Source organism: Elaeis guineensis, chromosome 3 (genome assembly GCF_000442705.2).
Source record: "Elaeis guineensis isolate ETL-2024a chromosome 3, EG11, whole genome shotgun sequence".
In the NCBI taxonomy this organism is placed as follows: Eukaryota; Viridiplantae; Streptophyta; class Magnoliopsida; order Arecales; family Arecaceae; genus Elaeis; species Elaeis guineensis.
Genome location: NC_025995.2, coordinates 84,890,468 through 84,962,556, shown reverse-complemented (window position 1 = coordinate 84,962,556; position 72,089 = coordinate 84,890,468). Strand labels below are relative to the sequence as shown.

Genomic DNA, 72,089 nt, shown 5'->3' with positions numbered 1-72,089 from the left:
ATCCTATATTTTACATATCCATATGATGAGACCTCAAGTATCATATAAAAAGAAGTGTTTCCGATTAATGCTATTTGACATGGACCAAGGTATTTAAATTGTCTATTGACATAGATATCATAAGGGAAAACCTCTAAGGACTTGTTTGGTTCGCAGGAAGAACTTTTCTTTTCAGAAAGTTACTTCCTGAGAAGTTATTTCCTGAAAATATAATTTTGACATGTTTGATTAACCATGAGAAAACGACTTATCACAGAATAGGTTATATTTGGTTGAGCATCCATTTTTTGAAAAAACTGTATAAAATGCCTATTATACCATTAGCAGATATAAGACTTATATCTTTTTACTCCTAAATTTTATACAATATATTAATATTATATTTAAATTAATATAAATATAATATAAATATAATATTAATATATTATAATATAACATTAGACCATAATAATTTATTGTATTAATATAATACTAATATATATTAATATTATATTAGTATAATATTAATATTTTAATATAATAAATTTATTGATATAGATATAAATATATATTTATATAAATATAATATTATATTTAATATTAATAAAAATATTTTATTAATGTTAATATTAAAATAATATTAAAATATAATAAATATTATAATATTAATATTAATATTATATTATATTTATACAAATATTAAGATAATATTAATATAATATTATATCACTATTTAATATTTCATCGTAACCATCTATTGATATTTTATAAAATCTTAGCTATGGATCTCAAAAGGATATTTTGAAAAGAAAAAAATATTATTAATTTTCATCCCATGGAAAGTGCCAAACCTACCTCCCCTATGGGTTTCTACTTCCTACGAAATGTGAAAAATATCTTCCTATGAGAAGAGATTTTTTCACTCTCTCTTCTCTTAAAACTCCAACCAAACAAGAGGCCCCCTCTCCGCTTCCTAGAAACTGCCTCTTCCCCCCTCCACTTCCTATGAACCAAACGAATCCTAAAATGATTTCAATATTGACCTTGGATTTATGGTAGCTCCAAATCAAATCTCTTCGGAAAGATGACTTTTTGTGTTATGGTAGCTTCCTCTAGTCTGCCTATTGAACTTTGATTATTGGGTTAGCTATATGCTTCATATGTTTCTGGTAATTCATATGGCATCATCAAATGATACAAATCTTAGATAAGAAACTAGAACAGAAAAAATGCGCTTGGCGATGATTCTTTATTCCAAAAAAGGTTCCTCAAACAATGTGACATCTCACACCACCTTCTGTCTTGCTTGACGCACCTCGTGTAGTCTCCCTCTAAAATATTATAAAAAGAAAGACTAACTAAGTGTATGTGGAAAAATGGATTTTGCTCCTTTTAGTTTGCCTACATTTATTTGCATGACGAGAGACATCATAGCTAACAAATAAACTTCACAACTTTCACCATCTAAATGAAAATCATTATATGCTCAGTGTTCTTCCCAAGCCAGTGTTATAATTCTTTCCAATGGGAAAACGATTTCATTAAAGTTTGAATGCTTTAACTCTATTATACTTAACTTTGAAGGGCTTGAAGATGAGCGTTGAACTAACAGTTTTAAGCACTCTAGCACAAGTTTTAGAATGTTAGGGTGAGGTTGCTAGAGTTGATAAATTCCAAAATTCTGTATATTGGCAAAGATGAATAGGCCTCGACAATGGCATTAATAATTTTTTTTTCTCAATTTGATTACAAAAGCAGGCTACTTCTCTTAAAAAATCTGGTTTAGTTCCATATTCCAAATGGTCAAGAATTACCAATTTCACTAAAAAGATCCAAGTCATTTCCTCAGCATCGCAGCCATGATAAATTTTACCTACTAACATAGTGGGCCTTCAAATAGTTGGTTAGCTAAAACGTATAAAGAAACATCCTGAGATTAGCAAAGAATAAATTTTCAACCTTTTTGCAGAAAGGAAAAAGAATTGAACATAAGAAGAGGGAACACTACCATAAAGACATAATAAGCAAGGGAGCAAGGAAAAAAGGGCACAATAGATGAATCCATAACATGAAACAACAGACTTCCATTCTTTCCCTCCTTGTGAGAATTAAGAATTATGACTCATCATAAATTAAGTCACAAACACTATTAAAAAGAAAATGGGAGAAAAGTGATACAATTTTAAAGCGTTGAATTTGTTTATCAAGTTAACGTTACATGGACATTATGACGAACCAGTGGAACACAACCTCAAAGTTACCAGCAGCAATTGCAAGCTGAACAGTGATAACACTATATTTAGAAGTTCATGCATTTCCTACTATAAAAAAGCATACGGCATGTAAAGACACTGATGATGCTTGACGCGTAGAAAAGGAAAACAAAAGTCTTGCCAGAATTTCAGATTCCAAAACCAAAGATTGCTCGTATCTTGCGAAAGATGAGTTCTCTCCATCCCCTCTCTGTGTTCTCCACCACTGTAGCATTGCCATACCTGCAAAAATATCCAGCCATTAGATTCAAACAAACAAAGATATAATAGAATTACATCAATGGTTCATATATCTTAGTTTAAATTCTTGTTCAAAAGAAAAAGAAAAAGAAAAAGAAACTTACTTATCTTCCTCTGGCACATCAGTCTGCCTCAGTTTTACGATCGTGACACCTGGCTCCGGCTCATCAAATATCAGCCGCACCTGCATTCCAGAAACAGATACGTATCAAAAACCACAATTTCCAATCATCAATTGAAGAAGCCATTAGACAGAACCGACAAAGATTATGCGCATACCGTTGAATAGATCCCTTCGGGCCAGCTCGCAAACCTCCATTTCTGAACAATAAGCTTCCCGTCCTGCAATTCCTCATTCACCCCGGTGATCGACCCATCGAAGAGACTGAACTGACCTCCAACCTCCTTGCTGATCCTCGCATTGCTCTGAGTGAACCCCTTCCACCGGTTCTCGTCCATCAAGATCTCGTACAGATCCCTCGCCCTACAATTGAACTTCTCGGTCAAAGTTATCGTCTTGAAGCCCTCTTTCACCTTCTCCTTCTTCGCCGCCGCTGCATTCCCTGCCCCAGGGGCCTCCGGCGCAGCCTTTCCTTCCGCCGCCGGCGCTGGAGACGCGGAGTTCCCGGCAGCCGACAGCGGCTTCTTCACCTCGAGCTCGTCCTTGGCCGGCCCGCCCTTCGCCATGGCCTGGACGAAAGCGCGGATCTTCTCGAGCACCAGCGGCTTGCCCTTGGTGATAAAGGCGTCCTTGATCCGGGCGCCGACTGGGCCCTCGTCGTCGCGGACGGTAATCTTGACCTCGGGGTCCTCGTCAGCGTTCTCGTCGGCGAGGTAGGGGACCTCGAGGGAACCGGAGACCTGGAGGAGCGGAGGGCCGCCGGCGGAATCCCGGGCCTCGCCCTCCCAGGAGAGGGAGAGGGAAAGCTCATAGCCGGGGATAACCTTGCCCTTGCGGACGTTGACGTAGGCCTCGCCGTCGAGGCGGTCGAGGGTCTTGGTGCGCATGGCGAGGCCGCCCTCGCCGTCGAGGATGGTGAGGTTGGAGAGGAGGGACGAGAGGAGGGAGCGCGACCACTCGAGGCAGTCCCGCTCCGCCCAGTGCCAGTTGTGGACGTTGGTGCCGTCCGGCCGGTCCTCCACGATCCACCGCTTGTCTCCCTCGCCAATCTTCGCCATGAGATCGAGAAGAGAACCACAGTTTCGCGGAGAACAAAGGGAGAAAAAGAGACGACGGCCAAATGTTCGATAGAAGTCCCGAAAGGAATGCGAGAGGAGCGAAGGAAGAGGGGCTCGGGAGGGCGAATATAACGGTGGACGATGGGGCGAGGAAGGTTTCTGGATGCTTCGTTTCAGAAAACTCTGGAAAACCCGTGTTTTTTATGATAAAAGGCCGTTCAGGTGAAGCGGTCCTGTGATTTTATGGGCGTCCGTATAGAAATTACTGAATACGGGAAGATGGATCTACCGTCAATTTCGGCTTAAATCGATCAATGTGGGCTGCTCTCTGCTCCGGTTCAAGCTGAGTCCAACCCAAATCGGCTCGGATTTGAGATACAGGCACGTGCTGTGCACGTGAGAAACAAAAAGCCACCGTAATGTGAAAAAAATAATAGAGATTTGATTGAGAATATAGAATTTCTAGAATAAAATTATGATAGAGTAATTCTTCGTGCACCGCATTGCATACTGTGCATGATGATTCGCTCTCATATAGGGCCGGCAAAAATAATTTTTTTTTTCCGCCAATCTTCGGGCCCATGCATGAGCGAATCATTGTACACATGCGCGATTTTTTGCACCACGTGCGGTGCATAAAGAATTTCTCGATTATGATAAGCCTTTGTTACTTGTCTCCTTGGTTTACTTGAATTCTGGCCCTAACCAAGCAAAAGGCCCATTAGAGATGCACGAAAGGAATAGACATTATGTTGCTTAGCTATGTAACTCAAAAGAGGGGGGAGGGGGGGTGTGAATTGGGTTATTAAAAAATTTAAGTGACGAGTGATTCACATAAAATATGCTATGAATGTGTATTGTGATGTCCAAAGATAATAGTAAGGATTTGCTTAATGCTTTCACAAATAAATAAGAAATTAAAGTAATAAAAAAGATCAATCACATCATAAACAAGAAGATTTATAGTGGTTTGGTATCAATCTTGCACCTCCACTCCCCAAGCTTCTATTTGAAAATTTCAATCTACTAATCATTCTCAAAATAATTACAACGTCAGATACTACCGATTCTAGCTATCCCAAGCTAGACACTTATTTTTTTGGATACAAGCTAATTCAATATACTTCGATTCAAGGTTCGGATCAACTTCTCCAAATTTTGAAACCCCTCAAAACTCAAAAGAAAAGTAGCAAAACAAGAAGAGTATATTTTACAGTATTAAGCACAAGTTAGCTCCCCAAATGAGCATAATAAAATAATAAAAATACTTTACTAAGAATGGAAGAAGCTTTTGAGAGTCCTCTCAGAAATAATGGAGACTTGAAAGAGCTTTTGAGAGGTGGTTGAGCTTGAAATCGATGCTTCTTTAGTTTGAACCAGCAATTTTCTTTGGGTTAAATTTTTTTCTTGATTTTTCTTCCTTTTGAATGTCTTTATACCTTCAATCAATAGTGGAGAAGATTTAATAGCCGTTAAGAGTCGTTGGAGAGGATTTAGGAAGCATTTAATGCATCAAAATCGGACAAAAACTAGGCATTGCAGATTTTTCCATCACAGGAGATACTCCATTGGATGTCTCTTTTTCAACAATCAAAAAATCAGCTTCTATATGCTCTCAGGACCTGCAGAGGACGACCCTTGGAACACCCCTTTTCACATGGGACATTTTTTTTTGCGTGCCATTCAAAAAACTTATGTGCCGGCGTACCAAACTGAAAAGGATCGATTTAGGGGTCACCCTTTTTTACCCAAGCTGATTTTTTTAATTTTTAAACTTTCAAAATTTTTGAAAATACCTCCAAATGATTTGATATCATCATGAATCATCTCGAGGCTTCCAAAAAATATTAATTTCACCTCCAACTTAATAAATTTGCTACTTTGGCCATCTTCAACCATTTTTTTCAATTAAAAAATTTTTAAATCTCTTAAAATAAAATTTTAAAACATCTTCAAAGACAAACATCATTAGTATCCATCTCAAATATTTTGTGCTCATCAAAATCAATCCTTGGGATAACAATCTTTTCCTTTATGATGATAACAAAAAATTTGAGTATAAGCAAAAAATATAGCATATATAGTCCATTTGAGTAAAGTCATGGCATTAAAAAATTTTAAATTTTACATTAGGCAATATGTGAGCATATTCAATTTGAATTTCAAGGCATAAAGCATGAACTACATAATTTCAATTTTCAACGCATATTGAATATATATTGTCAAAGATCATGACTTATCATAGTGTACTTATTATTAACAAAAAATGAATTGGTTCAAATTGAAAATGAGGCATGGGCTTAAAATTATCGAAGCATTAATATATAAATCCAAATATCTTAATTCTTTTAGAAGAGAGGTTAGGAGCTAGAGTCAAGTATGCACTCCCCTTTAATTCTTAAAACAATCAATTGAATAATTTTAGCTTCTCAAATTTTGCTTGTATAATGTTACATGCAAAATACTCCCCCTTTTTGACATCATCAAAGAGAAAAATTTTCGATTAAAATAATACTCCTCCTAAAAATTTTAAATTTGTAGAACCTGCATAAGTGATATAAATGACACAATATAGGGCCAATAAAAGTCTTATTATTTTTAAAAATTTTATTTTCTAAAAATGCAGCTTATACCAAATAATAAATATTTACTACCCTTTTTGGCATCATCATTTAAAATTGACATTTATTTTTTTTTAAAAAAATCAAAATCAACTCTCCCTTTTTGATTGATTATGAGGAATCTGTCCATGATATATATTCAACAAGTTGCATTCAAAGTTTATAACAAAATATAATACCAATTTCATATCATCAACTACATTAACCGCAAGTTTAAAGTAAGTTCACATTAGCCAAAAAAATATAACTTCATCCAAAATACATTAATATATTTCATTGTGCTCATGTGATACTAAAAATACACAATGTCAGCCAAAATACATAAAAAAAAAAATCAACATCTATAGTTCCATCTAATAAAATAGAATATTAAAATATACATCAAGATAGTATAAAATATAGCATCCATATCCAAATCTATAAATATACAATAAGGATCATATAACCATATCTATAATAACTAAATATAATGTGTTTAAATTATCTTACCAATATAAATCATGAAGTGATAAAATAAGTATATGTGAATAGATACTTCATGAAAGTTTCAATTGATACTAAATTTCATACATATACATATTTTTTTTATCATTATTTTAAGTACATATATAAGCATATCAATCAAATTAAAAGTATTGTAGGCACATTCTTATCACATATACGCTCTCCCCTTTTACAACAACAAATCAAACAAAGACTCAAATTTATAGATATTCAATTTTCAAAATTTGATTTGAGTTCTCTTCTTTTTAGATTAAACTTGAGTTTAACTTTAAAATTCAAAATAAGACTGCTAAAAAAATAAAAATTAAGAGTGAAGAAAATAAAACTTCTTTTTTTATTAAATTTAAATCAAGCTCGATCAGTTTTAGAAAATATATTTCATTTTATATAACATTAAATTTTATACAAACTCAATAACACTACTTCTCTTTCTCAAAAGTATAGATTCAAAATACTTTTGAAATTCAGTTAAAAAAAATACTTTGAGCTTTAAAAATTAAAAAAAGATAGAGCTTATTTAAAATTTAAGATTTTAAAGTATCAAAATCAGACATAGGATATGGTTAATTTTTTCAAAAGACATCTCTTTTTTTTTAAGAGGTATCATACCATTAAGTTCAGAAAAATTATAAATTTTTTGAATGCATCTCAAATAGTACCATATCAAGATATATCAATATATAACATATTTGTGACTAAAATATTCTTTTTTTTTTAAAGATAAAGCAATATAATGTGAGGCAAGAATGAGTTGTATGATATCAAGTATATAAATTTTTTTTAAGAAGAATCTTCTTGCTACCGATTGTGAAAATAATCATCCTCATATCAATTATTTTAAAAATCAACTCAAATAATTACTTGCTTGAAATTTTTTTTGATACCACTTGAAGATTTAAGAAGAGCAAATTTTAAATTAATTTAAAAAATAATCAATCATAATGAAATACAAAAATATGTTTCAAATTTGATTTGATACTAATAGATTGTCAAAATGATGATAGAATCAAATCATGTAAAGTATGAATGAATAAGTTAAATAAAAAAATCATGATTGCTCTAATCAAAGTATAAATATTCATCAATTTTTTTTAAAAAAATATAATAATAATTTTTTAAAAATATATTAAATGAATAGAATAACAAGTGTACAAATAAATCAAGACAAATGATCATCAATAATTTTTATTTTTATTAACTTTTAAAATATTTTTTCTTATTTAGTTACAAAGAAGATTTTTCTTATAATATTTCAATAATATTTTCTCCCTTTAGTTTTTAAAATAAATATTAAAAAATTTATTTTTTGATCCTTCTCTTTTTTCTTCTTAATTATAAATAATTAGTTGATTTTAAGAGAATGAACTTTTTATTTTTCTTCTCCTTAGATTTATAAATAGAACATATAATATATCAAATAAATAAAGATAAATATCAAACAATTAATAATCATTAAGCACACTTAATTTTTAAAAAGAAGTCACATTTTCATTGATTTTCAAAAAATAATTATAAGAAGTGATTACATTAATATATCCAAAAGAATTAAAAAAAAAATCTAGTGAGATCAAGGAGATAGCACTAAGCATAAGGATCCAAAATTTTTAGTTCTCTTCTAGTTTCACAAAATTTATCTTTATTCAAGGGTTTTGTAAAGATGTTCACTAATTATTCTTTCGAGCAAACAAAGTCAATCAACATATCATTATTTTGCACATGCTCTTTTATGAAATAGTATCTTATCTCCATGTATTTTGATCTAGAATATTGAATTGAATTTTTAGTTAAATTGATGGTACTAGTATTATCACATCTTATGAAAATATTATTAAATTTCATGCTAAAATCTTTGAGTTGTTGCTTAATCCATAAAATTTGAGCACAATAACTTTTGGCTGTAATGTATTCGACCTCGATCATAGATAATCCCATCGAATGTTATTTATTATTAAACCAAAAGATTAAGTTTATTTCAAAAAATTGACAATATCTACTAGTGCTCTTTCTATTTAATTGACATCCTACAAAGTCTATATCTGAGTATCCTATTAAGTTTATAGATGATTGTTTAGAAAATCATAATCCTAAAGTTTGTGTTCCATTGAAATATTTTAAGATTTTTTGACAATATTTATATGTAATTTTTTAGGATTGGAATGAAATCTTGCACACATATAAACATCAAACATGATATCAGGACTACTAATAGTAAGATATAACAAAGATCCTATCATGCATTTATAAAGCTTTAAATCAATACTCTTATCATTTTTGTCCTTGTCCAATTTGCATGAAGGACTCATAGGTGTGCCAATGCTCTTAAAGGTCTCCATTCCAAATCTTTTTAACAATTCTTTTGTGTACTTGCTTTGGTAAATGAAGATTGCTTCTCTTGATTGCTTAATTTAGAGTTTGAGAAAGAAAGTGAGTTCTCCCATCATGCTTATTTCAAACTCTCCCTGCATAAGCTTGATAAAATCTCGACATAAAATTTCATTAGTAGATCTAAAAATGATATCATTAACATATATTTGTATCACAAGAATGTCATCAACCTTTCTTTTTATGACAAGAGTTGTATCTACTTTTTTTCTTAAAAAATTATTTTTTAACAAAAATTTACTTAGTCTTTTATACTATGCTCTAGGAGCTTGTTTTAAACCATATAAAGCTTTGTTTAATTTAAAAATATGATTTGGAAAAGCATGATTTCAAAATCAAAGGGCTGCTCTACATATACTTCTTCTATGATAAAATCATTTAGAAAAGTATTTTTTATATCCATTTGATATAACTTAAAGTTCTAAAACATGATATGCAAGCAAGAGTCTTATGGCTTCTAATTTAGCTACGAATGCAAAAGTCTCATCAAAATTAATTTCTTCTTGTTGATTATATCCTTTAGCTACTAGTCTTGCTTTGTTTCTAATAATATTTTTATTTTTATCTAGTTTATTTCTAAACACCCATTTAGTTCCAATTATAGGATGATCTTTAGGTCTTTCAACAAGGGTCCACACATTATTTCTTTCAAATTGATTAAGTTTTTTTCGGATTGCATTTATCCAATTATGATCTTTTTTGGCTTAATCAATGGTTTTTGATTAAAAATGAGATACAAAAACAAAATAATTACATCCCTAAAAGAAGATCGAGTTTTTACCCCTTCAGAAGGATCACCAATGATAAATTTTTTGGGATGGTTGTAAACATATCTCTATTCTTTTGGAAGATCATGTGTACCTTGAGGTTGCTCTTGTAATTTTTGTTGTTCCTCATCTTCATCCTCATGTTTGTCCTCATGGTTTTTCTCATTTTGGATTGTTGAGTCATTTAAGGTGAGCCTCCTTCATTCTTTCTACAATAGAACCTGCATCATCAATACCTTCACTCTTTCTTGATAGAAGATCATTAGTCTCATCAAAGATAGCATATATAGACTCCTCAACAACTAAGGTCTTTTTATTAGACACTCTAAATGCTTTGCTAGAAGTAGAATAATCAAGAAAGATTACTTCATCAGATTTAGCATCAATTTTTTTTAATTTATTTTTATCATTATTTAAAATAAAGCATTGGCAATCAAAAATATGAACATATGCAATGTTAGATCTTCTTCCTTTTCAAAGTTCATAAGATATTTTTTTAAAAAATTGATCTTATTAAAGCACGGTTTAAAATGTAACATATTGTGTTAATTACCTTCGTCTAAAAATATCTTGGAAGATTGATTTCATATAGTATGGTACGGATCATTTTTTAAGGATTCTATTCTTTCTTTCTACTATCCTATTTTGTTGGAATATTCTAGATGCAGAAAAGTTATGTTCAATACTCTTTTCATCATAAAACTTTTTAAAATCTTTATTTTTAAACTCGGTGCCATGATCACCATGAATTTTAAAAATTGAAAGATCTTTTTCATTTGAAGCTTTTTGATAAAACTTGATAAAAGCTGAAAAAGATTCATCCTTCGATGCTAAAAATAAAATCTATGTAAATCGAGTGAAATCATCGATAATAACAAAGTCATATCTTTTTTTACTTAAGCTAGTAGTTCCAATGGGTTCAAACAAATCCATGTGTAATAATTTCAATGGCCTAGAAGTTGAAACAATAATTTTAGTTTTAAATAAAACTCTAGTTTATTTTCTTAGTTGACATGCATCACATATTTTATTTTTTTTAATATTTAATTTAGGTAAGCCAACAACTAAATCTTTATTAATGAGTTTAGAAAGAGAATGCATGCTTATATGTGCAAGCTTATGGTACCAAAGCCAACTAGTCTCATTAATCTTGACATGCATGGCTACTAGGCATTGCATATTTTACAAGAATAGATCATCCAAATCTATCATGTAAACATTACCATGCCTATATCCAATGAATCTCATACCATCATTATTGGGACTAGTTATAATGCACATAGTGGATTCAAATATAACTTAAAAATTCTTATCATATAATTGACTAATACTTAAAAGATTATGCTTGAGACCATGTACTAATAAAATATTTTCAATGAATATGGAGAGAGTGATATCATTGTTACCTACTCCAATAATCTTTTCTTTGCCATTATCTCCAAAGGTGACCATTCCTCCATCTTTTGCTTCAAGGATGATGAATTGAGATTCATCACCGGTCATGTGTCTTAAACACCCATTATCAGAATACCATCTTCTCTTTGATCTTTGGAATGCAAGATATATCTACACAAAAAATTAAGTTTTAACTTTAAGTACTCAAGCTTTTTTGGATCTTTTTTGATTAGTCATGATGGTTCCTTTTGGAACTCATATCATCTTTACATTAAAGTTGCCAAATCTGTTAGAAGAGCATGTATATGATTTATGACCTAATTTATCACAGCTAAAATATAAAATTTTATTTTGAAGAGAGTTTACAAATATATTTTTTAAAAATTTTTATTTCTTTAGAGGGTTTTAATCAAGATTAGCTTTATTATAAATTGTCTTTTGGTATTCGAGAATCATTTCTAGTTTATTTGAACTTAAAGTAAACTTATCTACAATAAGTTTCAGCTTATTTACTTCAGTTATTAAGTTATAATTTTTTAGGATTAAATTTTTATTTTCAGTTAAAATATCTTCCTTTTCTTTGAGTAAACATTGATTTTGTATTTTTAATTTTTTATTCTTTAATCCTAGCTTCTTTAGATCATCTAATAGATCATAGAAAGCTTTTTGTGATTCATCAAAAGTAAATTCATTTGAGGGATCAGATGTTACCTCATTTTTATGTGCCATGAGATAAAGGTTGGCTTCTTCATAGGTATCATCATCAGAGCTTGATTCATTGCTGTCACTCCGAGTTGCCACCATAGCTTTCTTTTTGAATTTTTTAGGGGCCTTCTTGAGTTGAGGACATTCGGATCTAAAATACCTCGATTTCTTACATTTATAGCATATAAGGGACTGCTCTTTGTCCTTCTTTTTGCTTGGCTCTCCCTTGGTTAATGGCCTTCTTTTTACTCCTTGCCTCCGTTTCTTCATGAACCTTTTGAATTTTTGAGTGATGAGTGCAAGCTCTTCATCTTCCTTTTTGTTGCTCCTAGATTGATTTTGATGATTACAAAGCAGATTGAAGGGATACAAACAATTGAAAAAGTCCTTATGCTCTTCAAGGGCAAAATCGTAATTTTGCTAAAATCCTGATTTGATAGTACCATTTGGTAGAACAAATGATTTGAAATCTATTGGTGAAAATTTCATTGTGTTTGGACTAATATTTTTGAAGTTATGAAGGTTTAAAGTGCATGAGTCGACTCATGAGTCAACTCATGGCACTATGAGCTGAATGGCACGAAAAAAATTCCCATGGCACGCTGGATTTTTTGGCTTGGCACGACCTGTGAGTCGACTCATGAGTCGACCCACAAGGCATGAGTCGACTCATGAGTCGACCCCTGCTGATTTGAACCGAAAAATTCAGAAATCAGATCTTCTGGTCTGTTGCAACAGAAGTCGACTCATGAGTCGACTCCTGAAGCATGAGTCGACTCATGAGTCGACCCCTGCGACGGAAAATGTCAGCAACGGCTATTTTTTTGCCCATTTTAATTGCCATTTATGCTTCCTAAAAATCCTCTAACGGCTCTTTATCTGCCTAAATTGTTTTCTCTTGCTTCTAATGCTACAAAATGCTTTAAATGATGAAAGAAATTGCAGATTAAATAGCGGATCAAACGTGAAATCAAATGTAGAGAAGAAAAGAGAGGAAAAAGAGAAGAACAGAAGAGAGGATCCGAAATTTGCAAGAAAAAGCCTGAGATCAAAGAAATATCCATAGAGAAAAAGAGAGAGGATCCACAATATACCAGAGAGATTGTGAAAGAGAAAAGGAAGATCTTTCAAGGAGAGAATTCTTCACGCCTATCGTTTCAACCTTGATCTAGAGATCGTTCAAAGCTTTCAAGAGATCTTCAATCAACAATCAACCTCTTCTCAAGCGTTCAACCGTTCATTCATCTTGAGAAAATCTGAAAAAGGGGTTCTTCATTTGAGTAAAGCTTTTATTGTTATATTTGCTCATTTAAGGAGCTGTTTTTGTATTCATCTGTGCTCTAAATATTCTTACTCTTTGTGAGTTTTTGCTTTTGTTTTTGGAGGATTTCCAAAACAAGGAAAGGTTGATCCGAACCTGAAATCGGAGTGTTGTGGGTTGGCTTGTACCCGGGAAACAAGTGTTCTAGCTTGGGATAGCTAGGGTCGGAGTTTCCGACGTCCTGTATTCTAGCTTGGGATAGCTAGTGTCGGAGTTTCCGACGTTTTGTATTCGGGTTGAATACAAAGGATAGTGGATTAAAATTCCCAAGTGGGATCTTGGGGAGTGGACGTAGGTGCAAGGTTAGCACCGAACCACTATAAATCCTTGTGTTTGTGGTGTGCTTTATCGCTTTATCTTATTTATATCCTTGCAATACTGCTTTAGTTAATTAATATTGATTTAAAGCCATTATTTTGTTCTTCATAAGTTATCTGTTGGGCTTAAAATTTTTAGAAACCCAATTCACCCCCCCTCTTGGGTTGCATAGCTGGGCAACACTTTTCATTGTTGGATTTGTCCAAATCTTCTTCTTCTTGAGCCATGGATGTGAGAGCTATAGTCTTTTTCTTCTTGATCTCTTCTTCACTATGTTGCCTCATGGTGAGTTTGTGCATCATGAGCGACCCTAGAAGCTCTTTCAAAGATAAGATATTAAGGTCTTTTGCTTCTTGAATCATCGTGACCTTCACCTCTCATATTCTTGGTAGAGACCTAAGCACCTTTCTCATAAAATCACTGTTAGAATAGGACTTATCAAGACTCTTAAGCCCATTTATGATATCAGTGAAATGTGTAGACATTTGAATAATAGACTCTTCTGATTTCATTTTAAAAAATTCATATTTATAGACAAACATATTGATTTTAGACTTTTTAACCTGATTAGTACCTTCATGTGTTACTTCTAATCTATCTCATATTTTTTTAGCTGAATTACATATGAAAATTCTATTAAATTCGTTTGTATTTAAAGCACAGTATAAAATATTCATAGCTTTTACATTAAGTTGTACCATCTTTTTGTCACTCTCATCCCACTTATTTTCAGGTTTGGAAATATCCTTCTTATCAATTTATTTTGTGGGTGAGTGAGGTTCATTTACTATGATACTTCACATATCATAGTCAAGCACTTAAATAAAAATCTTTATCCAAGCTTTTCAATAGATATAATTTGATTTATTGAAAAGTGGAGGTCAGTTTGTGAATTATCCCTTGACAAGTAAAGTACCAGCTTGAGTTGTCATAGATCTTTTGCTCTTGATGGTGAAGTTAAGTAAGGATTAGAGCACCGGACTCTGATACCACTTATTATCCAGCTATGCAACCCAAGAGAGGGGGTGAATTGGGTTATTAAAAAATTTAAGTGAGGAGTGATTCACATAAAATATGCTATGAGTATGTATTGTGATGTGCAAGGATAATAGCAAGGATGTGCTTCATGCTTTCACAAATAAGCAAGAAATTAAAGTAATAAAGTAATAAAGAAGATCAATCATACTACAAATAAGGAGATTTATAGTGGTTTGGTGCCAACTTTACACCTACATTCACTCTTCAAGCTCATACTTGAGAATTCTAATCTACTAATCATTCTCAAAATGATTACAATATCGGATACCACTGACTTTAGCTATCTTATGTTAGACACTTATTTTTTTGGATACAAGTCAATCCAATACACTCCGATTCAAGATTCGAATCAATCTCTCCAAATTTTGGAACTCTCCAAAACTCAAAACAAAAGCAGCAAAACAAGAAAAATATATTTTACAATATTAAGCATAAGTTAGCTTCTCAAATGAGAATAATAAAATAATAAAAATATTTTACTAAGAATGAAAGAAGCTTTTGAGAGTCCTCTTAGTAATAATGGAGACTTGAAAGAGCCTTTGAGAGGTGATCAAGCTTGAAATCGATGCTTCTTTAGTTTGAACCAGTAATTTTCTTTAGGTTGAATTTTTTTTTTGATTTTTTTTCTTTTTTGATGGCTTTATACCTTCAATCAATAGTGGAGAGGGTTTAATAGCCGTTAAAAGCTGTTGGAGAGGGTTTAGGAAGTATTTAATGTGTCAAAATCAGACAAAAACTAGTTGTTACAGATTTTTTTGTCGCAGGGGGCACCCCATGAGACTCTTTTTTCAACAGTCAAAAAATCAGCTTCTGTTTGCTCTTAGAACCTACAAGGGATGACCCATGGGATGCCCCTTTTCACATAGATGCCCTAAGGGATGCCCTTTTTTGCATGGCACTTTAAAAATTTACGTACCATCGTGCCGAACTGAAAATGGTAGATCTAGAGGTCACCCCTTTTTGTCCAAACTGACTTTTCTTCATTTTTAAGCTTCTAAAAATTTTGAAAATACATCCAAATGATTTGATATCATCATGAATGATCTTAAAACTTCTTAAAAACATCTATTTCACCTCCAACTTAATAAATTTGTTACTTTGGCCATCTCCAATTATTTTTTCAATTAAAAAATTTTTAGATCTCTTGGAATAAATTTTTAAAATATCTTCAAAGACAAACATCATTAGTACTCATCTCAAATTTTTTGTGCTCTTCAAAATCAATACTTGGGGCAACACATTATATTTACTAGTCAAGATGCACCATGAAATGCCATCACAATCAGGTTTTAACCTAGGAAGTTTTGCAAAAAAAAAAGAATGCAAGGTTTGAGTATATGCTATTTTTGTGGATGCCATTCTGAATCTTCTAAACATCTTTTTGTTTCATGCCTATGTTCGAAGGCAATCTAGATCAAACTTTTCCCTTCTACCCCTCTTCCGAGTGAAGTTCATGAGTTTTGGCATTTTTGGAAAGAACGTTATGTTGACAAGAAAGCTTGAAAATCTTCTAGCACTTTGATTGTAATTGCTCTCTGATGCATTTGGATCGAGAGTAATAATAGAATTTTTCGAAGTGAAGCACTTTGTCAGTTTGCTCTGAAGAACGAAATCATCTTTCTGCTAGGCGATTGGATGAGGAGATCGAAAGATATTCAGTTTGCCATGTTATACACTAAGCTTTCCTCTTCAGTGGAATAAATTCTCATGCCAGCTTTACACTAGCAAAGATATTGATCCTATTACCCAGTTGTCCTCACCTCTGCTCCCCCACCCCTCAACACAAATCATCAACCATAATTAAGTCAACACCCCTTGGCACATTCTTGTATTCATTGTCTTACTGTTTTATATATAATATAATAGATCTACGAGGAAGTGTCTTACTAACCTCATTTTCATCAAAAAATATGCACCATGGAATGCATGTTGACTTAATTATGACAAAATAGACAAATATTATCATATAGATTATTTTGAGAATTATTGTATAGATGTGTTCATTCAATCATTCCAATTTCTAAATAGGAAGCTGATTCCTATTCTCTTACACATTATATGAAATAATTTTGAATTTTTTGCTTTGATTGAAGGGTTTTCTATGGTTCCTAAATAAAATTTGAGGATAATTTTTGAGGATCCAAGAATTTACAGAAAAAATATTTTATCAATCTAATTGGTAGAGATCTCTCATGTAAGTCAATTATAGCCACAAAATTGCCCACCTTGGAAATTCAAATTCTATATACATAAAAATTTACTAGTTAATATTACAAGCACTGCTAAAAGCATAAGTTGCAGTAATTCTAATATGTTTGCAGTGGGCTTTGTTTTCAACTTCATTCTCAATAGGGAATATAGCATTTGGTCTAAAGACAGGTAAAGCTTATCAATATTTTATTAAAATCATGAAATCCTAATAAAATGTGATCCTAGATATCTTGTATCTAGCTAGGGGTCTTCACCAGCTTGGAAGTCTACTATGCTTTATTTTGATCTCTTGTTGATTATTATTTCACTTCTAGCCTTTACACAATTAACATGTTATGTTTTGCCTTCTTATGCAGTTAGACCTATGTGTTATATGGAATTATTCTTGCTTTTCTATGCAATTGTCCCTATTTTGCACACTTGTACACAATTCATGGATTAGATATAGTATGATAGGAATAAAAAGATAATCAATCTAGGGTGCAACCTTAATTTCCTCTAAAAAGTAAATCTTGTTGTACAAGACTTATTTGAACATATCCATCGACAACAAAATCACACAAACAATAACTCATCTTACAAAATCCATTCATTATTATTGTTCTAAGTTGGCAAATGCTAGCACCTTAGGCTACTGTAGCAAAGTCCACCGTTAAATAGATAGGGTCATGTAATTCAGGGTTTTCCAAATGAGATGCCAGCGTGGTGCTTCTTTTGTTATGCAGAAGTAGCACCCAGGCATATGCAATGCATGTCCAATATATGTAGGAGTGGGATCCTAGAGTCTAATTTATTTTGAAATTAAATTAGAAAAAGAGATAATCCAATTTGATTGAGAGTTTTATGAAAGAGATCCAATTTATTTGGAAAAGAATGAGAGAGAACATGCAATAGTCAATGGTGAGAAAACATGTGTGTGTGTGTGTTTTTTTTTTAAAGATAATAGAAAAGGGTATTCTCAATATAAAAAACTGACCCAATGGAATGAAGAGGGTATATTCCTTGATTATAAAATTGCCATTTTCATATATAATAAAAGTTAATAGGTAATAAAGCTAAAGCACCATGTTTTGGATGCACCAGCAAACCAACCGAATTCTTTATTAGTTCCTTCTCCCATTGAAAGGGGATTGGAGACTGTTGGGATACTTGGGACAAGAAAACAAGACTGATCTATGCCTTGATCGACACCGTCAGGTGTTTACTCGCACCAACACCATAAGCTTAGACTGCCAACAAAGCTTTAATAATCAAAACAAAATACGATTGCAAAAGAAGCAAGATGATATTCTCATTGAAAGCAAATTTTAAGCTATGATTATTCTATTTGGAAGAAACTAACATGCAACTCATTTACTATTTCTAAATGGTGAAATCACATGCTTCATGTTACAACTTTACAGCAAGTAGTGGTGGCACATATATCTACTATTGCCCAAGAAGAAAAGCAGGACCTCTTGCTGGCACAGCATCTCGTATCTTTGTAAAGATAGATAACCTCAAACCCCTTCGAATGGAAGGCAAATCCATGATGTGGCAATAGTTGTCCCTAAAATATGGAAATAAAACTTTGCAAATGCTGTATGAATGCCATTTTTCCACCCAAATTTGGACATTATGGTCCTCCAAAGCTCTTGCAATTATGATGTATTAAAATTGTCGCTTCTTCGTACCACCTTTTTGGTTAGAGCAATAAGATGTGTTGCGGCCTGTCTCCGATGGAGTAGTCGGCTTGGGGCTGGGTCGCTGCGCCTGATTACTATGTGGCAGAAAGCCAGGGAAGGAAGCTCATCCATCGAAGAGAGAGTATAGTAGAACTAGTCAAAGACGAGAGCAAGAACTTATAATGCACGTTAACAGTAACCTCCACCTGACACCGAAGCAACTGAGATTTTGTGGAGTAGTGGGCTGTCGAGGGTGCGAGACCTGCAAGGGGAGTCCTATCGAAGGTTACTCCGGTGAGGACTCTTCGATGCTCAAGTCAGAGATGGAGTTCAATAGAAGGAGAAATAGAGTCTCAGTATTGGGGCAAGTATCGTGCGTATCTGAAGGGGTCTCCACTTACCTCTATTTATGGAGGAGTTAAGGTTAGTGGAGAGAAAGGAAGCCCATTCCGGGTTTCTTGGCCATACAGTATAGTACAGGCCGCCCCATGGGCTCTGATGGCGAGCATGCCTTTCGTTCGGCATGCAGGTGGCTACGACGACGTGCCTCATTGCACGTGGGGTGCAATTAATGAGCTCGTGGGCATAATTAATGATCGTAGTTTCTTATCATGGCGCATAGCCGGCGACACAGGATATGGCTCCTAGGTGACGAGACTTGATGTGATCCGATGGGATAGCATGGTGGTCACACTTGATGTTCAGTCACTCGACCGACACCCGGGCTCTTGGATTCGGTAGTAGGCCGAATGAGTCCGTTGAGCGGTGTTACCCAGTCATCAATTAAATAGTCGGTAGGACATCGAATATATAGCCGATCATATACCGAATACCATTAGCTAACTCATAGGCTGTGCATAGGCTGTATGTCGAATCAAGTCGGTAAAGTGATGACTCGATAGAGTTGCTTCCCTCAGTCAGCCAGGCATCGTTTATCTTAGTCGGTGGAGAGCCGGTTAGGGCAAGATCGGTTGATCGAAGTCGGGCCGAACTAGAGTTGCTTGGTCGGCGAAATGTAACTAGTCAGTTGGGAGATGAGAAAATAGGATAGTTGGGCAATCGATGAGGATGTACCCCAACACTTACCCCCGAACTCTCGAGTCGATATTTCAATTTCAATCGGATGAAGGGAGTTAGTCATAGTGCGGAATCGAGTCATTTTCCCGACAATCTTTCATTTAATGCTGCCCCAGAGATTGCATTCGATCATCCGGTTGCTTCATTAAGTGAACCATCATTTTATTTCATCGCAGGCCATGCAGCAATAAATGCCACGATGCTCGAGGCAATCTTCTGTAATGACAGTCGAAGATCAGGTGATGGAGCAATAATGAGCAGAGGTACCTAGATCGTCCACGCTTCTGCCGTCCATTGGCCCGGCTCGTAGTGATGCGGATTCGATTGATTTGGCATGATCTTAACAACGGTGCATCGAAAAGCTGAGAAAATAGTTGGCTGAGATCGCAGCCATGTGTTGAAATCTTGATGAAGGTGCAACTTTTCTAATCGATCTTGACCGTCGAAGGAGTTTATAAATAGGCCCCCCCCCCTTCTTTAACCTATCTTCCAATTCCAGAGCCTTTGTCCCCTGGCCCCTTGATCCCTCGCTTTTCAGTAAAGAGCCTAGGGTCCCTAAGGTTTAGGCTTCATTGCAGTCGATCGTCTCCTTTCTAGCCAGTCTTTATCACAGTTGGTCTCCATCGTCGTTGGTCTTCCAATCATCATCTCCCCTTCTTAAGGTTTTTCTCTATCTTTCTTCCTCTCTTTGGGTTTTTGTCTCGTTCCCTTTCCATGTCTTTCTTAAATATAGAGTCTGGGGATGAGAACTTGATGGGGGACCAAGGTTCTTGGACCCCAACTGTATGGAGGGAGATCGAGGAGAATCCTCAGGATGAATCTGAAGAGGCCTCTTCTCGATAGGGTCGTCCCAATCCTGAGGAGTCGAAAGAACTACCGACTCTCGAGAACCTTCCTGAGCCCTTTGTCGAGAGGTCCGAGTTGTCAAAGACCATAATTTACTGACTAAGGGATTATTATCACGTCCCTAGTCAGTATCGACTGATGGCGCCTGACGAAGAAGGTCGGATTGTTCGTCCTCCTGACGGCTACATTGTCGTCTACGAGGAGTTCTTTCGTTCGGGACTCCAATTTTTTCTTCACTCTTTCTTTGCCAATGTCCTTGACCTGCATAATATAGTTCTTGCCCAGCTCACTCCTAATTCTTTTAGGATTTTATCTTCTTTCATCGTTCTTCTTCTGCTCGAGCTCCAAATTTCTCTCTTTTGGGCTCTTTTTATATTGAAGAAGCATCCTTGAGAATGGGAATGGTGGTTCTTTAGTCTCCAGTCTAAACGTCAGTTTATCATCGGGCTTTCTTTTTCCATCCATGGGTGGAAGAATAAATTCTTTTATGTAGCTCCCGACCACCCCTGGGGCTTCGACTGGCTCTGGACTACTCCCAATCTGTCTCCGAACAAAAATAATATGGTTCTAGCTGAAGATCGAGAATAGTATGACAAACTGTTCGACGTCCTGATCCCACCGTAGTAGGAGCTTTTGGAGGAGCAGTCGCTGTACAATACCGGAATAAGCCCGACTAGCCATTTAGGTAGTTTTCTTCCTGTAGGTCTTTGTAGTTTTCTTTTCTTTTCTTGTGGACTGACTCTTTTGTTCTTGCTTTGTAGGCATGAGGGTTTCGACAGCAACTCTTCTGCAAGCCATTAGGAAGAAGAAGTCGGCACCCGAGCTGAGTGGTCCTTCGTGTCCACCGAAGAGGCCAAGAGAGGAATTTCCTCCTCGGGTGTCGTGGAGCACACAGTCGTCGTTGCCGCCCCAACCACCATCGAAGCCCACCTCATTGATGCCTCTTGTTGAAGCTATCACAAGAGTCGCAGTCGCAGGAGTTGCATTCGCTCCTATTGATGATGATGTCCTCATCATCGAGGACCTGGCCAAGCCAGCGAAAGCAGTCCAGGCTCTGCCAGCTCAAGTCAAGATGGGTGGTGATCAGGCGCCTAGCCGGGATGGCACCGACAAGGGGAAGGCCCCTACCTTCACCACCAATTATGGTCCGAACACTTCTTCCGGAGAGGCCATCATCACCCTGAGAATGCATTTCAAGGCTACTGAGCAAGCACTCCAGGACCGCCGACTCATTGAGGAGTTGGGAAGATGGTGAGGCCGTTCGCAGACCGAAAAGTTTGGAAGGCCCGCCCAGTCTTGGAGATCTTGTCGGGCTCCTACACATCATTGTTTTTGGTAAGTCCCCAATTTTTCTTCTTCGGTACATTTTTTGAATAGTGGTGGGCTGATCAAATGACTTAACCAAATTTTTTCTTTTGCAGATGATGCACGATGTGATGATTTTGTATAAGGGGTTGATCGGCTTCACACGGCTCAATACCTAGCTTGAAGACAAGGCCCAGACCACTTATGCTCGGGCTGAAGTCGCTGAGGAGCTGCTCCATGCTATCGAAGAGCGAGAGAGGAAGAGTCAGGAGAAGATTGCTCTACTGGAGACTGAGTTGGCATCTTTGAAAATCCAGCAGAAGAAAGAGAGGGAGGAGTTAAAAAAACTGAGGGCCAAGTCCCAAAAGGAGAGGAAGGAGTTCGAAAAGTTGAGGTTCGACAACTAGAAAGAGATGGAGTCGGTAGAAAATGTCCTCAACGAGGAAAGGAACAAATAGCAGGAGGCCAAGAAAGTCACCAAGGAGCTAAAGGAGAACTTGTCGGCTGCAGAGACTCGGGTTCGGGAGGCAGCTTTTCAAACACTGACCGAGTTCCGCAAGTTGAAGGAATACGAGGTGGAGCTCGTCGATGCTTCCACGGATGCGTATCAGTTTGGATTTGAGGACTGCTAGAAGGCCATCTCCCGACTGCAGCCTAAACTGGATCTGAGTGGGATACAAACCGATAATCTCCTGGACGAGGAAGAGTCGAGAAGTGAAGAGGAGGCAGATGCCGAAGAAGATCGTCCTCCACCTTCCTAGGCTCTTCAACTTTTTGCACTTTTTCTTTCCTTACTTTTGTAATGAATAACTTTTGTAGTGAACTCCTTTTGACAATGAAAGGTTCTTTTTCCAATTCCGACTTATATAATTTCGATCTTGCTGTCTGCATGCTTTCTTTCTCTACTGATTTACTTAGCTTTCTATAAAATTAACTAAAAAGTTGGTAAAACAAAGCGGAATAGCCTGTAAGAAGCTGCAAACCGAGTATAACCAAACATGCAGACTTGAAAAATCTTTTAACCAAACAGCTTTTGTAGATGGACTTAGTTGAATTCAACTCACAGTCGTAGATTATTCGTCATAGACTATTCTATCGAATCAAAACTTAGTCGATTTCGGATCAAGTGATCCTTGGTCAATCAGAAGCAAGTAGACTAACCACAATATTTTCGTCTAGATCTTATGCGCAAACCGTAGCTAGGGTTGTTCATTCAATTTTAATCGATCCGATCCGACCCAAATCGACCCGACTCAAAAATCAAAAATAATGAAAACATGAAAACCAAAAATCAACCTGAAAAAGAGAGGAATCGAACCAAAACCAAATCGAGAATTTCGATCCAGTTCGGTTCGATTATTCAGTTTACACATTTATATGCACAAATGCTAAGCTAAAGGTAATAGGATGTAAATAAATGAAAATGCTCCTCCAGTGTGATGTCCAGTAGTTAATACTGTTTGATTCTCTATCACCAGGCACTTTCCTATGTATGTTCATTTATAAGATATAGTAAGAATTAGAAACAGCATGAAAGATAATTAGTATGAAATATATAAAGCCAAATTTCATATAGGTAAAACAAGGCATAAATGGAGTTATCAGCTAGAAGAAGTTGATCAAGCCTAACCTTCTCATTTTCATGGCCAGACTCTCCAACAAAAAGCTTCCGTTCAGAATCCTTTAAGAAAACTACATTATGACCAGCATATGCTCCAGCCACTCATTTCTTTGAAGTCTCAAAACCACCCCAGTATCCCTGAATTTTTGATATAACTAAAGGATCTCCAGAGTGAACATCATCAGGGTTAATAGTTGAAACCCATGGTTCTGGACGCTCCTAAAATGTTGCCCCCATATGCTTCTTTAGAAAAGCAAGATTCGAGTTTTCACCCCATCCAGTATTTGTAAACAAAAGAAAAACATCCCACAGAGCTTGAAGGGTTCCAATCATCCCTGGTTGCGTAAGGAGATTGATACTCTATTTTCTTTCACTAGATATCATTAAAAGTTTTAAAAACTTCTTTGCCAACAAAAATTAGAAGATAATACTTTCTTTGTTATACCTAGATTTCAATTATTTATAGTATGCACTTACATACTCACACTCAGCTTTTTCCTGCCACTCATCAAAATCCAGAGATAAAAAGTAGTAATCCCAAGTAACTTGGAATGGAGTTGCAAATATGTAAAGATCCATACATGACCAACCATGTCCAACCATGTGCATACTTTATAGATGTAAAATTGACCAAGGTTGACTTTAATTTTTGATTTGATTTTTGGATTTTTTTTATTTTTAACCGAACCGAAAACCGATATTCTTGAAAATAAAAATCGAAAATCGAACCAAACTATACTTGGTTTGGTTCGATTTCGGTTCGATATTTCTGTTTGATTCGAGTTGATTTTCAGTCTGAAACCAAATTATGAATAGCCTTAACTGTAGCTCATACTTCTGTGGCCCTTGGGCCATGGTAGGCATGCTTACGGCTATTAGATCTTTTTGTTTCCTTTAATCGGGTGTTAGTCGAATAATGTTTCATCAGATACTAGTTGACGAGATAGTAGTTCGGTGTGATATCGAATACTCGGACTGTTTGGTACAAAATTATAGAGAAGAAAATCTTTTATTGATAAGGCATTCTCATTGGTAGTATATCTGTAGATTCTCAGCATTTCAGGTCTGAGAAATTTTTGTGCCGTCCTAGTTTTCAATTTTGTAGGCCCCTGGTCGTAGAACCGTCGAGATTTTGTAAGGATCTTTCCAATTCGGAGATAGCTTTTTTTGCTCGACTGGTTTGGAGACTTCAGCTCTTCTGAGGACTAGATCTCCTACTTGAAAAATTTTGAATTTGACTCGAAAGTTGTAGTATCGAGCTATCCGTTAGTGATAAAAAACAATCCTTAGTTGAGCCCGTCTTCGAGTTTCCTCAAGCAAGTCCCAATCAGCTTGTCGCTTGTCCGAATTGGTCGACTCATTGTAATGTTCCACCCAAGTTGATGATTGGTCGATTTCAACTGGGATTATGGCTTCGGTCCCAAATGCCAGTTTGCAAGGAGTCTCTCCAGTCGAAATTCGATGAGTTGTTCGATAAGACCACAGGATGCTGTAAAGTTCATCGGTCCAACCTCCTTTAGCTTGGTCGATCCTCATTTTCAGATCTTGTAGTATTGTCTTATTGGTCACCTTAGCTTCTCTATTGGATTGCGGGTGTCTGATCAAAATGAGTTTGTGGGTGATATGATATCTTGCATAAAATTTTTTGAACTTGGTATTGTTGAATTGTCGGTTGTTATCGATGATGATTACTCGAGGTAGATCAAATTGACAGATGATGAATTTTCATAAGAAGTCGGTAGTTTTTTGCTTCGTTATTTGCATCAGTGGTTCAGTCTCTATCCACTTGGTGAAGTAGTCGATGGCGATAATGATGAACCTCCTTTGTCCACTGACGGTGGGAATGGATCGAGTATGTTAGCTCCCCATTGATCAAATGGCCACGGCACTGAAATGGTCATGAGATGACTTGATGGGAGCCTCTGGATACTGGCAAACCTTTGACATTAGTTGCACTTTTGCACTAGGTTGACAGCATCCTTCTGCATGGTTGGCCAATAATATCCTTGTTGAAAGATTTTATAGGATAGCGACTTGCCCCTCAAATGGTTGCCGCAGATATCCTCATATACCTCCTGAAGAGCATAGTCAGCTTCGGAAGGCCGAAGGTACTTGAGAAAGGGTAGGGATGCTGATATTTTGTAGAGTTGATTGTCGATGATCCTATACCAAGTCGTCAGTCTCTTCATTTGATGTACCTTGGTAGGATCAGCAGGTAGGATTTCGTTAGTCAAGTAGTCGACGAATAGATGAATCCAGCTCGATTCATGATCGATCTGGATTGGATAAATCAAGATGCTCGATGAAGATCTTTTCCAGCTCGCCACAGCCAGAGGTGGTGAGTCGGGATAAAAAATCGGCTAGAACATTCTCCGAGTGGGGGATGTGGAAGATTTCAAAATAGTCAAAGTGCATTTACAGAGATTTGAGCTTTTGTAGATACCTGAAAAGGATGGGGTCTCGGGCCGCATATTCTCTCCAAATTGTCCGACAACCAGTTGGGAGTCGGTAAACACCCTCAGGTATTTTACATCGAGATCTTTAGCGATCTTTAGTCCGACTATTAGAGTTTCATATTCAACTTGGTTGTTAGAAGTCTTGAAACCGAACTAAAGTACGTACGTACTCGATCACCATCCCATCAATATTGGCTAGAATGAGGCCCACACCGCATCTTTGAACGTTTGAACTCCATCCATATGTAGAATCCATGCAGGTTTTGAAGTCTCTCTTTGGGATCGATCTTCGACTTGGTCATCCTCAATTGGCGTGCACTCGATGATGAAGTCGGCGAGTATCTGAGCCTTCATCAAAGATCTCGGGACATAAGAAAAGTCAAACTCGGTGAGTTCAACTGTCCACTTGGCCATTCTCCTCGAGGTATCTGATCATTGGAGTAGAGCCCTCAGGAGGAGATTGGTCAGAATTTTTATCGAATGGGCCTGAAAGTAGGGTCGTAGCCGTCGAATAGTTGTAATGATTGTGAATATGATTTTTTCGATCCGAGTATACCTTGTTTCGACCCTGCACAGTACTCGACTTATGTAGTAGATAGGTTTTTGCACCTTGTCTTCTTCTCGAACCAATACCAAGCTGACGGCTTCAGGAGTCACAGCCAAGTACATGAGTAGTTTTTCATCGATGTTTGACTTCATCAAGAGTGGAGGAGAGCTTAAGTATTGCTTTAAGTCATCGAAAATCTTCTGGCACTATTCCATCCAGGTGAAGTCTTTCATCCGTCTGAGGATCTTGAAGAAGGGAGGCATCGCTCCACAGATTTGGAGATAAATCAGCTCAAAGATGCCACGCACCCTGCCAATTTATAGATATCCTGCTAAGAAGTTGGGGGCTTCATATCGAGAACCACTTTGATCTTCTCGGGGTTGACCTCGATGCCTCACATTGTCATCATAAAGCCAAAAAATTTTTCCGACGTGACACCGAAGACGTACTTTATCGAGTTCAGTTTCATGTGATACCTCCTCAGGGCATCAAATGCTTCAGCCAGATTGTCGATATGGAAAGCAGCTTCCTTGCTCTTCATGAGTATGTCATTGATGTAGACCTTCATATTTCGATTGATCTGATTTTTGAAGATTTTGTTGATTAGTCTCTAATATGTAGCTCTGATGTTTTTGAGATCGAAAGGCATAACCTTGTAACAATACATGCCCTTGTCGATAATGAATGCCGTATTCTCCTCATCCTCAAGTGCCATCCAGATCTGATTTTAGCCGGATAAGGCATCCATGAAGTTGAGTAGCTGGTGGCCTGATGTTGCATCGACTAGTTCAACCTGTGAAAGTGGAAAGCTATCCTTGGGGTAGGCTTTGTTCAAGTCGGTGTAGTCGATGCATATCCGTTATTTGTTGTTAGCTTTCATGACCATCACGACGCTTGCAAGCTAATCTGAGTAGGTCATCTCGTGAATGAAGTCCACTACTAGCAATTTATCAATCTTTTCATCAATGGCATTTTGTCGCTCAGAAGTAAAACTTCTTTTCCTTTGTCTCAACAGCTGATGATCAAGATCGATGTTCAATCGGTGGACTATCACTTCAGGTGGGATGCCTGGCATATCCGAGGTAGACCAGGCAAAGACATCAGCATTCTTCCTCAGAAAGTTGATCAATTTCTCCTATAGCTCATCGCTTAATGAGGATCCAACTTGAATAATTTTAGTCAGATCTTCATCATGAAGAGGCATCGAAATGGATTGTTCTGCAGATTTTCTCCGGCTTTCTTCTTCTCTTTGATCTAGTCCGTTGTCGATGGGAAGAGCTTTAGTTGGTCTCTTTTCTTTGATTATTGTTAAGTAATATTGTTGGGCCAGCTGTTGATCTCCTCTCATCTTATCGATTTCTTTCTTTGCCAGGAAGCACATGAGCAAATAGTATGTCGACATAATTGCTTAGAGTGTGTTGAGCTCGGATCGCCCCAAAATGACATTGTAGGTGGAAGGGACTCAGACCATGAGGACGTTGAGATGCACCATCGATTGTCAAGATGGTTATCCGAGAGTGACAGGGAGTTCTATCTCACCTTCCACCTTGATCGAGTCACCAGTGAATCCGACTAGAGAAATATTGACTGGTTTCAGTTGATCGATAGAGAGTCGCATTTGGAAGAAACAGCCATAGAAAATTACATCAATCGAACTTTCATTATTGAAAAGACATCATTTTACATCATAATTGGCTATTGTCATTGATACAACAACGGCGTCTTTGTGAGAAGTTTGGATTCCTCACATATCTTCTTCAGAGAAAATGATGCCGTCGCTCGCCCACTGTCACTTGGTGGAGTCCTCTGAGTCATCTGCCCTCCAAAATCTCAGTCCCATTGAAATCATGTTCATCATGTCCGTCGTAGGCTGGACGTGAGCTTCTTCCTCAGGATGCAGTTGTGGAGAAGGGTCAGAAGATTGCTACATAGATCACTCTCGCACATATTTTTTAAGGTAACTCTACCTTATCAGGTCCTCTATCTCATTCTTCAACTCGATGCACTATTCAGTATCATGGCTGTGATCACAATGAAACTAACAGTAGTGCTTCTGGTTGTGGAATGCGGGCTTGGACTTCATAGGCTAAGGTCATCGGAGATAGCTTTCCCCTTCTATTTCAATGAGGATTTATGCACGAGGAGTGGTTAGAAGGGTGTAGGAGTCATACCTGTTGTCAGAGTTTTTGGACTTTGGATTTGATCGGAAAGGTGGAGCTTCCTTCTCAGCACGGGCTCGGTTGGATCCCGCAGAGGTTCTTTCTATCTTTTTCTTCTTCTGACATTTACCTTCGGACTGGTACCGATCAATCACACCTTTCTCGGTGTGGATATACATCTATGCACGCTCGAGGAGTTCGGCATAGGTCCGGCGAAGCATCTTGTCTAGGGAGTAGGTGAATCTGGAGTTGCACAATCTCTATTTCATGGCCACAATGGTCATTGGCTCATTGAAGTCCTGGACCTTCAAAGTGGCAACGTTGAGACACGCCACAAAGTCCCGTAAAGATTCTCCATCCTGCTTCCTGATGGAGAAAAGGCCATCGGAGATTTGCGGCACCCTTTTGTTGGTGCTGAAGTGCACCATAAAAAGTTGCTCAAACTGCTCAAATGAGTGAATGCTCTCTGATTAAAATTCACAGTACCATGTCCGGATAGTTTTTCAGAGAGAAATCGAAAAAATGATCAGAAGAGGACGTCGGATGCCCCTTAGAGAAGCATGAGAGTTTTGTAGCTCTTAAAGTGATTTAGTGGATCGGTGGAGCCATCGTATGGCTCCATCTGTGGTATTTTGAACCAGCTGGGAATCGACTCTTTGAGGATCTATCGAGAGAAGGGCGGATGCGTACTGATGTCGAGCTTGCTGGTGGAATCTTAATTTTTTGTCTGGAGCTGGTCCAGGTGGTGATTGAGCTCCCTCAGCTTTAGGTTGTACTTGTCCAACCGTCGCTGGGATTCGTCAGGGTACTTGGAACACCTTGGAGTAAAGCCTTCCCCAGAGGGAGAGACGGAGATCGCAGCCTCTTCCTTTTATATGGAGCTCATAGAGGGGGAGGAGATAGGTGATCGTCGGAGTTGGCATGTGAAGCGTGCCGAAAATTTGAAGGTGATGACTGTCGGACGGGTTGTGGACTCGTCTAGCAAGAATGCCGAGGCGGGTGGCGGGTCGGAGAATGGGGTCGGTGGCTATACCGAGAAGGCAAGTCTTGCAGCACCAGCTCCTCCGATCACCGTCGTTGTTGCTTCTGGAGTTGGAGGCCATGGATGACCTCCGTCAGGGTCTTTACTTGCTGAACAAGGGCGGCAAGTTGCAGGTGGTCCACTGTCACCACTGGTCGTGAAGCGCTTCGCTCTCCGAGGGTCATCGGAGGTGTGCCTCACCGTGATGAGCATCGAGTGGAGCTTACGGAAGTATTTTGTGCTCTCATCATAACCGTTGCGATTTTTGGAGGAATATTCCTTCCTCGCCCCTTCCTGATGCACCAAGCTATTGTGGCCTGTCTCCGATGGGGTAGTTGGCTTGGGGCCGAGTCGCTGCGTCAGATCACTGTGCGATAGAAAGCTAGGGAAGGAAGCTCGTCCATCGGAGAGAGGGCACAGTAGAAATGGTCAAGAACAAGAGCGAGAACTTATGATGCGTGTTGATGACAATCTCTGTCTGACATCGAAGTGGTTAGGATTTTGTGGAGCGTTGGGCCACTGAGGGTGCAAGACCTGCAAGGGGAGTCCCATCGGAGGTTGCTCCAGTGAGGATCCTCCAACGCTCAAGTCAGAGATGGAGCTTAATAGAAGGAGAAGTAGAGTCTCACCATTAGGGCAAGCATCACGCATACCTAGAGGGATCCCTGCTTACCTTTATTTATAGAAGAGTTAAGGTCAGTGGAGAGAGAGGAAGCCCATTCTGAATTTCTTAGCCGTACAGTATAGTACAGGCCACCTCATGGGATCTGACGGCAAGCGTGCCTTTCGTTCGGTGTGCAGGTGGCTATGGTGGCATGCCTCATCGCATGTGCGGTGCAATTAATGAGCTTATGGGTATAATTAATGACTTTGTGGTTTTTTGTCATGGTGCACAGCCGGCGGTGCAAGATATGGCTCTTGGATGATGAGATTTGATATGACCGATGGGATAGCATGGAGGTCACGCTTGATGTTCAGTCGCTCGGCCGACATCCGGGCTTTTGGATTTGATAGTAGGCCGAATGAGTCCGTTGAGCAGTGTTACCCAGTCGTCAATTAAATCAATCGGTAGGATACCAAATATGTAGCCGATCATATGCTAAATATCTTAGCTAACTCATAGGCTGTGCATAGGCTGCATGTCAGACCAAGTCGGTAAAGTCCTGACTTGGCTCAGTCGTTTCCCTCAGTCGGCTAGGTATTGTCGATCTTAGTTGGTGGAGACCCGGTTAGGACAAGACCGATTGATCGAAGTCAGGCCGAATTAGAATAGCTTGATTGACGAAGTATAACTAATCAATTGGAAGACGAGGAAATAGGATAGTCGGGCAATCGACGAGGATCTACCCCAACAAGATGGACATGTTAGGCCTTGATTGATGGTTGACTGCGATATCAACTGAGGTAAATATAGAATCATACCACAATTTTGTCAAAAAAAAAAATTATTGTTGTCATCCTTCCATCTTGTAGGCTATTTAAGATATGAATTTTTATACAATAATTATTTATTGACATTGAGAATGGCATCAAATTTGGTTTTCGTTATTAAGTATGGTATTTCTTTTCACCATAAGAAAAGTGTGTTTTGAGGTTACCTTTCCAATTATTTTTGAACTCACAGAGGCACCATTCGATTGCAATTTTTTTTTTTTAAAAAAAAAGAGCAATTGCACACAAATAAACAGCGGCAGATTGGTATATGTGATGCACTTTAAGGTAGAAATAATACATGCAACGAAAAGCTTTGGTGATTCACATATGCTTCCAATTTTTATAGACGCACTTTTCAAAGTGACTCCACTGGTAAGGTAATGGAAAAGAAACCTTCTTACATCCACAAAAACTTAGGCAACTAAAGGAATGGTTATGTGGACAATATTTATACTACATCCTAACAAATATAGTGTAAATTCTAAAAGCCAGCTAGATAAAAGCCACGTGGATAGCCTGAAGAGGTTGAAAGGGATGATTGGAAACTGAATTAATTAAACTACCACCTGGCATTTAATAGGCAAAGTGGCATTTTAAAGATTGCTGGCCAAATTATTAGGCCGAAAGACCCCTTAAAAAACAGATTGGGGGATATAGGCCGAAGGTGGCTCATCTAAGATATTAAGTACATAACTTGAGGGTGATAAATTCTTATGACTCGTGGTATAGAATGTGCATGGTTATCAAAGGAATACGAGGTGAAAAGTGCACTTCGAAACTAACCATTGTAGCTGCCAAAGGAAGGTGAAAGACAAGTACTGATGAGTATTAGCATGAGAATCAAGCAGACATGGTCAGGCACGGCCCGGCCCAACCCATCGGACCGCAATCAAAACAGGCCATGTTTTATACGGTCGATTTATTCTGGACCCTAGCCCAGTACGGTCCTAGGCCTGGGGTCTGGTGGGCCATGTCAGGCACAGCCCGTGGTCCGTCAGACCCACAGGATTGATGGGCGACCCTTCTATTTTTTTTTTTTTTAAAAACTCAGTCCAAATAGGACATGCCAAGCACAGTCTGTTTAAATCCGTTACGGGCCATGCCTAATACGGTCCATTTAGCACCATTACAGGCCATGCCAGGCACGGCCCGTTTATTGCCGTTACTGATCAGGTCCGGTCCGTAATGGCTAAATTTTTTTTTATTATTTTTTTGGATTATAACGACTATCTTAGCTGTACACATGATATCTTAACTGTGCCAATATCCACAGTAGTATCGGAATTTACTTTTAGTGCAGATTGACTAGTTCTGAATGAAAAGAGAAGTAAGATGACTAGCGAAATAATTGAGATACTGCTCTGCTTCAAAAATTGGTTGGATGTCGAGGTGAGACTTCAAGATAAAAATAGACATAATATAATATTCGATGACGATGACGACACAAACACTACCAACGATGCATGACGACTGATAAGATTTTTAATTATTAATTTTTTATATTTATAACTTTTTAATTTTATCTTTTAATTATTGAGGTGAGTTACTTCAATTTCTTCTTTCTTCCTCGTTATATTTGGAGGTCAAGCCTAGCCTCTCTTCTTTCCTTGTACTATTTTGATTGATATTAATAAATCGGTAGGGATCCACGCCAAATCTTTCGTGATTACAAGATGATTTTTTATTTTTATAAAAAAATCTTACATCTATTTTTATAAAAAAAAATCTCAAAAAAACTCCCATGCAAGCCTGGATCGAGCTGGACCTGATCGGACAGTACCGTGCCTGGACCGTGGGCCATGCCAGCCCAAGCCCTTATGGGCCATGCCGGACCGCAAACCTCCAGCCTAACCCGATTCCTTCTAATGGGCTCTGTCTGGTATGGTCTATTATCTTAGCTAACGAATATACCTGACAAGACCTGTCTCGTGTCGGATCGGATCGAATTGGATGGGGCCATGAGCGACCCTGCCCGTTGCCCATACATAGAATCAAGTGGTTATTTGGTAGTAATACTAGAATGCAATTCTAAAGATGGACCACTGACCGATAATAAATAAATAAATATATATATATATAAATAAATAAATAAATTATATATATATATATATATATCAATTTTTTTATTTTATCTTATGTTTCAATTTCTTTGGTTGTTCTTAGTTTATCCTTAAGTCTATAATTTCTAGCATAACTTCGTAGTCCTAGCTCTCTTTCTCGAAGAAAGTGGCATCTTAGAGGAAAATTCTTAGAAATTTAAGGAAGTGGGATCCACCACCACTCGCACTTCCTTCTGGTCAAATAATGGAGACGTGACAATGCAGGTATTCCATTTTGTCATAGGCTTGGATTCCTCCGGCCCTTCCATCTCATCTTGGGAGAAGAAGGCACTGACAGATGATCATAGGGTTGGCGAAGGCAATATTCCATGCAGGGTTTCTCCCGTTTGAAAAAAAAATTGTGAGATTGCTAGACACCTTTTGGTTTAAGTTATTCTTCTCGCTTCTTGCTTGCCAATAGAAAATTATATTCTAGAAAGATATTTCGTTTGGTGAACTCCCTCTTAGCTCTCTTTTTTCTAACCTCTCTTTTTTCTAACCTCCACAGCAACTCCCCTCACACTATAAAAAATTTAATTTTTTATATTAAAATTTTTTTATCACTAAAAATTATATTTTTATCATTAAAAATATTTACGATAAAAATTTTTATTGTTAAAAATTTATAAAAAAAATCATAGTAAAAAATTTTAACGATGAAAAAATTTTATTTCATTGTAAAAAATAATCAATCTAGATGACGAAGAGTTCGTAGTATTAACAACAAAAAATTTTTATCACAAAAATTTAAATTTTTATTTTTAAAATTATAATAAAAAATATTTTTAACGTTAAAAATATTTTCGATCGAAAAAGAAGGATGATGATCGATGCAGAGCTCGATCGTTGAGGGAGAGATGTGCCGATGGTGTGGGACATCGAGAGCATCTCTCTCGTATTTTGGGATAAAATTATGCGAGAATTTTATAAAAATATTTAAAATAGATAATATCTCATATACGAATAGAATTTTTTTTATTAAAAATTAATTTATTTTAATAAATCTAATTGATCGAATCGTAATATCGACAATCGATCAAATATGTCGGATAAGTCATTGACTATGGGCCTGTCCCAAACTTGCCGAAGGATGGGGCAGGTTTTTTTTTTTTTTTAACCTTGAAAGCCAGGGGAAAAGGTGTTTCCACCGAGGATTCATGGAGCCAAGTAATGATGATAGAGGGGTTTGCGGGAGTACGGTCCCATGTAGCATTATATTGCATGCAACCAAAAAGAGATACGTCAGCCATCATCACAGAGTTGACAAGACCATGTGCGGAAATAACAAACGATGGTCCCGGGGCAGGACAGGTTGTACAGATTAAATTTGACGCAGCTATAAGTCAAATTTTCTTCATCTCGAGAAGAAGATTTTCGAAGAATTATTTATATCCAAATCGAATTCAGAATAGAGTTTATGATTATCGTCCACCCCTGATTCACTATGGTTCAGATAATTAATTTTAACTGATTTGGATCGCGCTAGCCACCCCTATTATGCTGGTTGGGATGCCATTAATCAATCATATTCCCTTCATTTCCTCCTGCGAGGCCTTTGAGAAGCTGCCGTAAGCCTCACATGACCAGAGTAAAATTCCAATGAAAAGCCTTTCAATATTGCTCAGTTCCAAACCGGCCAGGTTCCTCCTCGTCGCTGCCTTTTGTTCAACCGCGAACCGAGAGAAACAATTAAATCTCCGGAATCAAATTATCAAGTTCTCACTTCAATGTCTTCGAAGATGCCGTCCACCTTTTTCTCATCCTGGAAACCTATCATCTCTGTAAAATTACTTTATTCTGTCTCTCCTTTCCCCTGCCACAAATCCTCCATCCTAATCTTGTGTTGGGTGGTCGGCTCTTTTTGTAGAATGAAATGGAGTCTGCTCTTTTCCTTATTGTCACTAAAAGAGACAAAAAGAAATAAAGAAACGCTCCTCTCTCTTATTCCCGGTCGGGTCCTTTATAACTTCACTTTGGTCATCCACTTGGTCTGCCACGAGGGTTCAGATGATCTCGGCCGTCCATGCCTCCGTTGTTCGTCAAAAAAACAAAAAAATCGTCTCGGGGACGTGGGAACCGGCACTCGAACCCCGCCCCCGCGGACGGACGGGAGGTCCAGAAGACCGCCGGTAAAACTCCTCCGCGGTTCAAGAGAACGGCGAGGGGACTCGGCAACAAGGCCAGCGCGATTGAGCCGGGAGTCGGAATCACATTAATGTATGAAAATGCCATTCTTTTTGGGGTTTTAAGCAATGCTTCATTATTTTAATTTTAATTTTTTTGATTGTTTTATGGACAATGTGTTATGATGTTTACTGTATCATATGTTTGAGAATTATAAATATGTGGGCGTTTCAAATCTTTGGCATTGTAACAATTAAGATAAATGACTGTATGCCTAAGTAACAAGCTTCATTCCGGATAATGGAATTTGTCTCTGTGAATATTGTTATGCCATTGAACTCATATGGAAATTATATCCTCCCTTGTTGCATGATGGTTAAGCTTTTATTTTCTGTAAACATGTTTGCAGTTTTTCCTTAAACATCTCATGTCAAAATTTGGTCTATGGTCTAACTAAAGGCCAATTTTACTGCTCCAAGTGTAGCCATCTTTATACTCATCTTCTGTCTCCCTACTAGTCCAGTGCGTTGGACATAGTCATGATTTAATGCCATTCTCTCATCATTCATGGATAAGATAAATATACTTTCTATTTTCTATAGTAAGGATGAGGAGTTTGTGGATTCAGTAATCATTTCCCCTTTCTCTTTAACATTACGTGATGGTATGATATTTGTGCTGTATGATAATCTTGTGCCTCGGCCAGAACATTTGGAGGATTTAGTCTCTGCAGCATTCAATATAAGGAGAACCAACATTCTCTTTTGGAAGGAAATTCTTCAAAATTGCGCTCTATTTGGTTGGGAAGGAACAACAGGACATGTAGCAGAAGCAAGACAACAATAGTAACTTTCATTACTCCAAAGTTTTGGTGAGCTCTTCATGCTGTTGGCTGGAATATTATGGAAGAGACCAACAATCTTGGCTGACATCTAAGTATTTTTTTCTTGTTCTCTTGGTTTGGCTATACCTTCTCTTCTCCACTCTCTCTCTCTCTCTCATATGTATGTGTGTCTGAGCGTATTGACCTTTTTGTTCAAGTTTCTATCTTTTCTCTTTTGCTGATATGGCATCTTAAAACACTTGGTGGCACTGCCATTTTTCCATTTTGATTTTTAACCTACACATATATGGCTGGAATTGAAATAATTCGGGTCTTTGTTTATCCTAGGTGTCAGAATTCGGTGATCACTTGCTTGTATCCCTGTTCTTGTTTTGTAACATGAAGTGCACTTGCCAAAGGAAGAATTTTTTTTTTTTTTTTGATGAAAAGGAGACTAAGGTATACCACCTTAGTCACCTTGCCAAAGGAAGAACTTAAATTAATTAAGTGGTCATTCCACTCATGTCCTGGTGAGCTCGAAGGAAGTCCTTCAATAAATGTTGTTTAACACTACTTGACCCTTGACTTTATTATGCTTGAATTCTGTAAAGTACCTGCGGTTTTATTTAGAGTTTAGTTTTAGACTAGCAGTCCGCTTACAAGTTAAAATCGAAGATTTCACATGCACACACGGAAAAATATTTTTAAAATAGTTCACATGACATCCCTTTGCTTATATCTTTATTATTTGACACTCCTCTGTTAAATATTTATATATTCCCCCTTTGTTATCTATGAAGATTTGCATTCATTTACATTCATCAGAAACCGAGGATCTGTTTCTTTTGCTAAAGTGTCTGGTTCTTTCATTAGTTGAATATAGGCTAAAATATAACCTCAAATTCCTGTTTTTCTGAGAGAGGATGGTGAAGTTGCAAAGGTATTGACTTTTGGTTTTTAGGCAAAGCTAGGTCATTTCGAATTTATCCATAATGTGATCTTCTCACTGCAAGCTCTATAATTTTATCAAAAATCTCATGCAAGCTAGTTATGCATGAAACCAATCAACAAATCTCGTCATAAATTCTTTCATAACTATTCCATCCTTTTATATTGTTTTAATGCCTGCCTTCACATATTTGGAGAATATCTAATGATATTCACGGTAGGATAATTTTATTTAATCTAACCTATTTAAGCTGTGTATCCTTCTACAGACAGCTTTAATGATTGTCTATATTGAATTTCTGTGATATAATTCTTGAATATTCAGCCTCTAATTAGATGATAACAACAGGTCCCTATCAATAGTACCATCACTCTTGATATTGAACATACGATATTGAATGGTGCCTCAATCGTTACAGTCCAAATCCAGCAGTTCATGACAACTTACGGAGATCATTCTTGACATTATATTGATGAGCTGCAGGTTTGGGAACTATTCAGGAATCTCGAGGTCAGAAGACTGACAAGCCTGTCTTACTGACAGGGCCAGGAAAAGAATTCAACCCCAAAATGTTGTTTACTAGCTTTTCTCTGTCTTCTTCTTCTACTTCTTCTTCTTCTTTTGTGAAATGCCATTAACTCAGAAGCAATATGGTGACATTAAAATTTTCTTTCGTGAAGTGTATTGCAGCCAGTTGCTTACATTTTCTTTTGAAGAAAAGACCAACTTTGGGTTTGAATCAATTAGGCTGATCTGACAAAACTGTTCTTATGGTTGCCAAAGAGCAATCAATCAAAGGAATAATGACTTTCGAAGTCTTCACACTGGAGACAATTTTTTAAATAAATTCAAACTGGAGTCTCAGTTGTTTGTGGTGGTTCTATTGTTAGTTGCAGATATTTTTACCTATCTGAATGTTGCTTTTAAGTTCTAGCTAAGAACAAAATATCCTCTAAAATTTTAGTCTGTTATTTTGTCTTGTGCTTGAGGATTAGTTTAACAACTTCTTTGTTTGAGAATAACTTCTGTCTTCAGATAATCAACAATTTTCTGAATAAGAGCATTCACCTGATCCAGCCATATCTGTAGAGAAGCTAATCTTGGTGCCAACTGAGCTATGAGCTGAGGAGTATTTGTTCCTCTTCCCTCATTGTGATGTTAAAGTTTACCCTCAGAGACATTCATTCTCATAAGCCCGCACTAATTTTAGATGTAATCTGGTCAGACATGAGCAACAAGCCCTGTACAGTTATCATGTATTTTCTCATGTAAAAGGGAATCATTTTGAACATATAATACAGATACGCATAGAAAAAAGGTTGAATTGTAATTGAAACATCTAGCATGTCACCATAGCCTCAAGGAAGTATAACTACCAGTTACAAGATCATCTACATGATTTTCGTAGATGAGTAAATATAGAAAGAAGAGACGGGAAAACAGTGGATGAGCAGGAACATGCAGAAATATTTACCTTCTCTTTGCTGTGGAACCAGTTTCTCTCTCTCTCTCTCACACAGCAGGTGGGTTGTTAGTCTGGGATGAGGGCCATCATTTTAAGCTACTTTTCATATGGTTGGTTGTGAAAATAGCAATATGCTGTTATCTTTCCTAACAGTTAATTGTGATTATTTTATTGCTAGGTTGGTCAGGCACTGGGCATTGCAACTGCTTGGTCAAAGCATCCTCTCGACGTCCCTGGTATGAGTGGCTGTTTGTCATCAGTAAATGTCTTCTCCCAGGATGCTAGTCTCTATTCCTTCAACTTATGTTGCTTTATTGCCTCTCCAGGTGTCTTGGAAGTATTAGATGTGCCCAAGCTGGAGAACATTTTGATTGGTCCGCGTGTTGGCATCGAGTGTGCATTGCACCCGGTGGAGGTTCGCCGTTGCTGGTGGTCCACTTAAAGTGCCCCAAGGGACACTCTGAAGCCGCCACGATGGCAAGAGGCAGCGGCGTAGGTTCCATTGTTTTCTGCCTTTACTCTGGCATATGTCTTATCTGGAGTACATGAGCAAATTAGAAGCATGTTGAGGTAGAATGTGACAAAAACATGTATAAAAAATTAATTGCCAAGCGATATTTAAGGGGGCATTTTAAAAGTTTGGGAGTCTCATCAGAAACTTTTCTGAAGCATAAGCAATATGTGCATATTGGAAACATCTATCACTTTTCTGTTCTGGGAGACAAATTCTTTAGAATGCGTTACTATTTATAGAATTTTGCCCGTTTCTATGAATGGCTTTATTTCTTAATGAGAATAATGGCTGTTTTTTGAACAGCAGTCCAGATCTCGACTAAAATTCTCCGGTTTAGCTTTGTCGGCTAGTTGATATAACCGTGATTATTGGCTAATATAGCGAAAAAAAGGGTGAAAATTTAGGTAGGCCATTTACGGTTTTCTAAAAAAAGATGACGGCCAATTAGGAATTTTTAATTAATGAAAAAAAAAATACGTCGCCTGAGAGATTCGAACTCTCGCGGGGAAACCCCATGTACTTAGCAGGCACACGCCTTAACCACTCGGCCAAAGCGACGACATGGCTAGGTTCCTGCCTTCAAAAAATAATCTAACAGTTTCGAGGGCTTTTCCATAATTTCCTTGTCCCAACAGTGGCCGGCGAGCGCAGAGCCTCCGTCCCATCGAATAAAGGCCATCCATTGGTTGCTAGTCCACACACCCACCGCACCAAAAGTCTTCCCCACTCCGATTTCTCCTAGGAAAACAGGGGGAAGAGAGAGGGAGGCGGAGAGCCATGTCGTCCTCCGCCGCTCTTCCGCCGAATCAAAACAACCACGCCGCCGGCGCCGGCGGTGGAGAGGGCTGTGCCGCCTCCTCTGGCGGCAGCGCTGCGGCCCATCAACAACCTCTGACCTTCTGGTGCCATGAGTGCGACATGAGCGTGACCCTCCTCCCCTCTTCCTCCCCTGCCCCCCTCCTCTGTCCCCAGTGTCGCGGCGACTTCCTTGAGGAGATGGAGCTCCCTCCTTCCCCTCCTCCCCACCGCTCCAATACCCTAACCCTCTCCCTCTCTGACTCCGACTCTGATATCCCCGACCTCGACCTCCTCGCCGATTCACTCGACGAACCCCGCCGCCTCCGCCGCGTTCCCGCTCAGGCCTACCTCCGCCGCCTCATCCACCACCTCGCCGCCGGCGACGACCACCCCCTCCCGTTTCCCATCCCCGTCCGGGGCCCCTCCCCTGCCCCCAAATCCTCCATCGACGCCCTCCCCACTGTCCAGATCTCTGACCCCTCCCTCTTCTGCGCTGTCTGCAAGGACGAGTTCCCCCTCCAATCCGACGCCCGCCAGCTCCCCTGTTTCCACCTCTACCACTCTGACTGCATCGTCCCCTGGCTCTCCCTCCACAACTCTTGCCCCGTCTGCCGGTTCCGCCTCCCCGATGACGACTCCTCCGCCGCTGCCGATCACCGCCGGCGCCGGATGTCTGTCCGGTTCAGGAGTTTCTTTGATGATGACGACGAGGATGACGGTGGCGGGACCCTGGCCTTCCGGACCGCGCTCCAGCATATCAGGAGGAGGCACCGCCTGGTGCTGCCGGAGCGGCCCTCGGCGTCCGCGGTGGTGGAGGCATCCCCCACCCAGATGGCGCAGGCTGAGACAGGGTCGGCCGGCCCGGCCACCAGCGGGGAGACGGTGTCCTCGGAGTGGCCCCTGGGAGGGGTTGGGGGGCCGGCGGGCGGAAGGGTGGATGATGAGGGGGATGCCGTGATGTCAGATATTAGGGAGGATTTGTTCGATTGACTGGGTTCATTTAACTTCAGAAATTGCAGGTACTGTTGATTTTGATTTTTTTTTTTTTTTTTGAAATTTTAACTTCAGTTACATGGTCCAGTACAATCATTCGTTCTATGTCACATAATGAACTTTAGAAAACTGTGATTTGGAGGTAAAAGTTAATGAGATCCAGTTAACTTAGGTTCTTTTAGACATTAGAAATTGCCATAAGATCTTCACTTCACAATAATCCTGTTCACCGTAAAAAGATGGTAAGTTTATGGAGTTATGGTGGCGGTAGATTGAATTGTGGTATGAAAATGATGATTTCATGTATTATCTGTAATTTGATCCACCGAGTGCAGGTCTTTATTTTATAAGTTCTTGCAGTGATCTTATGCACCTTTGCTTTATTTTATTTCTGTATTCTTTTTGTTTAAATATTTCAGAAATAGTATTGAATAATTTGGAGGGATTCATTTGATGGGGAACCTTGGCAGCAAATAAGTCCCTCAACTAAGCAGTGAGTGATTTAATTTATAGGACCTGCAGTGTCATACAGGAGTGGGTGTTGTTTAGTCGTCAGTTGAAGTATGTTGTAGTTTAGGTCGCTTTGACAGTTGAACTTTTGAAAGCTACCATGCAATCCTGAAAATGGAGCCTAAGGCCAGCCTGATAAGTCACTTTCATCACTCCGTCAAACTCATATCCTGCTGCATATTTTGAGAATTCTCAAATGCATTCATCCATGCTGCTCCATTCTTGCTAAAGATTGTGGAATTCAGTGAATAAGGACCACTGGTACTTGATGAAAGGAACTATCCTTTATATGGACTTGCATCTCTATCCACGCTAGTATGTTATAATCTCCCTGGCTGTCTGTAGGACTCTTGGGGGCAGCTTCATCACATATATGTTGTGCTTGACTGTATCACAATAACGTAATGAACCTTTCTTCTTGGTTCCAAGTGAAATCCTCAATGCTTGTGACGAAACCCTGAAAACTTTGCATGATTTATCTTCCATAGCTCTCTGGAACCTTGACTTTCACCAAATTCTTTGTTATCCGCATATCATGTTTATTTTAGCTCATACATGGGGACTGATATGGCAAACTGTAGGGCCTTTGTGATAATAGACAAGAAGTATGTTTCCCAAAATTTGTAGCATTGCAACTTCAAAATATTATTCAGCTTGCTATTCTCTCCTTTTGACCCTCCTATTTTGCTATCCATGATCTTCAAAGTTCTAATTTGCGGTCTTGTGGGGACCATTAACATGTTTCAACTGTTGCTGGTACCATTTGCCAGAGTTGGCAGCCCTGGTAAGTTGTGATCAGCATGTGACTAATTTTGGTGAGGGAGAGCAGCATCTTGCTGCCCTAAAATTAGAAATCTGAATTACATTGTCTAGTGATGTCCAATGGCTGTTTTTCACATGCATCATGAGGTTTAATCTGGACATTTTGTTTTAAAAGCAAAGAAAAGGGCTATCATGCTTGAGTTACCTCTGTCCAAGCATTTCAGGATTTCTGTAGCTATGTCAATCATTTTGCTGATGCTATCCATCTGCTTGCTAGTAGCATGGTTACATGTAATTGCCATTGCATGTTATGGTATGCTCCAACCTTTCACGTATTTCCTCATCTTATTGCAATCTCTCATCACAAAACTGCATTATTTACTGTTAGTTGTGGAAGAAACTCTCAAGCGGTGGATCTCCTGCTCCTAAATCAGCATTGTAAAGTCCTATGTAGGACCTCCCATAGAAAACCTGGATCAGAAACTAAACTTTGGAACACACACACAGACACACACATCTATGTATATATTGGTATTTTTCAGAATGTTTCAGCACTAAGGAGCACAACCATTTTCCAGAAGGCTATAGTCAACCTTGGGTTGACAAACATTTGCTAGATTCATCCATTCAGAAGAAAACAGAGAACTTATCAATTTTTGCAAAACTGAACTTAGTTGGACATCTAAACATCTAGATTGCACTAATAGTCCCAAAATAAGACTAAGTGGGACTCCTCAGGTATGACGACTCTTCTTTGCTCTTTCTTAGCGAAAAGAACTATTAAAATCTTTCCTAAAATAGCAAAAGTTGTCTCTATAGAACCCCAGATAATAAGCTATCAAATTCTCTTTGAAACCCAATGCCAGCAACTCTCCTATGCTGGCTTCACCTAGATGTAATGCATGTCTTGTATACGATCTTCCTATTCAAAAAGGATTAAAAGCTTACTAAAGCATTGCCCCAAGATTTCATGTAGAAAATCATAAGAACTTTGAAAATACCTAACTTTTTGGCAAAAGATTTATATTTAAGACCTTTACCAATTGATAGTCACCAAAGAAAGACTCAGTTCAGGGCTTTCTTACAAACCTTTCAATGCTTTATGAGGAATGCTTGATCTTTAACTCAATTGCGTCAAAGGAATATGTAGGGAAGAAAGATTTTTTCTAACCCTATCTTAAAGTGGCATCTTAGTTACCTGTCTTGAAGTGGGTATGGTACATATATAGGACAAGTTTGACCGTGAACACTGAGAAATACTCGTTGATTGTTTATATTGGAGAGCGGAATTGCCTTTTGAATTGATAGAAGAAGGTGAAATCCATGTGATGTAACTATTTGAATAAGTTGAGGACTTGGGCAAAGCATGAAGGCATGATAATATATGGATAAAAAACAGTTCAACTATTTCATGGTGGATAGAACTGTGGGATTATTGATAAAGCTGTTTTATTTAATCCTTGTTCTGGATTAATGGAAAAAAGTCATACAATCAGACATGTATGGCTGGTACCTATATGAGTGGAGTGCATTAGTTGTTTCAGGTTTGGGTAGGGCTACAGGAGAACCTAGCTATTCATGAGCAACTCAGGCTAGGCTTGATAATTGGTTAGTTCAAGCTTGTTTCCTACAATCAAGCCAAACTCAAACATCTTTTAAACTTAGATTCATAAATGAACCAAGCTCGAACACTTTCACTTTGCAAGAATAAATAAAAGCTTAACTCAACTTGATTTTATGCTTGCCCATACTTGGTTTGGATATCAACGGACAAGCTTGAACCTATGTTGTCAATTTGCTTGAGGTTGATTACCCCTTTTATATAACAAGTTGAATCTAAGTCAATTAGTGGGCTCGACTTGGCTTGTTTGCACCTCTAGAGTTAGATCGGGTTGAGGCTCAAGTGCTCTAACAATACCAGCATTCTGAATTTAATATATTTGATAAATAGTTCAAGGTTTTAAACAATTACTCAACTTGTGTATTAAATAAGTGACATGGCATGACATCATGCCCTATGTAATCTGTTTCATAAACAAGTAGAGCTGGCGTGCATCATATCAGTTAGGATGATATATGGGGGCATGTTGGTGCTAAACTATGCGCGAGCCAACCGTTCTTACTATGCGCAAGCCAACCTTTCTTCCTTGTCATTTGAAGGACAGGGTTTCAAATGATGATTAGGAGAAGAGAATTGGTAAAGAAGTTTTTGGAGTCTAATAAGGAATGATGGAAGAAGTTTCCTAACATTATTAGCATGAAAGGTTTTGCAAGATACTTATTTTTGTGTATTTTCCTCATATATCATGTAGTGCTAATTATATGCAAAAAAAAAAAAAAGGGAATCATCACCCATTCTTTTGGTTCTGATTATCATTGGGATTAATGTAGAGAGTTTGGTAGCTTGTGCAAGTCAGAGGAATGATGTAGTGGAAGTTATACCTTGGGGTAATGTTGTTGAGGTTTTCGGGGGAAGTCAAGGTCAATTACCTCATTAGTGACACTTAAAGGTGATGCTGCATAATATGCACTAGGTTGGCGTAATGGAAGTGGAGAAATTAAAGGAGGATTAGCACTAATAGACAGAGAAAATGGGTCGATGTGGGAGGCATTGAGAAAAAGGAAGAGGAAAAGAGGTGGCTGTTGATGAGAAAGAGGAAAGGGCAAGGGCTACAAAGAGGATAAGGTGAAAGGAAGAGAATCGAGAAGCGGAAGGTACTGGAATTACATATTTAATGGCTCAAATTTTGTCCTCATTTTCTTCCAATAATAAACTAAGGTTTTAAGATTTTGTTGAGTTATTTTGTGTTGGTCTATGTTGGGTGGATGTCTGGCCAGGACATCACTTCCCAAGATCTTTTCAGTACCACGCGATGCAGCAGGAAGAAAGAAGAAACAAAACAAAAAGAAAAACAATCAAAATACGTGGATCAGCCATAAAAGTGCTCGCCTCCACGGGGCATGCAAACTTCACCATGAAAAAGAAATTTTACAAGAGGAGACCTCATCCTCAACTCTTGTATACCCAATTCTCTCTCACCTGAAGTTTTCCTCACAAAAGCTCTCTCTCTTGGAGACCCCCCCTAAACCCCTGAAGAGCCTGGCGACCGCTGTCTAGGAGCCTCCTGCTCCTTCTCTCTCAGCACGTCCGCCTCTCTCTCTTCAATCGGGTTCGTACGGCTCTGTACGGCGAGAAGCCCGAACCACTGAATCCTCTGTTCGTCATAGGTCCTTTTAAAGGGTTAAACAGAGTTTAAACCTAATTAGATTAGGTTTAAGAGTCCTAAACAAACCAAATCAGCCTCCTGAACCGTCGGATCGTCACCGAAAATCACCTGGGCCCTCCGATCGCGCTCCGGTCCACGGAATAGTGCCGTGGACCGCGAGAAACGCGTTGGAAACGCCCACGCGGTCCACAGGCCCCGCCGTGGACCGCCCGATCTACGGTGGACCGGGGCAAAGGGCCAGCAGATCGTGCCTGGGCTTGGGCCGGCTCGCGCGCGCGGGCCTGGGCCGCGCGCCCGGCTGGGCCGTGGGCCTGGGTCGCGCGTCCCACGCGCCGCCGCCTGCGACCGCGCTGCTGCCGCCCGCCGCCGGACGCCGGCGGTCCTCCGCCGCCTTGATTCTCGTGCCGACTTCAAAAGCTCGTATCTCCATCCGAGCTCCGATTCAGGTGATCTTGGTCTCGTTGGATTCCGTTTTTCGCTGCGAATCTCGCTGTAGGCTCAATGTGGGCTGAATCTCGAGGCGTCAAATCCTAACAATCTCCACCTCGACTCGATATTCGGCCTCCTCCAAACTTCGAAAGCTTCTGGATCTCCTCGCCCCCATGCCCTAGGGCAGTCGCCTGCTGATCATGGATGGGCAAACATGGGAGTCGAGCTAGGCTGCTCGATCCCATCTCCGTCATATGCTGTGCTCCTCTTGACCTGAGACCTGCTCGGGGCATCATCCTGCGGCAATAAGAATCTCACCTTGCGACGTCGCCTCTCGTCCTCCCGAGTCTCCTGTCTCGTGCCCGATCCACCTCTTGGAGCTCCACCTCGCTCTGGGCTCCGCTTGGCTCCCGAAGCTCCACCTCGCACTGGACTTCTTGTCAGGTAATAATGTCCTCTGCTCCCCTTCTTCCCCTCCAGCACAATCCTATCGCCGCATAGCACCCTCAGGATTTCTCCACCAGCTACCGTCCTGTAGCCTCTCGAATCCAGTCTGCTAAGTGAGATAAGATTCCACCTGAAATCGGGTATGTATCGGACCTCCCCCAATCTCCTCACTGTACCGTCATGTGTCCTCCAGCTGACCGTCCCAATGCCTCTGATCGCACAGCTCGATCCATCCGACAGATATACAGTGCCCTCACTGTTCTCCAGGGAGTCAAGCTGCTCCTCTCTGCAACATACATGATAGGGGCATGCAGAATCTAATATCCACTGCTGGGAAGAAGTAGATACCTCGTCAGATATCTCCAGGACATCTCCATCTGAATCGCTGCCGGCCGTCGCTACAGCAGCCACCGTCCGATTTTTAAGTTGAGGGCAATCTCTGGCTAGATGTCCTAACTCCTCACACCGGTAACACCTGATTTTGCTCAAGTCCCTCCTGGATTTGGACCACCCTCGTTGCGATCTCCTGTCGCTTCGTCTACCGCCTCCTGCATCTCCAGAAGCCACCAAAGCTGAGCTACCGCCACCTGAGCTCGAAGCTGGGTTCTCCTTCCTGAGAATCTCGTTCTGGAGTATCGCCGCGGTGACCTCGTCCATCTTGATAGTGCTCTTCCCCATTAGAAGAGCAGTCACCAAGGACTCGTACGAAGGTGGAAGCGACGCCAGCAAAACCAGCGCCCTGGTCTTCTCCTCAACGTTCTCGCCAACGCTGAGAAGGTCGGTGAGGATCTTCTGGAAGTGGCTCAGATGCTCCTGCACGCTCTGTCCCTCAATCATCCGCAGTTGGTAAAACTGCCTCCAGAGGAAAAGAGTGTTGGTGAGAGACTTCGCCATGTACAACTCCTCGAGTTTCGACCACAGCACCGTCGGGGAAGTCTCGCTCAGCACATGGATCACCACCTCATCCGCCAGGTACATGCGGATGGTACTCACCGCCTGCATCTGTAGTCGTTTTCAATCCCGCACCTCCATGGTGGTCGGCTTCTCATCGCACAAGAGAGCATCGATCAACCCCTGTTGGATGAGCACGTTCTTCACCCTTGCCTGCCACAAGGAGAAATTGCTCTTACCATCGAACTTGTTGATCTCCATCTTGATTGTTCCTGTTTTCTTCATCTTCAGTCTTGCTCACCACCACTGCAATCTGCGTCCCTGTACCGCCTTGCTCTGATACCACTTGTTGGGTGGATGTCTGGCCAGGACACCACCTCCCAAGATCTTTTCAGTACCACGCGATGCAGCAGGAAGAAAGAAGAAACAAAACAAAAGGAAAAATAATCAAAATACGTGGATCAACCACAAAAGTGCTCGCCTCCACGGGGCATGCAAACTTTACTATGAAAAAGAAATTTTACAAGAGGAGACCTCACCCTCAACCCTTGTACACCCAATTCTCTCTCACCTGAAGTTCCCCTTATAAAAGCTCTCTCTCTTGGAGACCCTCTCTGAACCCCTGAAGAGCTTGGCGACCGCTGTCCTGGAGCCTCTTGCTCCTTCTCTCTCAGCACGTCCGCCTCTCTCTCTTTAATCGGGTTCGTATGGCTCTGTACGGCGAGAAGCCCGAACCACTGAATCCTCTGTTCGTCACAGGCCCTTTTAAAGGGTTAAACAGAGTTTAAACCTAATTAGATTAGGTTTAAGAGTCCTAAACAAACCAAATCAGCCTCCTGAACCGTCGGATCGTCATCGAAAATCACCTGGGCCCTCCGATCGCGCTCCGGTCCACGGAATAGTGCCGTGGACCGCGAGAAACGCGTGGGAAACGCCCACGCGGTTCACAGGCTCCGCCGTGGACCGCCCGGTCTACGGTGGACCGGGGCAAAGGGCCAGCAGACCGCGCCTGGGCCTGGGCCGGTCTGCGCGCGTGGGCCTGGGCCGCGCTTGTGCGCGCCTGGGCCGCGCGCCCGCTTGGGCCGCGGGCCTAGGTCGTGCATCCCGCGCGGTCCTGGGTTGCGCGTCCCGTGCGCCGCCGCTGCCACCTGCCGCCGGACGCCGGCGGTCCTCCGCCGCCTCGATTCTCGTGCCGACTTCAAAAGCTCGTATCTCCTCCATCCGAGCTCCGATTCAGGTGATCTTGGTCTCGTTGGACTCCGTTTTTCGCCGCGAATCTCGCTGTAGGCTCAATGTGGGCTGAATCTCAAGGCATCAAATCCTAACAGTCTAGGTTTGGAATACCAATCTTGTCGAGGCAGCCTGACTACTAACTTAGTCATCCCTGTTTGCTATGCTGAATCCAACCTGTTTAATAAACATATTTGTTGAATTAGCCCTAATTAAGATCTGGGTGCTCTACCCAAACCAGCTTATTTTATGTCAATTTTGAGTTGCATCCATGTGTCGTGCCCAGGATTCCCAACCTTAGTCAATTGAACATAGAAATTTACCATTTATTTTTTTTATTGTGATTTGGCCTTCATGATCTGATTGCACTTTTTTGTGTTGTAAATCTATTGATTTTTGTGAATTTTGCTTGGTCCAATCCTTGCTTGCTTTAGCAAAGGTATATGAGTAAGTTTTATTGTTGTTTGGTTGTACTTTCTTTCTTTCTTTTTCATATTATAGTATCTTGTTAGTAATTTATCCTATATTGAAATTCTTTCCTGGAGTAGCTAGCCCTTTTGGGTTTTGACTAAGTGGGTTAGAAATTTGTTTCTTGGTCATCTTAATGACGAGTTAAAAGTGAAGGATATGCTAATCATGAAAATAGAATTCCATATAAGATCTTGGTCAGTCTTTTCCATTGACCTCAATGAGAAAAATGCAACTAGAGACATTTTTGGGTAGCTGCTTTGGGAATTAGTCCATGTAATTGACCTAAGTGGGCCGTAATGATAGTATAATCAGGTAATAAGAGGTCGCCACATAGAAATGTAATTATCAACATGGGTGTGTTGCTTGGTTTGATGAACTGTGAGGTCATGTGGAAGGAGTACCACATCTTGTAAAGTTCCGATATGTGAAAGACACGGTGGTGTACAAGAAGATTGAGAATGTTGTGTATGATGATAAAATTTTTACATATATTAAAAAAGCATTGATAAATCAAAATAGTTGGTCATAACAAAATATTCTGTGCTTTAAAAATAACATAGATAATTTCCATTGTTTAGTCATCATTCAAATATATGCACTACATGCCAGCTTCCATGTGATAATATGAGCATCACAACTCTAGTGTTAATCCTTGTTTATATATTCATCTAGGGAAGAAACCCCATACTGTAGAGGTATTTAGGAAGTATCTTTGGTGTTACTTGAGCGTTTTGCTTTTTTAAATTTTCAAAAGAATTGAATGTATGGAAAATAAGCATTAGCATGGTTTTTAGAATCGTCTCGAACTGGATGGTTCGGGGTGTTCCGAACCGGACCGGCGGAGAATTGGGACGGTTTCGGCTTGGAAAGTGGCACATGTCGGCACCGAAGGAGAAAGAGAGGGAAAGAGAGGAAGAGAGAGAGGAGGAGAGGGAGACAGATCACGACGCTATCGGTGGCTCATTTTGGCTGCCGGAGGGCGGTGGAAGCCTCCGTAGTTTGGTTCGCCCGTTAGGATTTTGAAACAAGAGAGAAAGAGAGAGAGGGAGAGTGATTTATTGGAGGGAGGCGCAGCTGGCGGAGGGTCCGCCAAAGCTTGTTGGGTGGCCGCCATGGCCACTTGTTGGTGGAAACCGCACAGGCGGATCCACGGCTGTGGAACAGGGGTGGTGGCCCCTTTTCCTTCATTGCATTTTTAGCTTTGGCGGGTGGCTGCCATGGCCACCTGTCAGTGGAAACCGCGCAGACAGATCCTCTGCTGCGGAACAGGGGTGGTGGCTTTTGTTTCTTCATCGCATTTTTTTTAAAACGCGATGAATAGTGAAGCTGGCAATTGGTTTGCTGGCTTCATTTTTTTGATTTTTTTTTAAAAAGGCAAAAACAGTGAAGTTGGCAAATCAATTGCCGGCTTCATATTTTTTCAATTTTTTTAAACAAATCATCCCTGTTTCACACCCACGGTGCTGCATGTGTGGACTTCGCCGTCTGGCGGCCACGGCGGCCAGTCGGAGAGTCGGCCCCTCCGACTCCTTCCCCTCCCTCCTTTTCTTTCTCCCCCCTCTCTATTTCTCTCTTTCTCTCTTTTCCTCCTTTTGATTCGTTTCTTTTCTTTATGTCGGTTCGCATCGGTTTGGTCCGGTATGGATCCGTACCGACCCGTATCACCGGCTGGCCGGCACGGGCTCTGATACTGAGTCCGCAAACCTAGAGCATTAGTATTGTGAGGATCGTGCAGGCATGTGCTTAGTCCCACATCAGTTGCATGCCGGGAAGATTCTAGGTAGTAGAGTGAAGGAATCCAATAACTAGTTTTGATTGGTCTTTTGTTGATGAGATTCTGGGTAGTTACAAATGGTATTAGAGCGGCCCTAGGCCATGGCCAATATGGACTAAGTGATCCTATAGCATGAGCCCTTTTAGAACTGATTACAAGTTGATCGTGGTCTTTGTGATTACATCGGGGTGTTTGTGATTGCACTGTCTTTGATATTAGACTTTTAGCCTGGCAAGGATGCTGAGGCTTGTAGCAGGGGAGCATATGAGGAACCATGCTAGCATGTGTTTAGTTCTACATCAATTGTGCACTGCAAGTAATCTAAGTAATAATTATTGGTTAGTCTTGTTGGTGAGGTTTTGGGTCATTACAAATGGATTTTATGCAAGGACTTGAGCGGGCATGTGTTTTTTCCTATGGTTGTGCATTGGGGAGAGCGTAGATAGTTATATAGGGCTAAGGAACCCACATAACAACTTCCTATTTGCAACAACCTAGAATTTCACCCATAAAAGGCTAGCAAAATTCTTCTTGATGCATGACTAATGTGGGACTAAACACACACCTACACAGATTCTCATAGATACATATCTTATGCTTTGCTTGCTGGCTATGATTTATTTATTCATTTTCATAAATCAGGTTTTATTGGTAGATTTGATAAAGTAGGTTTCAAAATTGACTTATGCAAGTCCTGACCTTGTCTATTATTTTGTTTGCATGTACTTTGTTAAAACAAGATTGAGATAGTGAGTAGTAATACTGAATGTTGTATTGGTTGGTAGCAATGTGTATCTAATTGGACCGTGCCGTACTGAGTGTTGGTTGCCCAACCGGCTCTTGTATTAAGCATGTTAACACAGTAGTAGATTGGTACCGGTATGGGTTCCAGTATCGAGATGGCGTACCTTGATAGTAATAAAATGCTGTTTTGTTATCTTGTATTATTACTAATTAAATTGAATGTATGAAATATAAAATATGAATAAAAAGTTCAAATCGATCATCAAAAAATGTAACAAAACTTAATTAAATAAAAGGTTGGGTGATTAATTAGATATACTATAGTGCTATGAACTTAGTGTTTTTATAAACCAACATGTAAATCCAATAAAGCCAACTATATAAAAAAATTAAAAAAGCAATGTTTTGTACGTAGTTTTGGTAATGAACATGGAGAAACCCAATGCCTAGAGGTGATTGAAAGAGAAAAATGCCCATCATGCAACCAATGTTATGGTCCTAAAAAAGGCCCAAAATAAAAACCATCCCAATGACGAAAACGTGAAGCATGTAGCGAGCAATAGAACCTCTGCATAGCATTCAACAACAAATGGTATAAAACTAGTGAAGATCAAAAAGTCGAGGCAACAGTGAGTCAAGGAAACAACTTTGTGAGCAGGGATGATCTCTTGGAATCTGGTGACAGGACCAGAGACAAGCCTTGTTAGGTGGGAATAAAACAAAAACACCTTGAAGGGGAAGACGGTGATTTGCAAGAGATGGTGCCAAGGTGCACAAAGGGCTTAGCATGATAGATGACCAAGCAAAAGAACTTTCTATGCAGGAAAAGGGTTTGTATACAGGTTAAAACTGAGGGATTCTACTTAGACGTTATGAAAAAGGGCTTTTGGTGTTAAAAAATTAGAAGAAGACGAAATGTAGAGGTGGAGGGGAAGACATTTGAGCATGAGGATGAGATGAGTAAATCGACTAGTCAAAGATACAAGGGAATGTGGAAGAGGAGGATATGATCATGCATGGAGGGATTCATGCATGATGGGGGTCACCTCATCAATAAGTTGGGTTTTATGAGATCGCATTTTCTAAAAGATATGGATCTACAAGTTTTTAATAAAACACATTTTTTGAGTTTCTGAAAGACCAGGTAATCTAAAACTTGTTTCCTGGGATTTATCCAAACAACTGTTTGGGCAGAACCTGTTTCATGTCATGTTAGAGGTCCTAGTTTTGATAGAACTACAACACAGAACAGTGCTTTAGCCATGTTCAACAATTATCAGTGTTCAATGCATATCGGATATAGGTGCATATGCACAGTTTGAAGCAGTCATGCTTCCTAACGGACCTATGATAGGCCATCAATCTATGCCTTATGATCCCTACCTTGAGTAGCCGATTACATCATTATACAGATAATGCTAAATGAGAAATGAAGATGACAACCTGGATATTACATGAATTGTCACGCATCTTGTCTGAAGTAAATCTGAGACCAGTTTCGGCTAAAAAAGAGAAAAGAACTTGAATCGACTTTGCTTAAAAATCCTAGAATTATTGCTAGCTTATAGTCTGGTTTCAGTCAGATGGCCACTTAATCGTCCAATAAGTAGTGTGGGCTGGGCTTTTTCTTTTTAGGAAAAAAAGAAACTGCCTCTAGAGTGGATGCAGTTGCCTTCACACTTTTTCTGATGAAGTCTAATGACATTGTGGATTCTTTTTACATTCTTCCCACCCTTTGTTAAAGGAGGTTTCATTGCTGTTATCTTTTATTACTTTCCTGCATTACATGCAACATACAAGGTTGGAGCAAGAAATGTAGAGAACATGCATGGTAAAGTTTCTTAGGGTGCGTTTGGTTAACCACTAAAACAGTATTTTTTTTGCTTTTTGATTTTTGAAAAAAAAAATCAAAAAGCAATGTTTGGTAACACCACAAAAAGCAAAAAGTAAAAATCAAAAAACAAAAATAATTGCTTTCTGTGGAAAGCAAAATTTTTTTGCTTTTCAAAATTTGCTTTTGCTTCTTTTTGACTTACCCCGACTCTCTCCGATGCTCACCACCTCCCCCTCCCCCTCCCTCTCCCTTTGGTTCTCTGCCTGCCTGGCCGGCGAGCATCGCCGATCGGCTCCGTCCTCCTCTTCCCTAGCTTCGATCCCTCCTCTCCTGCTACCGACCTCGGCGCCTGGGCCGCCGTCACCCCTCCCTTGCCGCCGGCATTGCCATCCGCCTCTCCTCTCCCCACCTCGGCTCCCACCTCCTCGCCCGCCACCTCTTCTTCTCCCTTCCTATCCCTACCGACCCCTTCCTCTAGAATGCCCTCATCAAGTCCTCCCACGGTCGCGACCCCAACTAGGCCATCCTCATTTTTGCTCTCGTGCTCACTGTCGGCATCCCTGCTGACGAGTTCTTCTCTCTCGCCCTCAAGGCCTGCTCCCGGGCCTCTCTTCTTAGAGAGGGCTCCCAGATGCACTCGTTCATGCGCAAGACTGAGCTCTCTTCGAACCTTTATCTTTAGAACTTTCTTATCGATTTTTATTCTAGATGTGGGCTCTATGAGTTTGCTCACCAGCTGTTTGATAGGATTCAGCATAGAGATTCGGTTTTTTGAAACTCGATGGTCGATGGGTATGTTAAGAGTGGGAGAATGGGCGCAGCAAAGGAGCTTTTTGATCAGATGAGAGATGGAGATAAGAATCTGGTAACTTGGAACTCTATGCTCGCAGATGTTGCGTTTGAAAGCAATGGGATTGGAATTGATATGGCTCATTAGTTGTTTGATGAAATACCTGAGAGAGATTTGGTTTTGTGGAATATGGGCAGGTGGTGGGATTTCTAAGAGCTCGTGAGTCTGGTAAACAACAGTAATTTTTTTTTGCTTTGTGCTTAATAGCAACTTATTACCAAGCATACTTTTTACTTTTTTGCTTTTGTTCTGTAGCAAAAATAAAAAAAAAAAAGAAATACTTTTTAGAAAGCAAAAAATCAAAAATCAAAAAGTGTAACCAAACGCACCCTTGTTTATAAGTTGCTTTAGTTTGGATGGTGAGACTTCTCATTAGGTAATGACCATTCATGAGCATAGTTCATTCAGTTACTCGTCCCTTTAATTATATATATAGAACCTAGATCAAGGATTTAGGTCTCAGTAGGATGTCCCGCAGGACACCGGAATAATGTACCATCCCATGTGTTGGAATAGGACTGTCCTGCTATCGTCCTAGCATCAGCCTCTGTGCCAAGTGTTGAGACAGGATGAGACGACAGTGTGTTCTGTTTTATAGGAAAATCAGAACAGTCCCATTCCATGAGATTTAAAACCTTGATGCGGACTAAAGTAGCTATCCACCTGAGATGATTCCAACAATAACGAGGGAGAACCCTAGTTGTCTTCAGCATTTTCAGTTTTTTCACAATGTCTCCTATTATGAGGATAAAATAGCTTCTGCTCCATTTTTGAGTCCTAGAGATTTTGGCAATTCAGGTGCACAGTGGTCGAAGGTATTTTAAAGTAGAAGAGTGAAGATTATGTTAGTTATTCAAATATTGGTAGTAGCTTCTGACTTTATAATACATCAGCATATTTACAATTGGCATTAAAGTTGGAACCAAATGGGCCCGAGTTAGGCTTTTGTATAGGTTGGGTTCGGCTGGCTTGGAAGAAATTTTTGAGCGTTGAGAGGACCAAGGCTTGAGATTTTTTTTTTTTTTTTTCAGGACTCTTTCTGAGCCTGACCTGAGCTTGAATCTGAACCTAGCTGGAACCCAAACAGGCTCAACCTAAATGGAGCACAAACAGGCTGGACCCAAGACCAAACTCCTCTGGTCTCTGACTGCAACAAAGTGTGTAGCCTGGGTGCCGGAGGGTGAGATTTGCCCACCATGATAGTTGTGGATCTTGGCTTGCAGGGTAATACCCTTCGATTGTGATCTAGGCCGGTGGTGAGGAAGAGGTGAGGAAGTTCCTAACGGTTAGGGTCGGAGGAGGAGAGGGAGAATCAGGAGGAGGATGGACACTAACTCGGAGTCCGAGTCACAGAGCAATGGGAGGCTTAGGGACAAGTTGGTTGGCAGCATTTTAAGTTTTTGCCTGAGTAAATACTTAGGTAATTTTAGTTTAGGGTTCTTGGAAGGGGCAACAACGGCAGGCTTCTGGCTGGCGGGCTTCCTTGAGGTAGAGCAGCCATGTCCACTAGCTGGAACACTATGGCTCTGCCATGACAGCCACTTCGATGATGATGATGGCTAGGAGGAGATGGAGGTAGAGAGGAAGAGAGTGGGGAGGGGATCGGTGGTAGGAGGGAGGGGAGGGCTAGGGGACAGGAGAGTGTGAAGAGGAGATAGCAGCATGTGGTGGAGGGTTAAGAGTGGGGAATAGGGGATTTAGGGTTATGGTTAGGGGCGGTCTGTGCTAGGCCAGGTCTGAATCGGGCTTCAAACCGGGCCTTGTTTTTATTTGTGCTCCACCACCTGGGTCTGAATCCCAGCTTGAACTCCCTTGGACTCGGCCGATAACCCAACCCTCCTGGCCTGAGCCCATTTCCAACCTTCATGAGTCTTGAGTATTGACTGGTTGATCCAATATCAATGTTTGTCGGACATGTGGCACGAGTATCATGTCCAGGTGTCTAAGTTTTGAACAAAGATCAGATAACAGGGAGATGTCCGTTTTCCATAGACATTTTAGATATGAACAAATGTATGTGTATAATGAATAATTTTTGGACCAATGGCTTTGTAACTTGTTAGAGCTTGCAAAAACTTTACTTATTTTAACTTGAAAGCTTCTTAGATGACATCATGGTTTGTTGATTTAAAGTATCACGCTGAGTAACATGAATTGTGCACAGCAACATGGTACAGGTATGGGATCTGATACGGAGATTGGGAACATTGTTTTGGACGCATACAAAAAAACCAAAAATTTGAATTGTCTAGGTAACACTGCCCAGTCTCATCTAGCTCTTTGTGCTCCCCCTTGTTCAGTCTTCCTTTCAAAAGGTCAACACTTCCAGAATATCTTGCACTTGATGATCAATCTTCTGTCTTCATGCCTAAGAAGCCTCAATTGTACAGCATGTGCATTATTGGTGAACAGGGGTATTAAAGTAGAGGAACACTCCCTTTATTGGGATGCTTGTGCATATCACACCGTTAGCTAGATCATGCTACCAGCACTACATGCCCGATTTTTATTGCTGCTAAATAGACAAAGAAGCTGCTTTTATTAGGATTTTGGGCGCATCATTCTTTTGGGCATATTGTTTGGTTGTCTAAGTCATGCTACCTGGATTCTCTCCAATTTATGTTGATGAAATAGACAAAAAGGGTTTGATATTTGAGTAGCTGCTTCATAAACTATATGTTTTTATTCTGACATATCTGTGAGTCCTACGAATGATTTGCATGTCTTTTGACTGCTGCAGATTGTTGTTTTGCTATGATGTATTGAAAGTTGAAACCGTCATCTGGATGAATTTTTGCTGTTTTTTCAATTCTCATTTGATGATCTCTACCACTCATTTTACCAGCCTTTCTGCTGTGCTCCTAAGATTTTGTGCATAGTTTGTCGTTTTTTGCAGCTTATGTATTGTAGCTGTTACCAGAAATCCATCAGGAACCTCAAAGATTTGCCCCTTGGGATATGCTTGGATGATTGCAGTCTGCGACTGTAACCTTCTGGCTTGTAGTAATTTTATAATATTATGCATTTATTTCCTTAGTGCATAGACTGAAGACCTCACTTCTACAATAATGGTACTGCTGCCCCTTGTACATTGATTAAACTTATTTTTCCAAGTAATACGTATTTGTGTGACTTTTTTTCTCCTTTTCAGTTGATTGATGTTCTGTAATTGAACTTTTGTGCTCATTTTGTTGCATGTTTGTGAATATTGAATAAAAGTTCCATAAATAATGGTAGTAGATCGGTAACTTCTAGCATGGATTACAGCAAGGATGGCAACTTTATCAGATGATGTTAAAAGGTGATGCTGGAGAAAATTTCAGGACTGAGATCCTGAACGGATCAGTAAGAAATTTTTTATTTCTTAAACTGGTCGCTTTAAAATGTTAGTTTGCAGTAGTTTACCAGCATGAATTATAACTTTGCTTTGTGATGTACTTGGTGAGAAGATGGTGAGAGCCATTGAAGAGTGCAATAAAAGCTCCTGGTTTTATCTGTGGGCAGGACGCCTCATCTTGGTATGAGAATCTACCCTTTCTGGTGCCTGTTTGGATGTATGTAGAGGACTGTAAATAAAAGGGAGAGAAGATCACTTCCAAACAAGGGAAAAGAGGGTAGAGAAAGAACGTTGGACATGAGGGAAAAGAAAAGAAGTGGATCGGAAGAGGTTTTGAACAGATTAAAACAAGGGAAAATAAGGAAGAGGAGAATCTTGCTCATCAGGGAAAAGAAAAAGTGAGAATGGGAAGACAAGCTTCTGAAGGGAGTAAAACAGAGGGTTTGGATACAAAGCTCTACCATCCATTTGCCCTACCATCTTTTATTATCTCCTTAATAGATTAAAAAAATAAAGAGAAAACAGCTTTATTTTCTCTTCTCTTCCTAATCAAAGAAGAGGCTTTTTTCCTCTCCTCGCCTGTTGTCTCCATGTTTTATATTTTTATTTATAATTTAATTTAATTAATTTATTTTTTTGGGAACCGGTGAAGGGTTCTAATACCAATCTTATCGTATTCGTGTATCCGCGCCCTTCTCCATGTAATCAAAGTCCTCCGTTAGATCGAGTCTAACGCTTGTGGAACGAAGGTACTGAGGAACGAAATTCCGGAGGGGCGCTTAATGACTTTAAAAGTTGTAACACCACCCATTTTTGAAGTGGCAAGGAGAGGCGCAATCTAAACTAATGTTTAATGGTTCTACTGTCTCCAATGCAATTAATCAGAACAGGATGTTAGTGACATGCGATGCATTAGTGGACTTGCTTTTGTTGGTGATGTTCATTGCTGATGGGTTAGATGTTTCTTCTTGCATAGAGGATTTTTATTTTTTGGATTAAGAGGCAGGGAAATCCATCCAATATCTATTGAGGAAAAAGAGTACAAAAGATGAAGAAGTATAAAAGACTAAAAGAGGAAAGAGTACATAAAGTGGGAAAGGAGAGAAGATCCTATATCCATTCAAAATTTGAACTTTAAATTTCTTCCGGATAAATAATAAAATATTTTTAATTTTGAAATCTAAATTTCAAACTCTAGAAACTTCAATTTTGCTGCTGTAGAGGGTAAAATATGATCGACTATCGAAGAACTCGGCCACTTATTTTTTCTAAATTTGTTTGCCTTGCTGAAGAGAAGAATGCTGCTATTCAGTTGACTCGCTAAAGAGGGAATATCATTGGCCCTTGATGAGTTTGTCATTGTCACGTAGGATGAAGAGGAGATCGAACTCATTTGGTAGTGAGGGTCAAGCCAAGAGTATCAAAGAGATAGATGAAAAGGAAGAGAAAAGGAGAAAGAGCGAGTCAAATCTAACAAGAAGAAGGAAATGGAGAGAAAGGGCTTAGTGGGAGGGTGGTAATGAGATCACCAAAAAAAAAAAAAAAAAAAAAAAAAAAAAAAAAAAAAAAAAAAAAAAAAAAAAAAAAAAAAAAAAAAAAAAAAAGAAGAAGAAAAAGGAGAAGTTCAGTTTTTTTTTTTTGAAAAGTAAGGTGGAAGAGAGGCTCTTCCCCCTGAAAGTTTATTTTAAAAATAAAAGTACAGAAGGTTGATTGGGTTTTTCCACCCAGTTTAAAGGCAAGAACAATAGTATTAAATGAAAAAATCCCATCAATCAAATAAAGAGAGTAATAATTGCATGGGTCCCACGTAATAAAGAGATGACTATAGAGAAGAGATGTGTCTATATAGACCGGCTACGGGCAAGACATATGTCAATAAACTATAAATTAATATAATTTTTTTTTAATTTTATATGCAAGTGGTAACTTAGCTGATACGGGCCTTCAATCCCATGCATCACATCTACTGGTTGAGTCTGCATGGAGTCGATTAAATAAAAGGATTATTCTGGATACTTGGGGTGTGGGATGGTGATTAGACGTTTGGGTGGTGCTGAGATGATGTACTCACTCGATGTGGTGGCCATAAACGCAATGCGTGGTGGAACATGGATTGAGCACATTGTCAGTCCCATGTATCAAATATTTTCTAGCGGAGTGGGGGTCTTCGTGATCACATCCAAGAGGGGTAACTACACTGATCCCCCCCTCCTATTTTGTATCAAAAAAAAAAAAAAGAAAGGAGGAGAGAGAATAGCCAATAAGGGCTGGCAATGCTCGATCAGGTTGTCGGGAAAGAGGAGAAGAATGAAGGCGTCTGGTGGCTGGAGCAAGCTGTAGATGATCGGATTGGGAGTGGGCCGTTGAAAAATAACCGTTGGAATCAACTCCCAATTGAAAAGAGAGGGAAAAAGTTCATAAGCATATACACCAGTATGATTGAACAAAGATACTAGACCCTATTGTCCCGAGGCATCAGCTGATACAAAACTAATATTTTAGCTGAGATTTATTTGCCTTTCTTTTGTTATTTTAATATGAATTTATTATTAGAGTCAGTTTTATTACGAAGTTCTTACAGTCAGCGCATAAAACAATTGTGAATCTTTTTCTACTTCATTATTATTCCATGACGGGCTCTTCCAGCACTGAATATTAAGATCAGTACATGACTTGTGAATAGGGTTTCCATATCTTGATTGTGATATATTGGTAAGATATATGGAGTTTTTGATAAACTAAGAGAACTTCAGCCTTTTTCCCGAGTGATAAATAAGCGTGTTGGTAGTGATGACTGAGACTGTTGACATGTCCAAGCTTTACATGGCTTTGGTCAAATTCTTTTTTTTCTTTTCCCTTGACGAATAGGGAGGCAAATGCCATCCGATTTTTATTGATAGATGAATATTTAGAGGTAAAAGAATAGTACCCTACAAACCAATCACATAGAGATGTGAAGGAACTTTTCTTTATTTTTTTCCTACTCATTTGCATGACATTAGTTATTTTATTCATGATGTATTATGTTTTATCATTTGCTGCATCATATTTTTATGATTATGATAAATCTTATATATTAGGACAATGATTTTAGGGCCATGATGAGATCATATCAGTGAGACCTAAAATCTTGATAGCTTCAATCTAAAATATTTTCAGTCATTGGATCATCGAGTCGGGGATCGATGATGTTGATAAGATTGGTACATTCTATATATGCTTAATGAAGAGGGTGGTTGATCTCATAATCACTTGTGTGGTGACACTAATATAAGGATGTAGGTACTCATTAGAGAATGAGTTTATTGAACAGATCCGTAGGAAAAATATTTGATGGAGCCTTACAGCATGTCAACAGATAGTTCTTCAGTGGGAGTGGTACATGTGATCTTTTGACCTGAGATCATCATGGTACCTTGTGTATATGAATCCTTACTTTGGTTTATTCTCTAGCACACCATTTTGAGATGTGTGTGGGATATTCTGAGTATAGTGAAGTGTGCATGGAGGTTGTGAGTGATCAATAAGGAATCGGTCACTCCTTGTAGGAGGAGAGAATATCCTATGTCATCTCATAGGATGATGACTCTGAGAGTCTCTGACTAGAGCAGGGATGAATAGTAGAAAAAATTTTTACTGATTCATCAACCGAGTAATCATCATCGGATCGAGATATATATGGATAGGTATTTAGGTTTGACATATTTTCATACCCATGGTCTTTCCAGGATGTTGTGTGATCGAAGGATTGAATTGCACGGTAACTCGTCATGGAAGGGTACCTTTGGTATTTTCACTAAATTTTAAATTTTTTGGATAGTTATGACATGTTGCTAGACGTCAATCTTCACTTGTGGACTCATCAGAATTAAAAAAGTTTAATTCGAGAATCAATTAGGAAGAGTTCTAATTGATTGGAACTCTTGAGTTGACCTAATCCAATCGGATTAGGGTTACCTCGAGAGTTTGAGTCCATTGCTGGCTAGATTTGAAATCTAATGGGTCACATACAATAGAGATTTGGTCTTGATCTAATTTATTTGGATTTACTATAAATCTAATGGGTTAATTGAATTGCTAGCACATGAATTAACCCAAGTTCTCAATTGGGTTCAGTGCAAATGTGTTTGTGTTAATCCTTTACTTATTGCCTTGACCTAATGTGATTGGATTTGAACCATCTATTTATTAGTTGGTTTATCTGAATTTTATGGAAGTGCTCCATGTGAATCCACCACCTCCACATCTTTCACCATGCCAAAGAATTATATGGCGTTATTTATTTTGGGCGCTAAGAGAAGAAGTCCTTCATACTTCTTTTAATTTTCTTTCCAAGTTCCATGCATTTTTCTTTATTCCTCGTGTCATGAGATAGCATTTGGGATATGGGGCGTGGAAGAGGAGAAGTCTTTCTCTTGAAAGAAAATTGGACAACACAAATAAATGGGATGCCTCCATGTATTTGGATATTATGGTAGAGTTTTAAATGTAATGGACTCTTAATTTCTTCTTTTATTCTCCACGCATTTCTTAATTCTTCGTGACATGAGATGCCTCTTGGAATTATAGGTGTAGAAGAGAAGAAAGTCTCCTTCTCTAGCAAGGAGTTTGAATGCCAAAAATAAATTGGACCCTCCCTTATATGCATTGAGTTTATGGAAGAGTCCTTAATGGTATGGACTCTTTGTTTCTCACGTTAAATCTTTTTCCAACACACTATATGATGGTGTATTAATTTTTCTAGGTAAAGAAAGAGTCATTCTGCTGGTCAATCTCTTCTAATTCTACACCATCCCCTTGTGTTCCACGCTAAAAATTAAATCATAGTGTGTAAGGATTAAGGGATGCCAAGAGTTGGCGTCCCATGGTATCCCCCCTTGTTTCCTATTTAAAGGGGGGGCTACAATCAGATTTGATGTGCCAAATTGGTTTGGGAGAGGGCATGAAAATGAGAGAAAGTTGATAGAAAAAAAATCTAGAAAAAGATAAAAAAAAAGAGAGAAAAAATAGAAAGAAAGAGAAGAGAGAAAATGGAAAGCATGAGATGCTTGTCCAAAAATTAGATTGTTCATGTGTTGAACGTGTAATCTGATTTGTGTGTGGTGAGATCTTTTGAGGAAGGATTCCTAAAGAGATCCTAGTAGAGGTCATGAAGGCATACAAGTATTGGTGCTACCAGTTCTTGTGAAGAACGATCAGTAGCGAGCTTGCGAAGAAGGCTGCAGCACCATATCAAGTTGGGAAGGATCCTGATCAATTCTGTGTGGATCAGGAGGACTTCTACTTTGGAGTCTCATAGAGGTCTCAAAATTATCAGATCGTGATCTTCTCATTGGTATACAACTTTTGGTCTCTTCCTGTTATGTATATTTTTTTATCATTTAATTGTAATCATCAAGGGATTCTTAGAATTTTGTGTTTCGGTGGACTAGTTTAAATGTTAAACTTTATTTTTATTGTTGAATGCATATTAAAAATTTTTGAAATCTATATTTTACTGTATTACCAAAATCCAACAGTGGTATTAGAACCACCTTTGATTGATTCAATCAAATTTCATGTTATTTTTATGATATGGATTAGATCCAGTTCAAACTATGTCTTCTGATTGATGTTTAATTCATGTTTCTGATGCATTTTTGTTTATGATAAATGTTATCAATCTATGATCAAATTTAGATATGTAAATTTCATAGTTTTTAGACTAGTGTAACAAGTTTAAGTTAGATCCTATGATCTAATTATTCATTGGAATTTAAATCCAGTGCTTGTGATGCGCGGATCCTTGAAATGCTATATATGGATGTGCATTACCACGACTTAGGGTTTTTTTTGCATTTGATGCATTTACCTAAGATCCGAAGATCGACCATCATGTTATCGGATACTCACCATTGTGCGTCGACCATCTTGATTGTTGCCTGAGGTATGTGTGGGGCCGAAAAATTTTTGGTCATGGAAAGGATGCATCAGACATAAATTAAGATTTTTGCCGATGGATTGGTTTAACTATAATTCATTGATCTAATATGATTAGTATTAATGATTATAGATTAAATCAAAATCATAGTTCTAATTTGATTAGAAATCATATTTAATTTAGGTTAATCAAATTGTCATTTATCTAATTGGATTAGGGTTTGAGTCATGTTTGATCGAATCTATGCTAACCTAATTGGGTTAGGCTGAACCTAGGATTTGGTCAACTCAACTCAAATGAATGACAAATGGATTAACTTAAAATTAAAATTTGGATTAAGTGTTGAATCCGAATCAAAAATCTTAGATGGATCCTATGCCCATATATTTAAACATCTCCATTGACATGTGTATGAATGATATCATAATGAAAATAATATGATTAGTTTGTTATAATATTTTATAATTATTATAAAATATATGTTGAGTGATTATGGACTATAGAATATCCATGTGATGGATGTATGCATGAATGCTTCCATGTTAGCTGAATAAATAAATACATCTGCAAGGGTTGCAATAGGGGCTGGGCACCCCTGATGCATTGTATTACCAGTTGTACTTTTCTTTTCTATGTTTCCAACTGTTGATTGAGATTTTTTACATGTTGATGTAAAATAATAGAAAAAAAAATATTTGAGAATAGATAAAAATTATTTATTTCTATTTTTAAATAAAGATTAAATATTTATGAAAGACTTTATGGAGATGAAGACTGAACTACCAGTCATTTGTAGAGCAAAGGCACATTAAGATTGATCATGAGATGGTTCAATCAATGATGCACTTAGGATTAGACCCCTAGATCATCCTGTGGCTCGGATGATTTTTCAAAGTTCATAACTATTTGTCTTCTTTTACATGCTCTTACTTACTGGTAATTAAAGTTAATTTACATTGCATATAAATGTTTAGGATTTGCATGAGACCTAAGTCCCTCATTTAAATTATATTAAGTCATAATGGCAAAGTGTTAAGAACATTACCCATGCCTTCCTTCATACTAAGTCAGTATTATGTTAAGAATCATAGTAGGCTTGTTGTGCTATCTACAAAGCTTACTGTAGAGACTGATTTAATACTGTCTTAGTGCATAATGAAGTTAATTGTACTTAGCTCATACTAGGTCAATAGAGTATGTCAAAAATTGTAGTGAATTTGTCGTGCTATCCACAATACTTGCTATAGTGATTAGTATGATATTGAATTAGTGATGCTTATGGCATTTTTTGGTAGTGCTGTCTTGTTGTACTATCCACAAGGATAGTATTATTCAGGTATGATCATATAGAATTGAAGGGTATGACTTAACTAAAATACTATAGTTTGTTGTACTATCCTTAAGGTTATAAGTATTTTAGAGGCAAAAGTTATGTTGAAAGTTGCATGAAATACAATTGGTAAAGAGTTACCTACCCTTGAACTCATAGGAGCTTGTTGTGCTATCCACAAGGCTTTTTATGAGAAATTGGGATCTCAACCCCACTAAAGAACTTTATGATAGGTTTTTTATTTTTTATACTAGAGGGCTATAAAATTTATTAAAATAGTGGAAGACACAATTAAATAAAAAATCTCGTTTAAATTATGCATGTCATCATGAGTAGTCTTTGAATGTTCTTATATACATATATATATCTTTACTATCACTGCATAGTATATTTTTAAATTGATCAAACTTCATGGAATGATTGAGGAAAAGAAGGTAAAGAATGCCTTCACTATGATATCTATTATTATTACAATAATAATGATTATTAGAAATTAATTGTAAGAGTTGTCTTACAAATGTGAAGCAATAGCAGAATACAAAAGTTACATTTGCTAATAATTTATATGTGATACAAATTAATTATCATTGAGTATTTCGGCTTCAAAATTTTGGGTATGTGATACCTTATATATGTTCTACTTAGACAATATGTTGCTGAACCTATGAAGCTGAAGTGAGATGACTATTTATCTTTTGGCACTGATGGATAATCCGTTCATGCTGAGGCTATAGGAACCTATATAACCTTCTAGCAAGATTTAGAAACTAGTAGATCATTGTTATGAGCCTAAATTTATCAAAAATATTATTTTAATTCCTATGTTATTGTAACATAGTTTTGAAATTAATATAGAGAGTAAATGTTACTCTCCTTTAGATAAATTTTATGACAATGGATTAATGATAATGGTCTTATGTTTCTGTCACTCAATGATATTATTCTTCATGTTGATGAGAGTAAGAAATAAATATGTGATGATCACATATCTGAGGGCTATCAAGGTATTAAGTTTTGAACATATGGATGTTCGAAAGCTAATGATTTCTCAATCTAGAGATGGACACTTTATATGAGATATGGTGTGTTCCTTAAATTTACTTCACAAACCTTATTATCTTATTCTGGAGAGATGTCCGAGAAGTTGCTGTATATATTTTGAATTAGATATCATAAAAAATTATTATTAGCACTCCATATGAGATATGGAGAAAGGACAAAAGGCAGGTTGCCCAACTTATGTGAAAAGAGTTAATGTACATAAGTTTGTGCTAAAACAGGTTCGTATATGTTTATAGGTTATCCTAAAAAATAATATGAGATACTATTTCTTTTATCCTACTAGATAAAAGGTATTTTGTTAGTAAGTATGCTATCTTTTAGGAAAAAATTTTTTCTAAGGGGACAGTGGGAGGATAATTGAACTTCTCAAAAAATTTTTCTAAGGAGATAGTGGGAGGATAATTGAACTTGAGAAGTTCAAGATCTATAAACTATCCTATCATAACCTGTGGAATATCCACAAGTTGATCCTTGATCAGATGTACTTATTGATGAGACACAATCATGAAACACATACTTCCTCATCGAAGGTCATTCTGAGTGTGTGATGTACTACTCAAATATGGATTTGTCATTGAGAATGACTATACACCATACATTATTGTGAATAATGTTAGTTTTCATCGCTAATAATCTGTTTTATTGTAGTGCTCCGAATAAGTCAACAAAATATTATTCACAATAATCAATTTTCGTCGCTAATATATATTAGCGATAAAATTTTCATCGCTAATTTTTTATCGCAAATAATTTCATCGTTGATAATATTTCATGATGAAAAAAATTTTTATCATTAATAAAAGATATTTATGATGAATACTTTTCATCGTTAAAAAAAAGAGGATGAAAAAATTTAATCTAAAAAAAAGTATTTACGATGAAAAAAATCATCGGTGATAAATAAAAAATTAATAGCGATAAAATTATTTTCATCGCTATTATTTTTAAAGGTTATAGCGATAAAAAATTTATGTCATAAATAATATTTTTTATAATAAAAATAATTCATCACTATTAATTTAATAAAAAATAAATAAAATTAAATAATATCAGTGATGAAAACTTTCATCACAAATAAGATAATTTCTGACAGAAATTTACATCGCTAATAACTATTTACCATAAAAAATTATTCATCATTGTTAATTATATATTTATTGATAAATTAAATTATATTAGTAAAATATTTTTGACGATGAATATTTCATCGAAAATAATTCTGTCGCTAATAATTTAGTCATATTTTTTTAAAAAGATTTGTGAATATATATTTTAAATTTATATGTATAATATTTTTTATAAATTAAAAAATTAAAATAAAAAATTTACATAATAAATTGATAAATAAATTTTATTATTTTATTATATTAAATTAAAATTATAAGATATTTGAAATAAAAAAAGTATATCAATAAGCCATCAAATATTGACATCTGGAGGACGAGCTGGGGATGGAGAGCGCTTGACGGAGCTCAGACTGACGATGGAGCTCGGATCGGCTTGCTGCTACCTCATCAGCTGTATCGTCTGCTCCATCTGCATCATCCGTTCTATCATTTGGATCTGAAAGTACTGATAATCGTCGATGTGTGCAGCCAACTCTTGAGCTCACTATCGATCCTCGGCAGTCTGCTGTCGATCCTCGACAGTCTGTCTTTGCACCTTTGTCAGTTGAGCCTGGCATGCAGAATGGATCTCAGTCCTAGATGATCGTGAGGATGAGGGAGCAGTGATCCCATATTCTAGACCCCTAACATAATCGGGTCTCGTACCGAGCACCCGATCACAGATCTCATCATCTGTGGGTGCACTCGAGCCCTTAGAGGTAGGCTGGGATCTCATGTTGGTTATACGATCTTGAAAATCAAAGTTAAAGTTATTTTAATTTTTTAATAAAAATTAAATTATAAATAAAAAATAATTAAAAAAACTTACAAAGAGCTCCTGGCTCCCCGTCGTCCACTCCCCCGACCATCGTTGGTGGGTCCGCTGGTAGATATCAATCCTACCAGGAAGCTCGCCATTCTCAGTATCTCTCTGTAATTTTAAAATTAATTTAAAATATTTTAAATAATTAAAAAAATATATCTTAATTTAAAATTTTAAAAAATACCTACCATGTGCTCCATGTGACGAGTAAACAATCTCGAACCCCCATAATGCGACATGATCTGTCTCACCTAGTTCGCCGCATTTTGGGCACATCGTCTCTGTAAATTAGCAGTAAAATTAGTAAATAACAAATTTAATTTTAGAATAAATGATCAAGTCATTAAAGTCTAAAAAAAAATTTAGATGTATAACCTGATATGTCAGATCCTCGTAATGCTGGCATATGGTAGTCCTATTATCGATGGTGATGCTGTTATAGGGCTCCAGTCGTGCTGCCTCCTGTCCATGAGCCTACACCATCCAGTGCCAATGCTGATGCATGTGATGGCGATAATCCCTGAAATGCAAGGATAGATGGGTGTCGACCGCACGCCTCACATAATCATCCTCAAAATCGATGATGTCAAATACACCTTGCGAATAACAAATATTCAAAGAATACTATGTAAATTAAATATTCATAATATAATTTATTTTACCTGTAAGTGGGTGTAGAAAATCTCTCTCTGAGCCGGGACAATGTGATGCCAATCGAAGAGCATCACGGGGGTATAGCTACGGCATATGATGCCCAGTTCGGTCTGTCATAGCTCACACCATCCCCTAATGGGTCTGGTATAGTCGGTCGATATCTTGATCCAGAGATGCTGTCTCGGATGCTCGCATCTTCAATGTTCTAAAGCGAGATTCTTCGATGGACCTCGTCCTCGCCTGACTATCGATGTAGACTGATCTGAAATAATAATAAATAAATCGTTAGTATGATCCAAACAAAAATAATCAAATTTTATTATATATAAAGTGTAATAATTAATACCACTGGAACCAGCCTCATTGGGACCCACCTCACTCATACCCGACTCACTGGAATCTGCCAGTGTAGGACCCTCTGACATTGGAGTCAGTAAGGCAATGGAGATCGATGAAGGTGCCTCAACCTTTGAGCTATCTGCAGGTAACTGTGAATGCGACCGTCGTCGTCTATCTCCTGATGCCATATCTGCAGGAATTGAGATGTAAATAAATATAATATTAAATAATAATAATAGAAATCAAATAACATTCTAATGAATATAATTATATCGCATACCATTATTGCAACACAAAATTGAACGAAGAATAAAGATCTACTCATCAATATTCTATCTTCTTTGATGTGTAGATCTTCGTCCGAATCACAATAATTGATATTTGTATCATTTTCTATCTCATCATTATTTATGAACTGATCGTCGCCCTCTGACTCATTCAAATTAAATACAAAATTAGCTTCAATTTTGTTGGATGGGAGATCAGTCCTATTCAAAAGTGCCGTTACAAGTTCTTCATTAACCAAAAATTTGGCTAATATTTGTTCTTCTTGCTGAAAAGCTTCCTCTTTATGTAAATCTAAAATTTTATCCATCTCTAATCGAGTTGGTATGTTATATACGCCTCTAGGTATTATTTTTTGTACGACATGTCAATTATCTCGATACTTTAGATCCTTCAAATATATTACTTGTTTCGCTTGAGTTGCTAATATATACGGCTCATTTTTGTACCATATTCGTGCAAGATTTACACTGATAAATTATGAATTAATATGAATCTCGATCTTTTTATTACTAATATCCCACCATTTATACTGAAATAAAAATACAGAATTACTGGACCCATACTTTAGTTCTATGATATCTACCGGTACACCATAATAATCAATCACTTCTTCTCCTTCATATCCTATTGTAGTAATTTCACTATTCTAGGTCCGTCGTTGCATCTCAAGTTCTCTTGTGTAAAATCTCATTCCTTCAATGATACAAAATGTGTAGTGATTAACCCTTCGATCAGGACCATATGCTAAATCATACAACTCATTGGTTGCACCCGCTTCTTCATTGAAATACTTATATTTCATCTACATCATAAGATAAAAAATTATGTTGGTTAAAATAATAATATTTATAAGTAAATAAATAATGTATCATTAATGCAACTTACAAGATCACCAAACTATTTTGCAAATTTTCTCCTATGTCAATCATCGACATCCATATTATTTTTTCTATATAGTATACTCTTGTGCTCACTACAAGAAGTTATAATTTTTAATTTTATATCAATATAAATTTTTTTTTGATCATTAAACAGTATCGTAAGATAATACTTACTCAATAAAATCTTCAATTTCTTCATAATTATTTAGAATGTAAAAATATGCCTTGGATAACTCATCCACGTCCATAAATTCATATTTTCTTGCACCGATAGGTCGAACCATTTATTTAAATATAGACAATATTGGTTCATTTTCATCCCATTCACGATCTGCATTATGATCTGCACGATCGGCCCCATCCAGGCCCGACCCACCCCAACCCACGCGTGCCTGGCCCACAGGCCCCGCGGCCTACATGCCATGCATGCTCGGCCCACCGTCCCCGGCACAACCGCGACCCGACCCCATCCCGGCTCGCCGTCGTCGGCTCCGGCCCCTCCCCGACCCATCGTTGCCGGCCCGATCGCAGGCCCCGGCATGCAGGCCTGCAGGCCCCACATGGCCATGGCTCGCCGTCCCGACCCAGGCGCACCGTCCCCGGCACGCCGGCCCCATGCCGTTCCCCATCCCCATCCTCGTCCCCGGCCCGAACCCACCCCCCCAAAAAAAAATGAAGAGTCAATGTCGCCGGTGCCGGCTCTGGCTCACCGACCCCGACCCCGGCTCGTCGTTGCCAGCCCCACGTCGCTGTCCTCGGCCCACCGTCGTTATCGCAGCCCGCAGGCCCCATGTGGCCATGGCCTGTCATCACCGTCGCGGCCCGCCGGCCCCACGTGGTTGTGGCCCGCCATCCCGACCCAGGCGCGCTGTCCCTGGCACGTTGTCCCCAGGCCGTTCCTCGTCCCCGTCCCCGTCCCCAGCCCGAACCCACACTCCCCAAAAAAAGGGATGAAGTTGACTCACCTTGACGATGGTGGCAGAGGAAATCGGGATGGTGGAGGAAATCGGAGGCACGCGGGACATCGAGGGGGGGAGAGGAAGCTCGCGGGAGGGGTAGAAGAAGCCAGACTGTCGGGAGGGGGGGAACGAGGAAGAAAAATAGATTTTCGATGGGATTTGATGGGACGCGGGGTATTAGTGATGTAAATTTTTATCGCTAATAATAAATTTTTATCATAAATATTTTGAACAAAAAATATTTACGATGAAACAGAAATTTTTCTCACTAATAATTTCCATCAAAAAAAAAAAATTCTCGCTAGAAAAATTCATCCCGTGGGAAAATAATATTTGCGATGAAAATATAGAGTTTCATCGCTAATTACATGATTAGCGATAAAATTTTTTTCCATCGCTAATAATAAATAAAAAATAATTTTTTATTTAAAAAAAATTTCTCCTGACCAAGTCTTGTTCTTCGTATTATTTTCTTCCATTCATTTTTCATTCATCTCTTTGCCACAATAGTGCAATAATATATGTATATATGTGTACATATATATATATATTTATATATGTGTGTATATGTATATATGTATATATATACACATATCTTTTTTAAAGTGATTTTAGGTTCAAAGTGATTTTACTAAAGAAAAAAGAGTAGCAGTTCCAGCATCCAGCCTTGCTGTTTAAGAACGTCAGTAGCAGAAGATAATTTTCAGACGTTGTTACCCTTCTTGGATAATGATGCTGCCGTCTTCTATAACATAGCTCTGTCCTTCTTGGGTAATGATGCTGCCTCTTCTATAACGTAGCTCCACCTTAATCGGCTACGCCTATTATTAACTAAAACTTTATCAGGGATAGTGTTGTTTAGCTTGGCTGCTTGTTCTGTTATTTATGCTTAATGTAGGTATTTTTCTAGACCTCGGAACCATAAATTAGACAAGGAACCAGATCATCAGTTTGAAATTTTTCAGGTTAAAATTTTGATTAGATCCTTAGTATTTGTAATTGTGTATAATCGGACGTATGTGGGTTGGATGATCCCATCTAGGTCTTGAAGTGACCAGCATGTGCTTGTAGCTTGCAACTTTGAATCTAATTAAGCATTTGTTTAGATAGTTGGGCCTAAAATTCTATGAGATGCATGAGCCAACCATCAATATTCAGAATTATAAGCTGAGCTTGACCTATTTTACTATTATCTAGGACTGATTTTTGAGTTTCATAATATTTTGGATCCAACCATTCAAATAGATCCTAAATTGAAATCAATTAAGTCTTTATTAAAAAAATAAATTTTTTTTAATTTAATTTTTTTATATTACTACATATTGATCTTAATATTCTACATACTTTTCTTGTGCATATATTATTTTTTAAAAACTATCTAATATTTATTTTT

At 38.6% G+C, this 72,089-nt stretch overlaps 2 protein-coding genes, 1 long non-coding RNA gene and 1 other non-coding gene across 6 annotated transcripts in view; 2 read left to right on the top strand and 2 right to left on the bottom strand.

The window, feature by feature from the left end:
* The window catches only part of LOC105041894 (uncharacterized), a 7,610-nt gene extending 3,770 nt beyond the window's left edge, over positions 1-3,840 (bottom strand). The window contains exons 1-3 of one of the 2 annotated variants that reach the window (XM_010918961.4): positions 2,772-3,840; positions 2,597-2,676; positions 2,374-2,474 (exon numbers count right to left, since the gene is read on the bottom strand). In XM_010918961.4, the coding sequence (XP_010917263.1) occupies positions 2,381-2,474; positions 2,597-2,676; positions 2,772-3,671 (1,074 nt within the window). In that variant the 5' untranslated portion in view covers positions 3,672-3,840 and the 3' untranslated portion in view covers positions 2,374-2,380. Of the gene's footprint in view, positions 1-2,128; positions 2,475-2,596; positions 2,677-2,771 lie in introns of those variants that run through there. The other variant, XM_010918960.4, reaches the window with a different exon arrangement.
* A 34,656-nt stretch (positions 3,841-38,496) lies between these two features.
* LOC140856093 (uncharacterized) lies at positions 38,497-39,278 on the top strand. The gene is made up of 2 exons (XR_012139482.1): positions 38,497-38,759; positions 38,850-39,278. It is a non-coding gene; the product is annotated as an uncharacterized lncRNA (long non-coding RNA).
* A 235-nt stretch (positions 39,279-39,513) lies between these two features.
* Positions 39,514-39,595, bottom strand: TRNAS-GCU (transfer RNA serine (anticodon GCU)). The gene has a single exon. It is a non-coding gene; the product is annotated as a tRNA-Ser (tRNA).
* Positions 39,596-39,715: 120 nt separating this feature from the next.
* LOC105041895 (uncharacterized) lies at positions 39,716-57,147 on the top strand. Of its 2 annotated transcripts, none has more exons than XM_010918962.4 (2): positions 39,716-40,854; positions 56,877-57,147. In XM_010918962.4, the coding sequence occupies exon 1, from the start codon at positions 39,815-39,817 to the stop codon at positions 40,823-40,825; it is 1,011 nt and encodes a 336-aa protein (XP_010917264.1). In that variant the 5' UTR covers positions 39,716-39,814; the 3' UTR covers positions 40,826-40,854; positions 56,877-57,147. The 2 variants fall into 2 exon arrangements, with proteins under 2 accessions (XP_010917264.1, XP_010917265.1); XM_010918963.4 differs by having other exon boundaries at positions 39,717-40,854; positions 56,894-57,147.
* The last annotated feature ends 14,942 nt before the right edge of the window (positions 57,148-72,089 follow it).

Bases quoted from the DNA above. Each gene is read 5' to 3' on its own strand.
- LOC105041895 (XM_010918962.4), top strand. From the start codon at position 39,815: ATGTCGTCCTCCGCCGCTCTTCCGCCGAATCAAAACAACCACGCCGCC.